The sequence below is a fragment of the Hibiscus syriacus genome, unplaced genomic scaffold (assembly GCF_006381635.1).
Source record: "Hibiscus syriacus cultivar Baekdansim isolate YM2019G1 unplaced genomic scaffold, ASM638163v2 tig00020637_pilon, whole genome shotgun sequence".
Lineage (NCBI taxonomy): Eukaryota > Viridiplantae > Streptophyta > Magnoliopsida > Malvales > Malvaceae > Hibiscus > Hibiscus syriacus.
This window is the reverse complement of record NW_024062498.1, coordinates 33,675-104,192: the sequence shown is the minus strand read 5'-3', so window position 1 is coordinate 104,192 and position 70,518 is coordinate 33,675. Positions and strand designations below refer to the sequence as shown.

General features: G+C 33.4%; 3 protein-coding genes and 3 pseudogenes across 4 annotated transcripts; 2 read left to right on the top strand and 4 right to left on the bottom strand.

Moving 5' to 3' along the window:
* Positions 1 to 7: 7 nt before the first annotated feature.
* On the bottom strand, positions 8 to 936 carry LOC120209856 (annotated as a pseudogene).
* Positions 937 to 16,337: 15,401 nt separating this feature from the next.
* LOC120209864 lies at positions 16,338 to 20,140 on the bottom strand (annotated as a pseudogene).
* Positions 20,141 to 33,021: 12,881 nt separating this feature from the next.
* Positions 33,022 to 33,806, bottom strand: LOC120209863 (rhodanese-like domain-containing protein 10). Its single transcript, XM_039208752.1, has 2 exons — positions 33,329 to 33,806; positions 33,022 to 33,247 (listed from the first exon to the last, which is right to left on the bottom strand). The coding sequence occupies exons 1-2, from the start codon at positions 33,778 to 33,780 to the stop codon at positions 33,049 to 33,051; spliced, it is 651 nt and encodes a 216-aa protein (XP_039064683.1). The 5' UTR covers positions 33,781 to 33,806; the 3' UTR covers positions 33,022 to 33,048.
* Positions 33,807 to 34,421: 615 nt separating this feature from the next.
* On the top strand, positions 34,422 to 37,301 carry LOC120209860 (dnaJ homolog subfamily B member 13-like). 2 transcript variants are annotated; one of them, XM_039208751.1, is made up of 4 exons: positions 34,422 to 34,685; positions 34,780 to 35,201; positions 36,483 to 36,962; positions 37,212 to 37,301. In XM_039208751.1, exons 1-3 carry the CDS (start codon positions 34,521 to 34,523, stop codon positions 36,922 to 36,924), a joined length of 1,029 nt encoding a protein of 342 aa, XP_039064682.1. In that variant the 5' UTR covers positions 34,422 to 34,520; the 3' UTR covers positions 36,925 to 36,962; positions 37,212 to 37,301. The 2 variants fall into 2 exon arrangements, with proteins under 2 accessions (XP_039064682.1, XP_039064681.1); XM_039208750.1 differs by lacking the exon at positions 37,212 to 37,301 and having other exon boundaries at positions 36,483 to 37,079.
* A 1,740-nt stretch (positions 37,302 to 39,041) lies between these two features.
* LOC120209862 lies at positions 39,042 to 40,191 on the top strand (annotated as a pseudogene).
* A 5,026-nt stretch (positions 40,192 to 45,217) lies between these two features.
* LOC120209859 (probable 2-oxoglutarate-dependent dioxygenase ANS) lies at positions 45,218 to 46,875 on the bottom strand. Its single transcript, XM_039208749.1, has 3 exons — positions 46,361 to 46,875; positions 45,577 to 45,907; positions 45,218 to 45,493 (listed from the first exon to the last, which is right to left on the bottom strand). Exons 1-3 carry the CDS (start codon positions 46,858 to 46,860, stop codon positions 45,245 to 45,247), a joined length of 1,080 nt encoding a protein of 359 aa, XP_039064680.1. The 5' UTR covers positions 46,861 to 46,875; the 3' UTR covers positions 45,218 to 45,244.
* Positions 46,876 to 70,518: the final 23,643 nt, after the last annotated feature.

Sequence of the window (70,518 nt, the reverse complement as noted above, 5' to 3'; positions counted from 1 at the left end):
GATTGAAATTGAGATCCTCTTGATTCCATAATCCAAGCCACGACAATGCAGAGTGGGACCTAAGTCAACAACATTGAAAATTGTGGAGTTAAACTCAGAAGGCTCCAAAAATTTCTTAGTAAACGACAATGAAGGGTTTCAATTATTCTAGTTTTCGTACCACAAACATGGAAATCTGTGTTGCAGACCCTAATGCAACACCTAAAGAAATATCCTGCAATATTTGAAATTTATGTGTCAACATATTGGTTATTGATATAAAACAGTTGCTGATGACACAGTGATATATTTAGTATTTACTCACCAGCTTGTTTTTGAAAGCAAAAATGATAGCTCCTGCATGTTCTGCTGCATTTCCAACATGGGTAGCAGTATAATGCTGATGAAACTAACAGAAATTCCCCAAGAATCCGATGCGTCCTGGAATATTTAGTTGATTAATTTTCAATAAACAGGCTTTGTTAAATGGTGATTAATTCATTATCAGCAACAAAAGTTACCTCAATTGTTCTACAACATATTCAGAGAGGAGAGAAATGACAGCAGTCATTCCAACAAGCCATATAAATCCACTCCAAAATCCGATCACCGGCTCTTCCTCTGATATTCCATCGCCGTCTTCCGATTCCTGATCGGTTGCATTATAAAGGGTTATTCACCAAAAATTCTAGAAAAAATTAGTTTTTTCGGATGAGCTTATGACATTAATGAACTACCTCTTGGGCTTCAAACAATTGCCGGTGTGTGAATAGTTGGAAGACCAGGTACGAGATGTACGCAATCAACATCACAATGCTGCTCGCTCTCGACAACTGCAGCGTAGGATCGGCCGTGAGAGCGGCAGATGCACCACTCATTCGGAACAACAACGGCAACGAATGACACAGTAATGCGAGCAAAAGGAGGAGAGAGTTCACATCGGCTTGTCTCTGTCGAAATTCAACAATGTTTTAACACCCAAATTAGTAAAATTTTCAACAAATTGAAGATTGTTAGGTAAGATGGTGCATGTGAAGTTTGATACGTACTATCGTATTTTTGTTCCCTTCTGAGGTTGGCAATACCGCCACAGAAGAGAGAGGTCCCAAGGACCAAGCAGGTTCGATAGGACAGAACCGAGCAGGGAATACTTGACCACGTCTATTTATTTTGGCTTAGTGCAAATATAGCTATGATCAGCTCGGTTGCATTGCCACAGGTTGCATTCAACAGCCCTCCCACTGCAAAATCAAATCAAGATTAGTAAGGTTGGCGATCATGGTAAACATATAATGTATGTGCAGTGCTGATAATAATTTACCTGTCGCACCAGTGTAATAGCAATTTGCCTGCAGAAAAAGAAATTATGGATAATCAAATTGAATTCTAGAGATCAAGGATCGAAGAAGAAGAAGAAGAAATCAATATGAATATGGCTTACTCGGTGAGGAAACTGACTCTTTCAGCCAATGGTGTAAGTCCAAGTAAATCAATGCAAAAATCCAGGGCTGTTGATTATTTTAAAGGAAAACTCATAAATGTCAGCCCTTGAATCAAGTGGGAATAATATTCAAATCATATTCGACTTAATTTCCAAATAAGTCAAATTAGTATTCACTCACTGTTTCATCAAAACCAGCTTCCATAAAAAAGAAGAGTAACAAAGAAAGAAAGAAACTCACTCTTCCAAAGCCATAGCACTCAGCAGCAATGGCCAATGGAATAGCAGGGAAGAGAACCGAAAGTTTGTCCCCAAATGACCTCTTGAAGATTGGTGAGGAACTGCCTAAGCATGACAAACCGAACCTTGGAGACAAGGGTCAATCCGATTTTTTCCTCAACGAGGAAGACGACATGTTATGTGCAGTTCTTCCATGGCGAATCTCCTTGCTACAACCTTCAAGTTCCCGTTCTCCAATAGCCATGGTTCTTGAAGGGAAGCCATTTTTGTATGTTTGCCACACTATTTATCTCTCAGACAACAAAAAAACACTATGGAGGGAGGTGACAAAAAGCAATCAAAAGACTCAATTCTATTTGGATGAGTTTCAAGTGTGAGTTGCAGACTGTTATAAATAGAGGACACTGGATGCAGCTTCACGAAGCTTCTCAAAGTAATTTATTTGGGGTTCTTATTTAGGGCAAGACACATGGGCTAAGATGTTAATAATTTTATGGGGAATGTTTCAGTTCCATGATTGAAGTTTTTATTAATATTATATTCTTGATGTTGCATTATTGGCATAGTACACGATTTTGCATTTGTGTCAAAAATTCTATTTTATTAATTATGTTTAGACCTATCGTTATGTTATTTTAATATGTTTATTTACAATTTCGTTGAAATGAGTTTCAGTTGATATTAAATTTTGAATTTGATCTTAAATTATCTTTTATTTATTTTTATAAAATGTACACTCATATGTGAGAATAATTATTGGAAGTGTAAAAAGAGTGACAAATCTTTATGAAGCCTATAGAGACCTCAAGATGATAATTCTGACTCATATTCTCAATGTTATATATGACGTAAATATATTTTTAATAATTTAATGTAATTATAAGATAATGTTTATTTTAAATATTTTCAACCCTTTGACAATAAAGTTTAATACATTTTTACAATCTCTGATGTTCAAACCTAGGACTTCTGGAGATAACAATCATCTCTTTAGCCACTAAAATAACTTGATTCGTACACACACATAAATTTTAATTGTTAATATTCAATTACTAGATTGTTATAATAATCAAAGTAATAAATATTCATTAATAGTAAGAGATCCTGATGTAAAAGATTTTTTTTATATTTAAGGTTTTTTTCATTAATAACATTTTTCATAAATGAAGGATAAGATTTGATTTTTTTGAATTAGAGTTGAAAATGATATAATCGGTTAATAATTTTTTTTATTAATCTAGGGTAAATATAATGTAGTAGTTGTTCAAAGATAACCTTCAGTCTTTTAACATTAAATGTTCGTACCCCTAGTATTCCGAGTGCTCGAATCTGAGACCTCAAAAATTGCAATCAATAATTTTAATGTGAGAGAGTTTATAATTTTATTTGTGTAGAAGTTACATTTTATCGTGAAGATGATTTGTAACTTTATTCATATAAAACTTACAAAATTAATATAATATAGGTAAACTACATTAGTTACCATCGAGCTTTAGACGTTGTATCGTTTATATTCTTGTACTTTCAATTTATCAATTATAACATTGAACTTTAATTTTCGTTTCAATTATACACTGAGTCATTAAACTGTTAACAGTCAAATCAAAACGAAATCGTTTTGGTAAAATGTCTACATCGGCAACCTTCAGCCATCGTGTCGTTAATGATTTAACGTTTCAGTGGTATAATTGAAATGAAAATCAAAGTTCAATGCTATAATTGACAAATTTAAAAGTTTAGTGGTATAAACGATACAATACCTAAAGTTTGGTGGTATCTGATGTAATTTATCGTACTATAATTTATCATTTGAGGTTGTATAAATAAATCAAAGAAATTAAATTACACTAAATTAATTAAACGACTTAAGTGATTAAAATATATATTTTTCTTTTCAGAACAATTCCGTTTATAAATATATGCGTTATCATATTCAAATAGACTTGCACTTCCCTTGATGCATTAATGAAAGCAAGTCCAAAATTTTCTTAGCCTCATATAATAAAAACAATGGGAAAATAATGAGCAGTCATGGTTCAACAACCAGTCTAACTGTATTTACTCTTGTTTAATAAAAGCAAGGACAAGGCCAAAGAGGAGCCACGTGAAAGATTTTCATGAACCATACATAATTCTTCATAGCTTTTCCAGAACCAGGAAAAAATTTGATCGTACCATCGCAAGATATTCTGTGGTTTAGACGTTGTTGCACCTTTTGGAGTTGGTAGATATATGTTCACGTCAACTTTTAATTCGATCTTTTTTTGAAAGATTTTAGGCATAATATCAAAATTAGCCCTTAACATTTATTAAAATGATTGTTTTAACTCTTTTTTTTAGTATTTTGACCTATAGCGTTTTATTTTATGGTAAAAGACCTCTAACATTTGAAAGAATAGTCACTTTCAGTAGCGAATTCATTGAGGGTTGAGGCGTGCCCACCCTAAAATCCAAATTTTGTTCGGTTAGGGGTTGTTTGTTTGGCTCTGAATGGAATCATTCATCGTTGAATGCTGAACCGTTCATCGTTGAATGTTGAACCGTTCAATATCAGCGTGTTTGTTTCGCACCTCTGAATGATTCAGTGCTGACTGATTCAGCAAAACAGTGTTGAATGATTCAACACAGAAGTACATTCTGAATGATTCAGAGCCATTATCAATAGCATTTCACATTCATAGCTAATTCATACAGAGCCTCTGAATCATTCAGCATTTGAATCATCCAGTGCTTAATCATTCTGAAGTAAACAAACAACCCCTTAGTTACTTATTTTACTGATGGTGCCACCCTGAAATTTTGTTTGTGCCCACTTTGAAACCCAAATTGTTTTCGATTAGTTACTTATTTTACTGATGGTGTTCATCCTGAAATTTTATTTGTGCCCAGCACATTCAAAAATTTTATGTTGTTAACATATATGTGCCCACCCTAAAAAATATTTCTAGATCCGCCATTGGTCACTTTGACTCATATTCTATTTTTAGAACATTTTGACCCTCAACATTTTATTTTCGAGTAAAAAAATCTTATTTTAGAGCATTAATCGTGTGTTAACTAATATTTTCTAACTATAAAGGGTAGTGGGGAATATGCATTACCTAGGTCTGGTATGTACCCACCCTGAAATCCGAATTTCTTTATATTCGTTGTTCATTTTACTGAAGGTGCCCATGCTGGAAATTTATCTATGCTCACCCCATACGAAAAATTCTATTGTTAATACGTATGTGTAACATCCCAAACTATGAGTTAGTGACCGAATTGTAAAATTTCAGAATTTAGTGATTAAAATAAAATATTTGAATAGTTCAAGAATTATTTGGAGATATTTGATGAAGGGTTGTTGGTAATTATTAAAGGAATTAGAGGGCAAAGGGGTCATTTGACTTGGAAAGGATAAGATAATAATATTTATGGGATAAGTTTGAGAGATTTCCAGAAACTCTCTTTTCTTCTTCTTCTTCTTCCTTCCTCCCGTGTCTCCATAGTAAGGTAAGTTTTCTGATTAGTGGATTATTTGTGGATTTTTGGTATGTGTTTTGATCATTAGATAATAACTAAGCTTAAGGAAAGCTTAAGTTATCTTAAATCAAAAGATAAAGGAGTTAGAGAAGATTAAAGATTTGAAGTTCTTGGGTGAAATCTTGAAATAGAGTTTATTATAAGAATTGAAAGTTGAATTTGACTTGCCATCAATAAGAGTAAGAGATTTATGAAGTTAGAAAGGATTAATAACAAAGTTGAAAATTTAGTAAGATTCTTAAGTTTTAAGAATCAAGATGAGATATGAAAGATAAAGATGGTTTATATGGACATAAGTTGGTTTAAGTAATGGTAGTTGAGTTTAATGACATGATAGGGGTTTAAAAGAGAAGAATTGAGTGAATAATGGATGATTTTCGGGCTTAAAATATAATTTCTAGGCTATGTGCATCGATGCACATTCAATATGTACCGATGCATCAAGATAAATCCAGAAATTGTTCAAGGTCCTTTAAAATAAAACATCGAATAAGATTTATGCACCGATGCATAGATAGTGCATCGATGCACCCGTATAGGGATGCATCGATACATAGGGTAGTGCATCGATGCATGCATTCATTAAAAGTTGAAAATAGCTTTCTTTTTATCCTAAGGAGCGATAGTTTAGAATATATCAATTAGTATACTGATATGTATCAATGTATTACTATGTAGAATTAGAACGTAATCTCGTTCTGGAACAATTGACGGATTAGAATCGAGTCAAAGCAAGGCTAAGGTGAGTACATATTATAAGTATGGTACAATGGAATAAGACTTGTGATAAGTCTAATTCCTATGTTGATTTTCATAGCATAATAGTTATGAACATGCATACATGATAATTATTATGATACATGCATAAAGTATATATGTTCATATGATTTGATAAATGATATATGTAAATAGATTCAAATGCACATGTTACATGGTAAGTGATATGAGTTATATGATCACAAGAGAAATGACATGTATACTTTCAAATACATATGTTACATGGTAAATGATATGAGTTATATGATCACAAGAGAAATGACATGAATACATGAATATATGAAAAATAAGATTAATGTCCATGGTATACGATATGAGAGCTATAGGTATAGTTGGCATGCTAAGAGTCGAGGGTTCTACGTGGTCCTTCGGGACATATATGTATCCTTTGGAACATTTATAGAATCTTTTGAGACAGATTTGATCCACTGGAATATGTATATGGTTCTTAAGGAGTGGTCATTCGGGACAAATGCAGTACATAAGTCCTTCAGGACAAATTTCATAGCCCCTAGTGAGACCCATACGAGCTGTGGTGACAGCATAGTGCACAACCTCAATGTACTCGAATACCTTGAGTTCTCAAAATGTACACGGGCCTATAAAAGGATATCAAAGGTAATTGCATTGTTATAGTTATATGTTACCATATTATTATTGATTACATTGATTTGTATATGACATGATTGAATGGATAGATTGCATGTTCATATTTATACGGAATGCATTATTATTATATTTATATGTCTCACTAAGTCTATGACTTAGCGTGTAAGTGATTTACACGTAGGTACCAAGAATCAGGAAGAGTGGAAATAGGGTGGCAAGAACAGCAACACTACTAGAAGATCAGATCAGAAGTAACAGATAAAGTATATCTTTTGTTGTGTATAGTGTTGGCATGTAAGAAAAGTGTCTGTTACAAATGCCCTGATCAATTTTGTCTTGTTTTGGTTAACTTGTGTAAAATAACAATGTTATTTTAAATGTATTGTTATTTTAAATGAAATGTTAAATTTTCCTGGATTTTTTGTCAAGAGTTAAAGTTTGAAAAGTCAATGTGACATCTCGGACTCGTATCCGGGTAGGGTATGGGTTAAGGGTGTTACATTTAATGGTATCAGAGCTACGGTTTAGTCGATTATTGGCATAAATCAGAGTTTAGAGTATCTTATAAAGTATTCATGCCAACAAAATAGTGAAAACTTTTGATATGATATAATAGTAAGTATGTGTTTTTTGCTAATAAAACGGTATGGTTATGTTCTTATAGATGTCCGGACATGGTAGCTCTAGAAGTGAAGCGGGAGATGATATGCCCTCTTAAAGTAGTAATTCACCTGCCCTGGCCAGGCAAGGTGAAGAACAGACACCTTCTAGAGTGCCTGTAACTGATCAAGATGTGTTCTTTAGAACATTAGATGCGATATTGACACGTTTCCAACCTCTTGCTACTTCAACTCTGAGAATGAATGTTGCAAAGGAGTTGAAGGGTTTAGGAGCTCCAGAGTTTAAAGACGAAGCTGAAGAAGGTCCTGTTGTTGCGGACCTTTGGCTTAATGATGTAAAAATTATGTTAGATGGTCTCCACTGTTCTAATATAGAGAAGTTAGATGGAGTGGTCTCCTTTCTTCGTGGGCAAGCAAGAATCTGGTGGACGAACGTCACTATGAGAATGACAAGTGATGAAGTGACCTGGTCATTGTTCTTAAAAGAGTTCAAAAACAAATATATAGGAGACCAGTTTATTAGGCAAATGAAACAAGAATTTTTGAACCTGAAGCAATTGGACCGCACTGTATATGAGTATGAGTGCGAATTTAATAAATTAAGTCGCTTTGCAGCAGAGTTAGTGCCTACATAGAAAGATGCTTGCGAGTGGTTTGTTGAGGGCTTACGCCCGAGTTTAAAAGAGATGCTGATAGTGTTGAACTTATCCTCGTTTCAAGAGGTAGTAAATCGTGCTAAAGCCTTAGAGAGAGCTCAAAATGAAAGATTTGGGAATCAAAGAATCCAACCATCTAAAAGAACTGGGGCTTCATCAAGTTTTAAACCACCTAAGAGAAGTAGAAATTCGGAGATCTCAAGCACAATCAGAGTCGATGGAATCCGTTGCAAGGGAATCAAATCAGATGAGAGCTAGACAGACTCAATCTGTAGGGTCTGGTTATGGACGAGCACAGCAGAGTCAAATTAGATAATGTGAAATTTATGGAAGAAGCCATAGTGGAACGTGTAGGGTAGTTACTGGAGCTTGTTTCCGATGTGGTGAAGTGGGACATTTCATGAGAGATTTTCTATTGAGGACAGGAAAACCAGTACAATCGGAGCGATCTGCTTCGATGTCTCAAAGGAGAAGAGGTAGAGGAAGAGGTAGAAGTCAACCTGAATCCTTTACTCAACAGGAAATACGTTCCACTACTCGAGTATATTATATTAATGCTAATGAAGATTTTGATGATCCCGAGATAATGACAGGTATCTTTTTATTATGTAACAGATACGTTAAGATCATGATTGATCTGGACTTGTATATTCATATATTAGTAGTAAATTGATGTGAGAATTGAGAATTCAATTAGAAGTTATTTATAGTGATATGGAAGTGACAAATTTATTAGGGTACAGTGTTGGGATAAATAAGATATGTTGAGAATGTTCCATTAGAATTCAGAAAAGTGAATTCCCTGTTAAATTGATGGAATTACTATTCAAATGATTTGAAGTAAGATTGGAAACTATAGAATTAGAGGATCTTTATCGTTCTGAAATAAAGTAGTTTCTTTACTTCAGTGACAAGATAAGGTAAAAGGAATGTGTGCTATTAGGGGAATATTAAAAGAACAAGTGATGGATACTATTATTTTTGGAGGAATTAGAAAATATGTACATCACTAATCAGTTTATAAGACAAAGGTAAATGGAATGTTTGAATGCGAGCCAAGGAAATTGTATTATGGATAAGTGAGAATGAAGGTTTGATGAGTTAAGGAAATGAATGACGAACTATTTTTGATTGGAAAGAATGTATAGTATATGAATAGTTTGATGGTGGGGTATGTTTTATTGGAATAAATGAATTGAATAATGAAGTAGTATGATAGTGAGTGTAATAAAGTTAAATGATTTGTATGTTTGGCGGAAGTAAGAATTGATAGAAATGCTTAAAATGATAAAGAGGGATAAATATAAGGGATATTAAAGGAATGTGAGAGCATAAAAGAAAAAGGTAATGGAAGGATTAAAGTAATGAAGTGAAGTTATGATAGCACGAAAGATTTATTGAAGAGGTGATATGGGAAAATGAATAGTAGACGTGTAGATTGTATCTTATTTTATTTTTGTGCAATGAAAACTCGAGGATGAATTTTCTTAAGGGATGGAGATTTGTAACATCCCAAACTATGAGTTAGTGACCGAATTATAAAATTTCAGAATTTGGTGATTAAAATAAAATATTTGAATAGTTCAAGAATTATTTGGAGATATTTGATAAAGGGTTGTTGGTAATTATTAAAGGAATTAGAGGGCAAAGGGGTCATTTGACTTGGAAAGGATAAGATAATAATATTTATGGGATAAGTTTAAGAGATTTCCATAAACTCTCTTTTCTTCTTCTTCTTCTTCCTTCCTCCCGTGTCTCCATAGCAAAGGTAAGTTTTCTAATTAGTGGATTATTTGTGGATTTTTAGTATGTGTTTTGATCATTAGATGATAACTAAGCTTAAGGAAAGCTTAAGTTATCTTAAAATCAAAAGATAAAGGAGTTAGAGAAGATTAAAGATTTGGAGTTCTTGGGTGAAATCTTGAAATAGAGTTTATTATAAGAATTGAAAGTTGAATTTGACTTGCCATCAATAAGAGTAAGAGATTTATGAATTTAGAAAGGATTAATAACAAAGTTGAAAATTTAGTAAGATTCTTAAGTTTTAAGAATCATGATGAGATATGGAAGATAAAGATGGTTTATATGGACATAAGTTGGTTTAAGTAATGGTAGTTGAGTTTAATGACATTATAGGGTTTAAAATAGAAGAATTGAGTGAAGAATGGATGATTTTTGGGCTTAAAATACAATTTCTGGGCTATGTGCATCGATGCACATTCAATGTGAACCGATGCATCAAGGATAAATCCCAAAAATTGTTCAAGGTGCATCGATGCACTCCTTTAAAATAAAACATCGAATAGGATTTATGCACCGATGCATAGATAGTGCATCGATGCACCTGTCTAGGGATGCATCGATACATGGGGTAGTGCATCGATGCATGCCTTCATTAAAAGTTGAAAATAGCTTTCTTTTTATCCTAAGGAGCGATAGTTTAGAATATATCAATTAGTATACTGATATGTATCAATGTATTACTATGTAGATTTAGAACGTAATCTCGTTCCGGAACAATTGACGGATTAGAATCGAGTCAAAGCAAGGCTTAGGTGAGTACATATTATAAGTATGGTACAATGGAATAAGACTTGTGATAAGTCTAATTCCTATGTTGATTTTCATAGCATAATAGTTATGAACATGCATACATGATAATTATTATGATACATGCATAAAGTATATATGTTCATATGATTTAATAAATGATATATGTGAATAGATTCAAATGCACATGTTACATGGTAAGTGATATGAGTTATATGATCACAAGAGAAATGACATGAATACTTTCAAATGCACATGTTACATGGTAAGTGATATGAGTTATATGATCACAAGAGAAATGACATGAATACATGAATATATGAAAAATAAGAATAATGCCCATGGTATACGATATGAGAGCTATAGGTATAGTTGGCATGTTAAGAGTCGAGGGTTCTACGTGGTCCTTCGGGACATATATGTATCCTTTGGAACATTTATAGAGTCTTTTGAGATAGATTTGATCCACTGGAATATGTATATGGTTCTTAAGGAGTGGTCCTTCGGGATAAATACAGTACATAGGTCATTCGGGACAAATTTCATAGCCCCTAGTGGGACCCATACGAGCTGTGGTGACAGCATTGTGCACAACCTCAATATACTCGAATACCTTGAGTTCTCAAAAATGTACATGGGCCTATAAAAGGTTATCAAAGGTAATTGCATTGTTATAATTATATGTTACCATATTATTATTGATTACATTGATTTGTATATGACATGATTGAATGGATAGATTGCATGTTCATATTTATACGGAATGCATTATTATTATATTTATATGTCTCACTAAGTCTATGACTTAGCGTGTAAGTGATTTACACATAGGTACCAAGAATCAGGAAGAGTGGAAATAGGGTGGCAAGAACAGCAGCACTGCTAGAAGATCAGATCAGAAGTAACGGATAAAGTATGTCTTTTGTTGTGTATAGTGTTGGCATGTAAGAAAAGTGTCTGTTACAAATGCTCTGATCAGTTTTGTCTTGTTTTGGTTAACTTGTGTAAAATAACAATGTTATTTTAAATGAAAGTTTAAATTTTCCTGGATTTTTCGTCAAGAGTCAAAGTTTGAAAAGTCAATGTGACACCTCGGACTCGTATCCGGGTCGGGTACGGGTTAAGAGTGTTACAGTATGTGTCCACCTTAAAAAATATTTATAGATCCGTCAGTGTAAAGAAATATTTTGTCTCAAAATGAAACTTTTGAGTCAAAATAGTCAAAGAAAAAAGAATAAGGCCAAAATGACCTTTTGAGCCAACGTTGGTGGGTAATTTTAACATTATGCCAAGTTTTTACGTGTTGGTAAGATATTTTGGTGTTTCATTTTCACGTGGATTTTGAGCATGATAAATTATAAATGGAAAGGATCAGATATGATAATAACGTTTGTTTTGCAGAGTTCCGTACTGATTATGGACGACGAGCCTTCCTCGAAACTTCGGGAGGGCGAAAAACAACAAAACGGACGGCTGCGTTATGGATATGGTTTAATTGCCGGAATCTAATTATTTCATGGTTTTAATATTATATTATATTATATTTGTATCTCTATCCTTTTATTAATTAAATTGATTTGTAATCTTTCAGAAAAGCAAAATTTTTTTTATTTTAGAAAAATCTTAAAACATTAATTTTAACGTTTTGAGATCACAAACCACATTATAATTTATATGAATTTCATATCGACATGTCATTATCTATATTATATGTTTCCCACTAATCAATAATTTAAAATCTTAAAAATAAATTAATTGTATATAATTATAATATATATTATTTTAGTTATTATTTTTGTTCAAAAATCACCGGTGTGTTGCACTCATCATCTGGTCTTAGTGGTAAAAGAGAAGATTATTCTCTCTAGTGATCTCGAGTTCGAGCAGTTGTGCAGGATGCATACGTTGTCAATAAGTTAAATTTTTTAAATAAATACCATCTTAGAAACACGTTATAGAAAAAATCTAAAAGATTGAGTAAATTAATAAGGATTTATCTTTATTTATAAAGAAATTAGGATCTTAAAAGTGGTGTGAGATTGTTGAAAATTTTAAATTTTTATCAATCCAAAAAATTAGAGGATGAAATTATGTTGTCCCCCAATATAATCATTTATGTAATTTATTTTTATTGAAAAATATTATAAAATAGAGAAAAACAAAAGTATTATAATTTGAGAAATAACAAGTTAATTTTGAAATAAAAATTTGAATAAAAACCTAAATTTATGTGTATATATCAATTATAATAAGTTGTTATACTACATCAATATCTTATCAATATTAAAATTTTAATTTATACGAAAAGTTAATATTTTAACAAATAAATTTAAATATGTATATTTCTAGTTTGTCTTTAGGAAAATTTAAATTAAATATAAAAAAATATACAACAACATAGAATATAAATATTTTATATAAAATATATATTCATAAAAATAATTTTTAACAAGTAATTTTTAGTGCATTGATTAGGGAATTCTATACGAATGATTTGACTTTGTGTTCAATTCTTAAATATTGTTTAAAAATATATAAAAGAATAAAATTCATTTTTATAAGTATATATAATATAAATTATTTTTTTCCTTTTGCCAAAAGAAATTGTAACATTACTGATGTTCTGTCAGAAGTTTCTTGAAAAATAATTAAATTTCAAATTATACATGCAAATTCCATGATAGTAAAGCTGTGTTGACCATGGCTATAAGTCCCCAAGAGAAGAAGTTTTGACTTTAGAATTATATATTTCGAATTTCAGGATAGTCACGTGCCTACTTTGAACAAGATGTGCATCCGCTACTGCTAAACATGCATTTATGATAGATGTTTTTACGTGAAATTGTATATAATTATTGTGTCTTGTAGTTGTGTTTGATATCTATTATCTGTGCTTTTGTATCAACTTTTATATCAGCTAAATGTCAAATATGGAAGGAGGAAAGAAGTTTCCACCTTTAAAAAATGTAAGAAGGCTTTCCACCTGCTATAAAAATTCTGCAATTCATCCAACGTTTTACTACTTAACGAATGCTCTCTGGAGAATGCTTTCCATCCGGCAGAGCTGCTTCCAAGGTAAGAAAACATGGTATCATGCATAATGCATAGTTGCATTTGAGTGTTTTTTATTATTATTTATAAATTTTGGTGGGCGTGGTTGGTAGGTATATAGCATTAATATTATCTTTACATTTGCAGGAAAATTATTATTTATATGTTTTTTTAAGAATAATGAATGGAGCTGAATTCAGTTAAAGGTTCAAATTAGGTTTTGGAAATGGTATGGCCATTGAAGCACCCACTAGCTTGCTCTCCATGTGAAACACTGCGTACCTTTTCTTCTTTTGACATGTTAACTTTATATCAACAAATTGAATTAAATTAAATTTGAACTTAAATATATTAAATCTGGTTTTAAAAATTGTTTATGAGAATAAATGAGTTATAGCGGTTATAGATTATTTAACTCTTACTTGTGGACAGAGAGTTGTAACCATGGTAGAGTGATAGTTAACTAGTGCTAAGATCCTGTGTCTTAATTAGGAGGTAGAAGAGAGATGAATGAAGAAGAATGCTCTAATCGTCTCTTAGTCTTAGTCGAGAGGTTTTAAAGCAACTCTTAACAATGTTGTCAAACATAAAATTATTATAACTACCCGTAGGTTAGCAGACTCAGTAAATATAGTCAATTGACAATAAATTTAGCTCTAGTACTTATAAAAAATATATTAACAAAACGTTACTTTTCAAAGGGTGTTACATATTCGAGGTTTTTCTTCCAAAAATGTTTTTCCCAAGTTTTTTGGAGTCCATAAAATATAAAAAGGACTTGAAATTCAGGAAAACTCTGGAATTCTTCTAAAGTTTAACATAGCTAGTTGCATGGGCATTATTTCACTAGTCGATTTAATCATTAAATTATTATTTTTCTAGGAGAGGAAGATGGAAATTTCAGCATTGTCTCCATTAATATTTGGAAATGTTACGTACCATTAGTCTGCTCCTTGTCCGTTTCTTACATATTCCCCAAGATATTGCCCCCACAAGCATGTGCAAAGACAGCTTCCGGGAAGTTTCCTCTCCATCACACTCAAATTGCAGCATTGTTTCATGCAAATAATGGAGCTTCTCACCTCTCCACAATAATGTTACTAAGAAAACAAGGCTTGTCCATGATACTTTACAAGTTTGAATTTATTTCATTTATTTTGGGAATTATTTGTGTACCCAAACTAGCGGTTGTGATTTCTTGATAATAACTTCTGAGATTTTTGTGTGTAGTGTGTAAATCAATGATAGGGAAGGGTGATGGGAAGTGCAGTTTCCAGGAAGTTTCATCTACACATCTTTTGATAAGGGCAACACAAGAATCCTAACAGATTTCTTTTTAAAAAACTAGAGAAATTATAAGGTAGTATTTGTTCATTCCAAAAACAAAAATGTTCAAACTTAAAATTTTTATAGAGAAAAACGTTCATCTTTACCATTTTAGACCATTTGATGAGTTCAAAAATTCTAACATATTTGTCAATTTATACGGATGAGAAATTTATGATAATATAAAAGAGGGTGTTATTATTCGTTAAAGATTTGAATTTGAACAGATGTATGTGACATTATAAATAGATTAAAATTTTCAAATATATATTATATTGTAATCTCTCGAGATTATTAAAAAAATATTGAAAAAGATGAAATTTCTTAGATGTAATAGGATTCTCTACCTTATTATATTTTTTTCTAAAATTTAAATATGTTTAGGAAAGCTATTATTAAATTTAATTTTGTGTTTTTTAACACTGAATTGTTTAATACTAACCTAAGACTTGATAATATCTTGAAAATATTAATATATTTAATTAAATAATTTTATAATTAAATAATATTTGAATAAATTATTTATAAATTATATTTTTTCTCAATTAAAATTTTTAAATGTATTCTGTATCAGTTTGAATAAATATTTTGGTTTGATGCAATGATCAGGTACAAAGCTCCCTTAGGGCTAAAAGGGGCCTCAACCCCGGTAAAAATTTATATTTTCGATAAATTTTGGTCTATTATTATTTTGGTTCATATAAAAATAAATATTCAAATTAAAAATACAATAGTTTATTAAATATTTAATTAAGTAGGAGCCGAACTAAAGATGAATAATCTCATGTTCTCAAATTTTTTGCTCTAATAACAATTTATGTCATTGTAAGTTTAAATATTAGATAAATATACATTGTCTTCTAAACTTTGATTTTAAATACTTAATAAATCATTATATTTTCTCAAAAAAATTCAATATTTCGACCCCTACCAATATTTGATACTGACTCTGTCTCTGTCAATCATCCAATATGCTCTACTTGAAGACCTGCTTTGTCACATTCAGTGAAGAAGAGCGATTTCTTACCAATTCCGAGTCTCCAGGTCTCCTTGCAGCAAATAATGACCACACACACACATATATAATATGATATAAACAATGTGATTGAAAGAAGATTCAAGAAATAATTACAGTTAAGCTCAATGAAGCTCAGACAAAATATTATCGAATTTACTGAGATCAATGAGATAATCCCATTTTTAGTTTAGTTCAATTATGACAAAAGCATCAACTCATTAATTTTTCTGATCTCCCAAGGATATATTACATCAAAGACATGGAGCCCCAACCCAAACGTGTTAGAGTAACATTTACCAAAAAAAATGATTAAAAAAATAATAATAATAACATTACTACATACAAAAGGTGACGAAATCAAGAACAAAGAAAAGCAGTTGTGGCACTCTAACATGCTTCTCCTACTTCAGGCAATCGATTTAACTACAGCGGAATCGCCTCTCCCTCTCTAAACCTTTCGCAGCGGTAAGCAGCCGAGCATAAAACAAGCACACTCCGGAATGGAATCAAATAGCATAGGATTTTGATTACTCAAGTTGCTGCTGCATTGTCTTCGAGGGAAAACATTCTTACGAGGAAAGTTGGAACTTGCCGCTAGGTTTTTTTCTTCTCCATCCCTGACAATTTCGGAAACAAGAACAGCATCAGGCCTTGGAATACAGGAAGCAGGCACAAGCAATTTATTCGAAGACTGCATCAGAGAAATGAAAAATAACTGAAAACTTACAAAGGCAATATAATATACGAAGGTCAACGCCGCTAGAACAATGAATGCGATTTGAAATACATTATACCTGTAATGCAAATAGGCCAAAAAATGTCAATGCATGCTTCATCTGCATAAAATTTGGAATTCAAATGGTTTAAAAACTCAATTATACAAGTATTTAATTCCACGAAGAGACTCCAATGTGTGGCCGAATATTTCCTGGGCAGCGGTTGCTTGAGCATAGAACCCAAATGCGGTGGAACAGAATTGTATGACACTGAAATTGCAAATGCAGATAAGATTTCATCAAATACTGTACACAATGCATGATTCCCTGATATAATTTTCAACAACCAAGCACAAACCTAGAAATTCAACGTGTTCTAATAAGAGATACCTCGAGATAACATAGAAATAAGACGGAATACATTAGCTAAGTCACCAACCTTATTGAGCACAAAAGAATAAGTCCCACATTGAACAGAAAAGAGTTCATTAAAGTAGCTCCCCACCTACAAAAAGGTCCAGTAAATATATGCCAGCCAGCTCATAGTTTTCTCAGAATAATTAACCAAAAGGCGGTCAACATAAGATACATTACTTCATAGGGTGAATTGTAATGAAAACTAATTTCAGACCAAGCATCATTGCACCAGCAATCACAGCAAGCAGAAGGTAAAAGCAAAAGAATGCAAATGCAGCAGTACCCAGAAGACCTGAAAAGAGAGAACATTGATCACCCATAATTCATATATTTTGAAAGCAGCAAACAGAACGTAAAACAGTATAGGAAGTACCCCATATATCGTCCAGCTTGATGAAAACCTCATTCAGGAAGGGAGAGAGTGGTGGATTGATCAGAAGGTTTATGACAATATGAGCAATTCAAGCCACCGAAACAATCAACCTAACAAATTGTCAAACAAAGGCATATTAGATAACTACTTTTAATACATTGGTGGTAACCTCATTCTTCAGAGAAAGACTAACAGTTTTATCCTTTTTTTCAAAGGATAGAAGCAATATATTTCTCTTTGGTGCATATATAGGGCTTGCACTTTGAATACATGTTATAGCCTCCTTTTTTCATTTACGTGAAGCGCCGTCTTCCAAACAGTGTGATGCAAAATATACAAACTCCATAGCTAATTAACAACACAAAATGCATGGTGTAAGCACTCACCCTAGGATTCCCAAAACAAGTTTTGCCAAGTATCCAAGAACAGTCAAGGCCCAGGAAGTTTCCGCCTGAATTGTCATAGCAAGGGAGTTAATACAAGAATATTGAGAGAGAGAGGAGGGCGGTGGGGGGGGGGAAGAAAAGGTGGGGACATAGGGTATAGGACCGTAATCAAGTGTCATGCCAACACAAAGTTCCCAAGTTATTTTAGATACCTTTTCTCCTTGAGGGTACATCTCTTCCAAAAGTTTTACATCTTCTTCTAGCTGAAGCAACTCCTGCACATTTAATCCAGAATGTAAATAGCCACAAGTAATTAACAATAATAAATATGTGGAAACATCAAGTGACAACTACTTTTATCACTCATACCCCTAAAATCCTGTATTAACTTCAACTCTTACCAAGCAACTGCTAAAAACACTGCCACGAAGTAATACAGTGATTGAAATATAACTAAGCTTTAGATTCATAAAGATTACAGCAGAAGCCAATTATTGAATATTCTAATATTTCAACCCAAAAGGGGAACTTAGTAAACAGATAACATTAGTAGTAGAGGGGCCTACAACTCATGACTAAAGTTGGTTTGGACAAAATGGTTATTCTCATAGAGACTGGAAATAGATTTCGGAGATAAATGTAAGTGTAGGATGTCAATAACATACCTTTTCCACAGCTTTAACATTTTTACGCCACTTTCTACCCTTAGAGCCACTTTTTTCTTCCTGGCGAAGGTCATCAGCTGCTTTCTTCACTTCTCCTGCCCTTTTACCAAGTTCAGTTGCTTCCTACAGTATTGATTAAAATTATGGCCATGAGCTATTACAACATTATCTGAAAATATCGATACTGTTTTCCAAATCTAGTTGTTATGGCATTATCATAAGCAATAAAAAGGAGGGGACCTTAATATATTGTGAGCGAGTGATAACAGCCTTCGGACGGTGTATAAATGCAGCAATAAGCCCAAGGGGCAAAGAAGCAATACCTACACCACCAAATATCTGTCGAGAAATTTTGTGATGTAAGCAATATATTCTACCAAAAGAAAAGTCAACATTGACTAGAACTCCTAACCAAATTCTAAACAGATCTAATATGGATATTAGCAAGAAGTTCAATACCGAGAAAAGTACTGATCCAACAATCGTTGCAAGAGCGACGACATATTCTGGAAAGGTAGTACACATAGTCCATGTTTTCTCTGATGAAGCATTTGCAGTATATGCAGAGCACTGTAACCAAAGAGAAAATAAGGAAAAGGAAGTTAAACCGATGAGCTTAAAGAAACTAAGTAAAAAGCTGCAATATTCTACAAGAATAAAGAAAGGATAACACTGCATCGTCAATGGGGAAAATAATAACTAACCGCATGAGCTCCGCTGCCACCAATACATGGCTGGCCGCTAGAAAAGTCCCAATTACTTGTGAAATCAGTAGTGGCAGAAGACAAGTGCCTAACACTAAAATCCACCTATCCAACTAGCCCTGATATGGCATAAAAAGGGATAAAATCATTGGTATGCCGTACGCCAGCTAAATAAAATTGATAAGCAACACACTCGCAATCAACAAATTCAAAAAAGCAATTTGCTTAGTTCTACCAGGCCTGGCTATGTAGAACTTTTTCTTCTTTTGGCTAAGATCTTCTGATTGTAAAAGCACCTTTAATCAAAATTCGATTTAGGAGCATTAACAGAACAGTACAGTGATCAATATTGCTCCTATTCCTAAATTAACATTCACCTCAATTGCTCAATATTTCCATGGCAAGGAAAACAAAATACCGATCAAAGAAAAAACGAAACTAAAATGGATAAAAAAAGGGGACAAAATGAAAACCAACCATATAGAATTCCAAGCAAGAGAGCACAAACAATTGCCGTTGTCACAACCCATATCAACGCGCTCTTTATCCGTTTCCCCATACTCCTGCAACCAAAACCAAATGGGTCAAACATTTTTCTTCAAAAAAAAAATAGAGAAATACATCAATGCTATCAATGAATCATAACAATCAAACTCATACAAGCACACACTTGTCCTGGTCTCCTTCGTAGTAGAACATAGCGAAGGGGATTACGAAAAAAACGAGCACAGCATCGATGATATAAACTGCGAGCCAAAGCTCTTTCATAGGCAAGGTGAGATTACACGCGCCATTGTATATCGCGTGCCGACACGCCTGCCGGTTGGCGACATCAGCCGGTAACATGAGTATTGAAATGCCAGCGATGAAGAGACCAAAAACGACGACGAATTTGGGGAAATACGCTTGGTTAGCGTCGTACGAGTGCTGGTAATTGATAAGGAGGTTGAACAACAACACTAACACGCATACGATTACGGCGACGATCACCAGAGCGAGATTGAAATCGCCCATCGCTTCAAAGCTATCGAATCGAATCAAACCAGCGTTTTGTTTGTAACTCTTCAATTTTTGAATTTCAAATTTTGCAGATCGGATCTAAGCTTTTTCTTGAAAGTATCTTTGTTTTGAAAAAGGAAAGGGGGGGGGGGAGGTTGAGTCCGGAGACGGTGAAGTGGTTTGTTGAATTTTGGAGTATTTTCTACGTGTTGGAAGACAAAATGACTTTTTTATCCTGAAATGAACTTGTTAATGGCGGGATAAAATGCTTGTGGAATGGAGTTTAATGTAAAATAAGCTAAAGTACTAAACCAGGTTGTCTCCAATGAAACAATAAAGCATTGTTGTTGGTTTGATAAACTGAATGGTTAAACAAATTGAAATTTCTTCCTCATTTATTTAATATTTATGCTCTAACAGACTAACTCAAACGACACAAATATAGGACAAACCACTTGGCGGATTGAGTTTCCTTATGTTTACGGGTAAATTACAAATTCTATCATTTAACTTTAACGTTATTTCTGTTTTCATCACTAAATTTTAAAAAAATTAATTTGATCACACAACTTTACCAAGCGAGTTTAACGTGAGTGTCGCAACCGTCTTTCGGTTGGACCCCGGAATTGGGTTTCGACTTAGGAAAATGTGGATTGGAGTCGCCACCGATCATTTATTTAAAACAAATGGGTTGATCGGGTACCCTATTTCTTACCTGATCTGCGTCTTTCCAAAGATGTGTCGGGTTCGGGAGTCAGTTACGGTCAAGGAAGGATTAGCACCCTTGAACCGTCCTTTCGGTACTACGTAATTTCCAGTTGTCTTTGATTAAGAAAATTACAAGTTAAATTAAAAGGTAAAATTTGATCCGAATTACTTACCCTTAATGAATTTACGGAAATACCCTTAAAAATAAGATTTAAAAAGAAAATAATAATAATAAAAGAAAGTAACAAAACTAAAGAGTAAACCAAGGAAATAAATGAAACCAATAATAATAAACATAAAATAATTGGATGAAAAAAAATGAAATTGAATAAAATAAAATAAATAAAGATAAAATATATATACAAAAAGAATAAAAAAGGTAAAGTGTTTTTTTTTAAAAGAAAAATAATAATAAGAGGAAAAAAATTAAAAATATAATGAAAATAAATAAATAGTATAAATAAAATAATAAAAAATATATATATAAAAATATAAAAATGTATGTATAATATAATAAAATACTAAATAGTAATAATAATAATAAATAAATGAAAAATAAATATACATATAATATTAACTAAAAAATAGTAATCATAGAACTATAAAATAAAATAAAGTAAGAATATATATATATAACGTTAGGAAATATAGTAAAAAACATAGTAAATAAGTAAACATAGATAAAAAAATAATATATATATATATATATATATATATAATAATAATAGGAAAATAATATAATATAACGCAAAGAAAAATGAAAAAAATTTATAATAAATAAATAAATAAAATATAATTAAATATATACATATATGCATATAAATAATAAGGGTTAAATTAAAATAAAAAATGAATTAGGGGTCAAAATTAAAAGCCAATCGAAGAAAAAAACGACAAAACACGCGGATCCACACGACCCGTTTATAAAAATCCAAATAGTTTTTCAAAAACACAAGCCTCGGGGACTAGATCTACAAAAATAGATCTCGAAAATGCCCCCGTTCATCGGCCAAAAACATTTCTCTCAGTTTTCTTTCGAAATCAAAACACAGCAAGGGTAAGGAAAAATAACATGCGAAGGTATGAACTTTACCTTTCAAAATATAAATGCTTCGAAAAATGGCTACGAGTTGCTTGTAATTTTTTGCTTGGTATTTCATATATCCTCCTCCTAATGTGTTACAATAGTGAGTTACAATGACTATTTATAATGCTTGTGGATCCTATCTTTAGGAGTTTAAATAACAGTAGAAACTCTATCCTATTTTTAGGAGTTTGAATCCTAGCAAAATTTTATCCTATTTTTAGGAGTTTGAATCCTAGTAGGACGAAAAGGTGTGTTGACAGCTGCCCCTCTTTTCCCATAGTCGTGTAACGAGGATAGGACAAAGATTAAAAGACACACTTTTCATTCAGTGGAGTTGAAAATTGACTCTGATGTTTTAATAACCCCCTGTCGAATTGAGTTACGGATGACTCCTCCATCGTGAAGTCGAGTTCATCTTGAAATAATATGAAATTGAAGCCGTAGTTCGGAATTTGAATCAGCACGTGGCTTCCCGTTGCCCTTCGGTCTTCTTCTCGGTTTAAAGACCTTGGATCAGAATCGAACTCAAAAATCTTCATTGACAGATAGCTTTTTCTTGACTTAAGCTATGCTGCTTGAAAATGGTTGCTTTTCACTCAGGCATGGCTAACCCAGGTCCTCTTCTCGACTTGAAAACCTCGACTGCAACCAGAAAGTAGTGCGATTGATGTGTCATCGAGCTGAATAGAATCAAACTCGACAATTTTGATGGCAGATAACCCTTCTATCCTTGAGTTATGTTGTAAATGATGTGCCTTGGAGCTGAGCGTAGTCGAACTCGAAGGTCTTTGTTGACAGATAATCCTTCTTTGAGTTGGATATCCCTCGTCGTGAAGTTGAAATCCAATCTAAAGATGGATTATGCTTGTGTGCACGATTCCCTTCGTCGTGAAGTTGAAACCGCGGGTGGCCCCTTCGTCGTGAAGTTGAGCCTGGAATTGGATATCCTTCGTCGTGAAGTTGAAATCCAAGTAAGTAGCATTGTTCCAAGTCCAATATCCTCCGTCGTGAAGTTGAAATTGGCTCTGGAATCGGGAAATTGTTTGTTGACAACCAGCCGTCCCTTCGTTGTGAAGTTGAACTTGTGTTGTCTCGAGTCCAATATCCTTTGTTGTGAAGTTGAAATTGGCTCCGAAATTGGGAAATTGTTTGTTGACAACCAGCGGTCTCTTCGTCGTGAAGTTGAACTTGCGTTGTCTCGAGTCCAATATCCTTCGCTATGAAGTTGAAATTGGCTCTGAAATTGGGAAGTTGTTTGTTGACAACCAGCGGTCCCTTCGTTGTGAAGTTGAACTTGCGTTGTATGGAGTCCAGTATCCTTCGTTGTGAAGTTGAAATTGGCTTTGAAATTGAGAAGTTGTTTGTTGACAACCAGAGGTCCCTTCGTCGTGAAGTTGAACTTGCGTTGTCTAGAGTCCAATATCCTTCGTTGTGAATTTGAAATTGGCTCCGAAATTGTTTGTTGACAACCAGCGGTCCCTTCGTCGTGAAGTTGAACTTGCGTTGTCTGGAGTCCAATATCTTTCGCTGTGAAGTTGAAATTGGCTCCGAAATTGGGAAATTGTTTGTTGACAACCAGCGGTCCCTTCGTCGTGAAGTTGAACTTGCGTTGTCTCGAGTCCAATATCCTTCGCTGTGAAGTTGAAATTGGCTCTGAAATTGGGAAGTTGTTTGTTGACAACCAGCGGTCCCTTCGTCGTGAAGTTGAACTTGCGTTGTCTGGAGTCCAATATCCTTCTTTGTGAAGTTGAAATTGGCTCTGAAATTGAGAAGTTGTTTGTTGACAACCAGCGGTCCCTTCATCGTGAAGTTGAACTTGCGTTGTCTGGAGTCCAATATCTTTCGCTGTGAAGTTGAAATTGGCTCCGAAATTGGGAAATTGTTTATTGACAACCAGCGGTCCCTTCGTCATGAAGTTGAACTTGCGTTGTCTTGAGTCCAATATCCTTTGCTGTGAAGTTGAAATTGGCTCTGAAATTGGGAAATTGTTTATTGACAACCAGCGGTCCCTTCGTCGTGAAGTTGAACTTGCGTTGTCTGGAGTCCAATATCTTTCGATGTGAAGTTGAAATTGGCTCTGAAATTGGGAAATTGTTTATTGACAACCAGCGGTCCCTTCGTCATGAAGTTGAACTTGCGTTGTCTTGAGTCCAATATCCTTTGCTGTGAAGTTGAAATTGGCTCTGAAATTGGGAAATTGTTTATTGACAACCAGCGGTCCCTTCGTCGTGAAGTTGAACTTGCGTTGTCTGGAGTCCAATATCCTTCGTTGTGAAGTTGAAATTGGCTCTGAAATTGAGAAGTTGTTTGTTGACAACCATCAGTCCATTCGTCGTGAAGTTGAACTTGCGTTGTCTGAAGTCCAATATCCTTCGCTGTGAAGTTGAAATTGGCTCTGAATTTGGGAAGTTGTTTGTTGACAACCAGCCATCCCTTCGTTGTGAAGTTGAACTTGTGTTGTCTCGAGTGGCACGATATCCTTCGTCGTGGAGTTGAAATCGCAGATAGCCACTTCGTTGTGAAGTTGAGCCTTGACTTGAATATCCTTCGTCGTGAAGTTGAAATCCAAGTATTGTATGTTGCGGGTGGACACAATTCCCTTCGCCGTGAAGTTGAAACCGTGGAGACCCCTTTATTGTAAAGTTTGGCTTTGAGCTAGATATCATTCGTCGTGAAGTTGAAATCCACTTTCGAGTAAATTGTGTTATTTCGAGAGAAACTTTCAATCTGTCGAGTTGGTCGAAGTGTAGCTTCTTGCTGCTGAGTTAAGCAACCAACATGAATCTTTAAAGGTGTTTTTGAATCGAGTATCCTTCGTCTTGAAGTTGAAACTTGACTCTAAAAGCTGCAAAAAATTATGTATATGGAAAATGATAAATATGATGCTCTAAAATGTATGCATAAGATGCATGTAACATGAATTGGTTATATTTTATCTCCTGAAAAAGGTCTGATAATTTGTATTAGGATGTTGAATCCCCAAATGATGCCCCAATATCAAAAAATACCCCAATATTTGATGTTGAATCTCCAAATATGCCCCAAATGTTCCTCATTTCTTGCTTCAGCATTGATTCTGAGCATGAGTTTTGTGTCTAAGAGTAACATGTCATTTACCAAGATCCACTCTAGAGAGACTGTCTTGTTTGAAAAAAATGTTTTTCTTTCTCTTTTATTTTCAAAGTTATGAAAATATCAATAAAGAGTTTCGAAAAATGTTTAATCAAAAGTTTTGAAAATATTGTCTCTTTCACAGTTTTACAATTAAGACGAATCATAAAACTAGAGTTCATTGGATATCAAATGTTTAATTACAATGTTAATCCTTCAATAAATTATAGCTATTTGACACGTGCCAAGATCAAAGCTATCTTTGGAAAATGGTTAAGTAAGGAAAGGATAAAAAGGTCTCATGTTATTGTGTTTGGTCAAAGGTTTGGCATTTGATGCTCAAAGGTTTGGCATTTGATGCTCAAAGGTTTGATAGGGTAGCTTGCATGCTCCTCTACTGGAAGTGTTCTCTGACTTCCAGCTTTCATAGTCACATTTGGATTGTGCGATGCCTTATCAAGGAATTTGTGTGATCGCCTCAGTTGCACAATTTTTATATTCGAGCCGTCTTTTCAGGTTTTCAACTCGAATCCTCCTTTGGTTTCAAGACGTTATTCAGGATTTACGTTTTGAACCCCCCTTTGTTATTTTTCTCTACCATGCATTAATTACATTGTTTTTTGCAAACAAAGATTAATCCTGATGGGCGAGATGAAATCTGAAGATATTCTCTTTTGTTTAGAAATCCATGTATGATTAGAAGGGACTTTAAAGGCACGTAATATAGGCCAGGGTTCATGGTTATGAAAGAAAAGGATAAATAGGCCCAAACAAGTGTTTCAGAGTGTTGAACCAAGGATCAATTCATTCTGATGCCTTCAATCTTGCTCAAAATGTTTCTCTCTCTTGATGCTCTATGATCTTCGAGTGAAGTGATTCAGTGATTCGGGAATGATTGTGCTTGATCAATCTCATAGTTTGAAGTTTGATGTACCATTTGTCTTTAAGGAATCTTTGCATGTGCTTTTTTGTCCCTTTTTCTTTTTGATTTTTGTTCTTTCTTTTTTTTGTTTTCTTTTTTTTTTGCTTCTTTTCTTTTTTGTTTTTGTCCTTTTTGTTCTGATTGAATCTTCGCACTTGGCATTTGGTTCACCTTTTGGTATCTCATCTGAATCAATGTCTTCGCTCATGTGAGCATATTTCTTCCACCTTGCCCCCCAATGTGGAGGGTGATCCTTGGTTAGGGTTGAATCAGAAGAAAAATACTACAGACTCAAAAGGGGACACAAGGGATATATTTTTTCTCCTGTTATGAAGGGATAAAGAAAGAAAGTCGTTCATCATTTCATACATGTAAATCTTCACAGAAGAGGTATCCCTAGGGGGATAGATTTTCAAGATTAATTCTATTCACATGAAAACAATGTAATTAATGTATGATAGAATTATTTCAAATGAATTCTTCTTCTTTTTTCCCAGATGTCTCAATGTTCAGGCTCCCCGCGAGATGCCCCAAGTTGGTTCTTTAGAAGAATGCTCATATTAAAATGAACAACTCAATGCCTTGGGTTTTAATGGTAAGAAAGGTTATTTTTGAGTCTAAAAAAGACTGTGGTGTGATCTTATTGACTCAAAGAAAGGTATGAGTGTATCAAAAAGATAAAGACAATGTTCAAGAATTTTTAAAGGAGGTAATGTCAAAATTTCGTCTTTTGGTAATGACCACGAGTTGTTTTGGGCAAAAAATCAAGGTATTTTATTCTAGGGTTTGAGACAGGGTAAGAAAGGTCTAATATTTCCATATGTCAAAAATCTATAATTCTTGAAGAATTAAAAGAATCATTAATTCATTTAATATTCGAAGAACTAAATATTAAAATTTGTTCAATTGCTCCACCTTAGAAAGCAGCATAAATTCAATCATTTAAAAGATTAAGCAAACATGAAAGATCAAAAACGTGTTCATACAAAACAATCCTCTAAGTGCAAATGGTATATGTCATGCCCCCTTCTTCGGAAAACGCCTTACAGTTTTTAGAGGAATGTTTGGGGCTTCTTATGTGGTAACAGCTAACAACTTCAACATCATAGCCCTTAAGATATGGGGATTCTTTTCTTAGATCATCCTGGCAGGCTTTGTCCTACAATCAGCTGATCAGGCTCCCACTGTATTATTTTCAGTTTTTTTCTTTTGATGTTACAATCTTGCTTCCATGTGGTGTCATGTGGTTAAAACCACTTCATCGAATCCTCCATGAAGAAATTTCATGTTTATGAAAATGCTTAAAAATGAAATGTAGATGCACAACGCAAAATGAAAAAAATGCATGAAATGTTCGAGGCGTTGATCCAGAAAAGTGCCCATTATTATAAATAATCCTTATTTCGACAAAAATGTTTTATCTTGTAAGAGACATAAAAACAATCAAAGGTACATTTGGACTAAATCCTCTAGACCCCGAACAACTTCCAGCAGGTTGACAAGTCTTCTGTTTTCATCTGTCACTGGTTGTATGCCTTGTTGGACCACTCCAGCTTCCCTTGCCAGGCTGTGTAGATGGCGAGCTGCCTTCTGTACTTGATCCAGGAAATCTCGGATGAATGCGTCTCTGGCCTTCACCCTTTGTTGTGCTTGCTGCCAATGGAAACGCCACTGCAAACCCCCATCGAAGGGCACTATCTGAAGCTCACTCGCTTGCTTTTTGAAGCTATTGTTTTACCATCTTTCTCATGTTGTTTCTCCAGATCAACCATTTGGATTCTCAGGCATTGGATTCTCAGGAGTTATCCTTGACTTTATCTTGGTACCCCTTTCTCAAGTCTTCAAGCTCAAAATAGACTCTTTTCTGCTCCCTTTCTAGTTTGTCTTCTCTATCTTTCTGAGAATCGAAATCTAGTTTCCATTGATAACGTTCAGCTTCAAGTTCCTTAACTCTCTGGTTCAGCTCATTATTCACAGCTTTAAACTCTGTCTTGACTATCTAAAGTTCAGAAGGGACATGCCTGAGATGTTCCTCCATGGTCCGGGTGTCTTCACAGTCTGGCATCGGGATGCTATCATTCTTTCTCAATCTTCGCCACTCCATATAATCCGGAGTAAGCATATCTCTGGCAGCCACGACATCCATCCGGGATACTTTCTTCCATGACTCGGCTGCCTCTTTGATCATCTTCTTATAATTATCACCGTGATACACAAACTCTGATGTAGATAATCCGTATGTTGCTGGGATAAACTGACGTGCCCCCATACTGTCTAAGTGCCAACAACAAAGCATACCCAACTGCACCCCAAAGTCTAAATAAGCTCATAGTGTTAGAATCCCCAAATCGAAAAAGAACATCACTGAGGAACAACCAGGGGGATCTCCAAGTAATATCCCGGTCCTGAAGATAAGTGAAGACCTTCATCCATTCTTCCTTCGAAGCGCCTTCATGCCATTTCATAGTGATGAACTCTCCCAATGGTGAATAGGTAGTGCTGAATCGGCGGTAGGCAACCCCGTTAGTCTTCTAGAAGTGGCTGTGAATCTAGACTTGAAGAAGCTGAACACATCCAATGAACCTTCCTCCACCAGTTCTTCTGCAATGATTAAGAGACCGAAAGGTCTCGGCTAAGATGGTCGGCGCTGGGTTGACTCGCCTTAGAAGTTGTTCAAATAGTTCTACTACGGCTGCGTCGATGCACCCCAAGGTCTTCAAAAAGATAATCAAACCGTACAGACCCAGTGCAAAAAGATCTATAGTCTTCCATTCATCAGGGTGGTTCTTCATTAGTTGCTTTATATGGATCCACTTGATTCATTCCCCGCTACCTTTGTGTCGGATTCGATCAGTCACCCACTTTTCATCAACCCTTGCAATCATGGCCAGTCCATTCTTAAAAGGCTGACCCTTGATATGTTTGATATATGCCTTCTCTAGTCTGATGCTTTCGCAGTGCAGTAGTGTGGTATACTCTTCGATAGTGGGCACCATGTCCTCCCGGTTAAAGGTGAAGCAACTATATCCTGGGTTCCAGAATTGAATCAATGCTCGGAGCAGGGGCTCATCAGTCTTGACATGAAGTAAGAGGGCAATATCACAATATTGTTGGCTGAACTTCTGCTTTCTGTCATTCTTCCAACTGTCCCAAATATTTCGCAACTCTTGGACATCATTCTGTTTCAGGCTGACAGAGGCATAGCTAACCAGCTCTGACACGTAGTTACCCTGAAGATTGTCTCCCTTCTCTTTCTGAGTCATCTCGGACTATAGTCGTGCCTCAGCGTTCTTAATCTCTTGTATTACAACACATTTGTCCATTAATTCAGATTATTTTGTGTGTAACAAACGCTTTTTAAGGATCAATAGCCTCTTGTTATGATGCAAATGCTAAAAAAACAAACACAAAGGCAGAAATGTTAGTAAAATAAATAAATAAATAAATAAATAAATGACGAAAGGAAAAACAAGACATGGTTAAGGTAAAAATATCCTAGGTTTCGAAAAATATGGTTTCGGGGTAGGCTCTAATTCTCCATGGTCTCCCAGTTTAGGTTCTAAAAACGGTACCCGAGTTCTCATTGCCGGTGCCCCCTTGGGCTTGCCAGACCCTTAGTCCTAAACCCATCACAGGCTTGTGTGGACTAAGTTAAACTCGAGGGGACACATTCTCTTATGCCCGCACGGTGAATAAATTCATACGAAGACATAAAAGCATATGAATCCCGAAGGCTACTTGCTAGGCCTGCACGGTGAATAAATTCACACGAAGGCGTCGCTTTCACCCCCACTTAAAATAGGGTTTGGAGCTCGGGTTTAGAGCCTTAGATGAAAAATCTTTAAGGGCTGAAATCATTAAAAAACGGTCAGTATAACTATTTACTCAAAAATATAATCAAAAGTAAGTAATAAGGATCGAAATGTTACCTTAAAATTTAAACTTACCCTTTTCATTAAAAAGACAACGGGAAATTACCTTAGCATGACTCACTTACCTGTCTCCCCAACGGAGTCGCCATGCTGTCGCAACCGTCTTTCGGTTGGGCCCCGGAATTGGGCTTCAACTTAGGAAAATATGGTTTGAGTCGCCACCGATCATTTATTTAAAACAAATGGGTTGATCGGATACCCTATTTCTTACCTGATCTGCGTCTTTCCAAAGATGTGTCGGGTTCGGGAGTCGGTTACGGTCAAGGAAGGATTAGCACCCTTGAACCGTCCTTTCGGTACTACGTAATTTCCAGTTTTCTTTGATTAAGAAAATTGCAAGTTAAATTAAAAGGTAAAATTTGATCCGAATTACTTACCCTTAATGAGTTTACGGAAATACCCTTAAAAATAAGATTTTAAAAGAAAATAATAATAATAATAAAAGAAAGTAACAAAACTAAAGAGTAAACCAAGGAAATAAATGAAACCAATAATAATAAACATAAAATAATTGGATGAAAAAATGAAATTGAATAAAATAAAATAAATAAAGATAAAATATATATACAAAAACAATAAAAAATGTAAAGTGTTTTTTTAAAAAAAGAAAAATAATAATAAGAGCAAAAAAACTAAAAATATAATGAAAATAAATAAATAGTATAAATAAAATAATAAAAAAAATATATAAAAATATAAAAATGTATGTATAATATAAAATACTAAATAGTATTAATAATAATAAATAAATGAAAAATAAATATATATATATTAACTAAAAAAATAGTAATCATAGAAATAAAATAAAATAAAGTAAGAATATATATATAACGTTAGAAAATATAGTAAAAAAACATAGTAAATAAGTAAACATAGATAAAAAATATATATATATATATATATATATATATATATATATGTATATATATATATATATGTATATATATATAATAGGAAAATAATATAATATAACGCAAAGAAAAATAAAAAAAAATTATAATAAATAAATAAATAAAATATAATTAAATATATACATATATACATATAAATAATAAGGGTTAAATTAAAATAAAAAATGAATTAGGGGTCAAAATTAAAAGTCAAACGAAGAAAAAAACGACAAAACACGCGGATCCACACGACCCGTTTATAAAAATCCGAATAGTTTTTAAAAAACACAAGTCTCGGGGACTAGATCTACAAAAATAGATCTCGAAAACGCCCCCGTTCATCGGCCAAAAACACTTCTCTCAGTTTTCTTTCGAAATCAAAACACATCAAGGGTAAGGAAAAATAACATGCGAATGTATGAACTTTACCTTTCAAAATATAAATGCTTCGAAAAATGGCTACGAGTTACCTGTAATTTTTTGCTTGGTATTTCGTATATCCTCCTCTTAATGTGTTACAATAGTGAGTTACAATGACTATTTATAATGCTTGTGGATCATATCTTTAGGAGTTTAAATAATAGTAGAACTCTATCCTATTTTTAGGAGTTTGAATCCTAACAAAATTCTATCATACTTTTAAGAGTTTGAATCCTAGTATGACGAAAAGGTGTGTTGACAGTGAGTTTTTTGGGTCACAAAAACACTAACAATCTCTATATTGATAAGAATTTCAAAATTACAATGAGTTTGAGATAAAAAAAATCCAAATCGATAAAAAGTTTAAATTAAATAAAAAAAAGCAAATTTTTACCTTGACAAACAAGTTTTCTACCTTAAGAATGTATTCATTATATTTGCCATGAAATTCCTTTATTAATCACCAATGAATGTAAATCGAGTCCAAGTCATGTCCATGCTTAGATGTACGAGATGACTTAATCTTCATATCAATTTCATTAAATCTCCGTAGATATCTAATTTTTTTCTATATCTGATATCGACAATAAAATACTATTGATAAACAATTCTATCGTTAACATTATTAATTTATGTGTCACGTTGAATTCTCTTTTGCTTCTTAAATTTGTTTTGCATATAAAATTAAACTCTATTATACTTTTTAGAATTGTTATTGTCTTATTAAATAGAAAATATATTTTTATCTGATACGAGAAACTAATAGTTGCATTGGCTAAAACAATTTAACCATGTAGAACATAAAATTTGATAACATTTCTCTATACTTTTGTCATAATTAGAAAACTTTTGAAATTTTTATAGCTTCACATTGACTTGGGTATTTTGAATCAAATAATTTTATATCTTAATTGTGTCAATACTGGTGACATTACAAGAATTATTTTCCCCTCAAAGAATAGCATACGAAGAGTCAAACTTTATACATCAGTCTCGATTGGGATTCATATGAAAACCGCTACTACAATAAAAATGTACTCTTCGCTTCTTATAAAGTCTTCAATAGAAGCAACTAGAAGTGCATCATCGTCGTAGTCTTTCACTACTACTACGTCAACTTATCAAATTTCTCTTATTATTTTCCCTTATGATTTGTGGCATCCCTTCAAGTTTCTATTATGCAGTCAATAGCACTTAATAAACACGTCACGAATAAAGTCTTTCTTTATGATAGTTGAATCCAGTAATGATATATTTCATCTTATCATATAAGTACATAAAATCATATATCTTATCAAGAACGAGAGTAAGGAGGTAACAAACAAAAATAATTAATTTAAATCTCCTAATCATATTTAACTTTTATGGTTTTAAAATCTAAGATAATTTATTTACAAATAGTTAAATGATTTTTTAAGCACACACCTTCATCCAAATGATAAAAATGAAGTCATTGTTTCATATGCAAATTGTTAATTAAGATTTTATTCATATAAATTCATTTAATATTCTTATGAAATTATTTTTTTATATGATAGTTATAAAGATTATATCTTTAAAATATACTTATCTCTTGTGATATTAAAGTTTAATAAGATTCCTTCTATATTTTTAAAGAAAATAAATTTAATTATCAAGAATTTTACTCCACGTTAATTTGAAAACTGGATTATTTCGAATCCATGAAATTGGAGTCACCACAAACCCTAGACAAAACGAATTCGTAAGAACTCGAGAATCAACAGTAATTAAGCGGGAAAAAAGGCTCCTAGACACCCTGGGGGGGGGGGGCATTGCTAAATATCAGCCTGTTCATATGAGCTAAAAGTAGGAAATGCCTAACTCAATTTCATTCTACCCAAATGAAAACAACAGAAAGTAATACGACACAACCCCCCAATTGTACAGTCCCAGCTAGCAATCCAATTACTCTTTGCCCACAGCTTGCAAGAGGAGGAGCAATTTCAGAAAGTAATACGAAACACCTCCAATCGTAGCGTACTGCAACTTTTCAGGCCCTTCCACTTCTGGGAAATCACTATCTGCAGAACGATTGAATCCGCCTGCCAACCACCCCAAGTTCTTATATCCTCCGTCGTATAGCTTCGAAGTCGCCATCATAGACCTAAGTACAAGAATATCATCAATTCACCATCCCAAAAAGAAGAAGAAGAAGAAGGAGGAGGAGGTGGCATGAAGCTTTTACCTCAGGCCTTCGCCGCATGCTACGAGCAGCTTAGCATCCTTGTCTTCGGAGACAGCGGTATCAACCTCTTGGACGAAATTAGGATTAATCATAGTAAAGTTTTGGCCAGTCCACAAGCCAATGTAGCCAAAATGAACCCATTTCTTCAAAAGAGTGATGGGGCTATTGTCCATGTCCTTGACGAAGAGTGGCACATGGAGTGACCCTTTAACATATGCCTTTTCTCGCTCCCACTGTGGTCTAATGTCCAGCAACTTGAAGCCATCGGAGTTCAGGGCTGTTGCTGCGTCCTTTGGCGGTATAGGCGTCACCTCACCCGACTGTATTAGCTGTTGGATACTGCTTGAAGCCGCGGTGTTGAGCCTAAAGGTTCTGGTTTTAGAGGATGTGAAGAAAGGTGGCTTCGGTTGCTTCAGCAACGATGACCGGAAGTGGTTCACTTGAACTGCCATTTTTTTTCCTATCCTAAAAAAATCAGGCGGCTCCGCTTGTTCACTTGTTTTTCTTTGTTTTCGCATGTTGGAGCCCACGACGTTATCTTCCAAATTTGAATTAATTGCATTAGAAGTCCTCAATTTATGGCTCAAATTTTAGACTGGTCTCAAATTTCAAAATATTCTAATTATTTCTTTTTTAATAGTATGTGGTGATTACAAAATCAAATTGTACAATATTTTCCCAATATTTATAATTTGATTCATGTATTTAAAATATATCTACGCCATATACAAATTGTTATTTAATACTCAAATGAATTGTTAAGTTGATGAAAATACTTAATTAAAACGATATTGATAGTTAGAAGACTCAATTAGAATATGACTAAATTATATGAAATAAAAGTAAAAAGATAAAAAAAATTCAATATAGTTGAGGGACTGAAAATAGACTTTGTCTGGACTGGAAAGAGATTATTTGTTTTTTAACATTGGCCCCTCGGGGGTTTGTGTTATTATGAAATTGACCCACAAAAACTGTTGGTCACATTGGGCCATGAAAGCATAGAAAAGTTAAGCCTGCAATAGTTTGATAATGGGCCTAAGGCGGTTAACCAAGCTTTGCCTGTCCCATTCGGAGCAATGGCTTTCTTATCTTTGGTGAGGTTACAAAACGATGCGAAACCCAGAAGGAAGAAAAGTAAAAGGAAATCTATAGCAGGGGGAAGAAGAGAGAAGAGGAGAAAAAGTGAAGAATGGGTGTTGATTATTACAAGATTCTTCAGGTCGATCGGAATGCAAAAGATGAAGATTTGAAGAAAGCTTATCGCAAACTGGCTATGAAGTGGCATCCCGATAAGAATCCCAATAACAAGAAAGAAGCTGAAGCCAAATTTAAGCAAATCTCGGAAGCTTACGATGTAGAAGACTTTCTTTTTTATTTACATTTTTGTTGCCTTCTTCTTTCTCTCTTTATTTTTGGTTAAACGAATTTAAATATTCGATTGATTTTAGGTTTTGAGTGATCCCCAAAAGCGAGCAGTTTATGATCAGTATGGAGAAGAAGGGTTAAAAGGCCAGGTGCCACCTCCCGGGGCGGGGGGTTTTCCAGGCGGGGCAGATGGGGGTCCGACGATGTTCCGCTTCAATACTCGGAGCCCCGACGATATTTTCTCGGAGTTTTTCGGGTTTTCGAGCCCGTTTGGGGATATGGGTGGGTCACGTGCGGGGGCATCAGGATTCCCCAGGGGCATGTTTGGGGAAGATATATTCGGTTCATTTAGGGGTGGACATGGACATGGACATGGACATGGAGATGGTTCAATTCCCCGAAAAGGTCCCCCAATTGAACGAACATTGGCTTGCAGCTTGGAGGATTTGTATAAAGGGACTACCAAGAAGATGAAGATTTCTAGGGATGTTTCTGATCCTAGCGGGTAACCCCTTTCTTTAGGGATTAGAGCTTTTCTTTTTCAAATTTCAATATGCTTTAGTTTTTTCGTGGATACTAAATTTTCAGCTGGATTCAAGCTGTAGAGCTAAATTCAATTTGTATTAACTTTGAATGTTGCTTGTAATTAGTGAAAACATCAGTGATTGAATGGCATGAAAGGTTTTTAGGCATAACTGAAAAAAACAGTTAACATTTACAAGGTGCTTGCATATGAGTTTAGGTTGCAAAGGACATTTACAGAAGCTGCCAAGTTTGACTTTTTTTCCTGCCAAAAGTTACTTTATTATTGCTAGGATAAATGGACTTTAATCATTTGAAATGACTGGATGTTTCTTTAATGATAGCCGCTTTTGCATGCCAGTCTAGAGCTGAAAAGATGTTCTCTGTTTTGGTTATCATGATTGTTTCCTGCTATCTTGGTGCTCCTTCCTCGCCATTTTGCTTCAGTTCTACCAGATCATCTATCGATCGGATGTCTCTTTGATAGTAGACCTGATGGAATTTCCTAGACCCAAATGTATATAAGTTTAATTTACCATGTGAACTAAACTTTAGAAATCTGAAAGTTTGCATGTTACCGAGTGCTAATTAGTTTAAAACAGTGAGACTGTCAACTTTCTCCTGAACAATGCTGTCATGGTGTGCGCCTAGATGCTCCTGCACCTAGATGCGCCTTCACCTTAGCATTATTCAACAAAAGAGCCTCAGACCCTTTCAGGTCAGGCCCATTTTTTCAAGCTCACCCTAGTGTGCATAGCTTTCTTGTAAGGCGATTGGCATAAAATGGCCTTTTGCCTGATTGAATCTCTCTTCAATTTCTTTTTTTCATTTGATATGCCTTTATTTGTAAGACATATAATATCATACTCTATACTCGGTAATATTTGAGCATTCAACAGAAAACATTGACCATGAGGGATTTAAGGCAATAATGCATATTGACCAATAAAAAATTGCATGTTCTGTTGATGAGCTCGACAATAGATTAGAGTTTATTAAGCTTTATATATATTACAAAAGGGCTAGCGCCCTTTTTGCGCCTTGTGCCTTAAGGCAATATAAGGGTTTAACCGTTTAAACAATTAGTGTGCGCTTTGCACCCTTGACAACATTGCTTCTAGGTATTTTATTATAAGACTCGGTCAAACTATGGTGGGTGAAGTTCCAATTTTTAACCATATTTATTTGGTAATAATGCCATTGTTTCAGGAAAGTGTCGATTTTTTCATTTACTTTAAAACTGTGATTTTGTTTCCTGTTACAGAAGATCTACTACAGTGGAGGAAATTCTCACTATTGAGATTAAGCCTGGGTGGAAAAAAGGTACAAAAATCACTTTTCCAGAAAAGGGAAATGAGCAGCGAGGAGTTATTCCTTCTGACCTTGTTTTCATCATTGATGAGAAGCCTCACAGTCTATTCAAGAGGGATGGCAATGACCTTATTGTTACTCAGAAGATCTCTCTAGTTGAAGCCCTAACTGGATATACAGCACAGCTGACAACCCTAGATGGACGGAGTCTGACTGTCCCAATTAACAACATCATCAGTCCAACCTATGAGGAAGTTGTTAAAGGGGAGGGGATGCCCATTCCTAAGGAACCTTCCAAGAAAGGAAATTTGAAAATCAAATTCAACATCAAGTTCCCCACAAAGCTTACAGTGGAACAGAAAACTGGCCTGAAGCGGTTAATATCATCTCCCTAATAGTCAGTGGTAGCCCTCACTACCATCAGCCAACTTGTGTGTGTTTACATTTGTTTTTACTTTTATTATTGAAAAGGAAGTTCATGTGTTCAGAACTGGGATATCATAACGGTTATCTAGGTGTTGGTAGATTATTTTTGCACGTTTTCAGTTGATGTTTTTCCCCTTTAAATCTTGCTGTTGAGTGGCCTTTGTATAATTTGGCTCAAATCTTCCTTATTTCACTTTTGGCAAGTCTTTTGGTCATTTGTTGAGTGTACTTTACCACTCTTTTGTTATGGAGAAAGTGAATTGGATGGTAAGAAGCGGCTCAAATTGGGGCCAGCTTTATCTATGAACAAGGAAAGCAATAAGTTATGCATTACAGTTGAAACCAGGTCGATGATGAATCGTGTTTCACTGCAGACTAAGCGCGTAAAGTGAACGGTGGAAAGAGTTGAATGGTTCGTCTTCTTCTTTTAGCTGATGGAGTTTCAGGTGCAACATATGCAAAATAGAAATCTGAATTCTGAATATGCAGTTAAAGGGGAAGCATGTATGATTTGGTGATTGGCATACCCTTGTTTTGAGTTTGGGAACATGTGTGCATATATCATTTGGTCAAATTGCCATCAACGGACCACCTAGGGATGGCAAACGGGCGGGTCGGGTGCGGATACCCCCTCTCTCATCCCCATACCTACCTAATATTTTTCAATCTACCACTCGCTCACCACCCATGATGGGTACAAATTTTCAAATCTACACCCGCCCAAGCGGGTATATTTTCAAATCCATCTCCACACCCACTACCCACTAGTGACGTACCCGTCTAGACCCGCCTGACAGCAAACTTAAGTTATACATAAACAACAAACATAAAAAAAACATGTCCATTAAGAAACATAATAAAATAATCCAAGGATTATCTAAGTTAAGTGTTAATATATATATTAAAATACATAAAACACTATAATAAATGACATAATTAAAGTCTAGAAACATAAATGACAAACACATAATGTTTTTGTTCTTTGGCACAACATTAAAAAAATTTCAGGCAATATTTGTGATATATAATACTCCAGTATTACAATCATCATTCTCTATTTCCTCCAACTGAGAGTGCTTCAATTTAAATTCACTACTACCTACATATATAATAGAAAGTAAAACTAATATAAGTTAGTAACTAAACTTTAATAAGATAATTAAGCACAATTTGACAATTAATATAAACTAAATAATAATATTACCTTTAATATCGGCCCAAAGCCAATTTTGAGCATACATTAATGCTTCAATCGTCTCCGGAAGTAGTCGACTACGATAAGGACCAATTACTCTTCCACCTATACTGAATGCAGATTTTGATGGGACAGTGGAGACAGGAATGCCCAAAATATCCTTTGCTATTTGTTGGAGAGTTGGATAAATTACATGTTATATCTTATATAATATTAGAATTTATAAATTAGTCTCTAAAATTACACCTAAATTCATAATGGTCCAAAATTTAATGGATATTTAGCTGGGCGGGCGGATGTGGGGCGGGCGGATGCGGGGCGGGGTAATGTCTCAAACCCACCCCCAACCACCACCCGCGACGGGTATCACTTTCTAAATCCACACCCGCCCACTACCCGCTAAAATTATACTCATCCCCGCCCCAATTGGAGCGGATACGGTGCGGAATCCACGAAACTGTACCTGTTTGCCATCCCTAGGACCACCATCTCTAAGGGAGGCTTTATTTTGTTTGTGATGTTATTTTAAATAAAATAATTACTATAGTAAACCTATAAGCTAAACCCCCGAACAGTGAATTTTACACCAGCAAATTAGTTGACTTTTATAATTAAATTAAATTGAAACAAGTTTAAATTTAAATTAACTAGAATTGTTCATATCTTGGGGTGGGAGGGTTGAATCGAGGGGATCTTCAATCTTCTTGTTAATGTAAAATAGTAAGTAATCAATCTCCTTCCTTTTCTGGAACATGGAGATTCTCGCCATAAGAGTTCAAACAAGGAACCTCTGTGAAATGCGACAGCTAAAAGACATATTAAGGCACCCATTAATCCCAATATCCTATCAATCTATTCATAGTGCTTATCGCTACCTTCATATATACTTTCTTTGGTTCCCAACTGTTTTCTGTCTCCCTCCTACCTCCCAACACAATCGAGCCACTGTCTCCACAATGCGTCGTCCAAGTCACTCTGATGGTTCCAAGGAACGCCTGAGATGGACTCAAGAACTCCATGATCGATTCGAAGAAGCTGTTAACCAGCTAGGAGGTCCAGATAGTAAGTCATTTTATCTATTCCCTCTCTTTGGTTTTGTGGTGGATGATGTTTATGTGAGTTGTTCTTGTCAGGGGCCACGCCTAAGGGAATTCTCAAGGCTATGGGCGTTGATGGTCTTACCATTTACCATGTCAAAAGTCACTTGACAGGATGTTAAAGTTTGTTCCAGAAACAAATACTAGTACGTTCAATGAACCTTAGTCTTTCTCTTTCATTAACATTGATGTTAGGAAATGAAGCAACTAATCCATAGAAATTTGATATCATGTTGTTCTTTTAACCGCAGAATGCAAGTTTGAGAGGAGAAATATTTCAGAAATACTGCCTAATTTTGGTACAACATCGTGAGTTATCGTTTCTTTTTCTGGGGAGAATCCTTAAATATTTGTATCATTATATGTATATATTCACTCTGATTATTTGCTTGCCCTGTCCTTGCTTTGGTTAAAGAGCTGCACAGCTTAATGAAGCATTGTTATTGCATATGGAAGCACAAAGAAAACAAGGGGATGATAAACTCGAGGTATTTGCCTATCACCATGCATAAGAGCAAACCTTTTAGATTACCCTCTTCGTTTAACACTTTCTTAATTTATATCTCAAGGTTCGAAGGAATTTGAAGATCAAGATTGAAGCACAGACGAGATATTTCAAAAGAATTTCAGGTGGGGACCATAGGAACCGAGTCACCCCAACAAAAGTTACCAAATCATCGCCTCCCGTATCATTGCCTTTGCTATGTGAGGAATCTGAGTCCAACATAAAGGATTCCGAAGCCGATTCCGAGGCTGGAATAGTGGAAGATAACTCGGCATCATCATCGTCAATATACGCATTTGCATCATCATTCCACCCAGATGCCTATGAATACAATGATCCAAACATGCAAGAAAGACTTTCCTACACTGCTAATGATATCAGCGTCTTTCCGTGGAATTTTGCGGTTTGCTCATCATCCTTGGTGCCCAGCTTTATGTGAATCCTGGCTTGCATTGCATAGACGATATAAATTCGTATGATAAACCAATGACCATATCATGTTTAGCATCACAGAGATGCTGCTTCATTATTTGGTAATAAGAGGGTGATGTGGTATATAAATGTAGAACATATATTTGCTCATATATGGTATTTAGAATAAGGAATAATATCGAATATGGTACATGGAATTCTACAGCAATTTCTCATAGTAAAAGGGGAGATTCTTCATCATTTTCTGAGCCCCGCAATACCTACACTTACATCTTGAAGTCAAACGCACTATAAAGCCTCAAGTAGACATGATTCACCAAAATATAACATCCTGAGAGGAAGAATTTTTATCTGTACATTATAAAATTTGATGAAAATCAGGTACATAAGGCTTACCTTTGGATTTGAAAATCTTCTTTCAAAGGAGTTGAGGTTTGAATAATAAAATTATAGTTTTATATTTTATTTCATACTACCTTTGTGATACGATGTATAATAGGTTCAGAATAGTTAAATGATGAATGAGAAATTAATATAAAATGGAAGTTATATGCAAATGTTAGGAAAAAATTGGTGCTTAAAACATTTTCATCCCACATAGAAAGAATACGAAGGTTTGAAAGGTGTTTATAAATTAGATCCAGTTTCATGGTTGGGAAAATTTTCTATAGCTAGAAAGATTTTCCTTCCAAAATTTTGGTTTTTGTTATGGTGATAGAAAAAGGTGAACGGTTGTTGTTATATATTGGGAGATAGACATATGATATTCTCACACACCTAAGAGATGATGAATATGGTTTAAGAAGACTGTTTATATAAGTTTCAACAAATCCTACTACCAATTCAATTGTATAGCGTGACTTATTTTATACCTCCAGAGTCATTACCATATCCTCTGCTCAAGCGAACTTTCGCTCCGCACAAGTGATCTTCCGCTCAAAAGATCTTCTGCTCAGGGCCGGCTCTGGACAGGGGCAAGAGGGGCACCCGCCCAGGGCCCATAATTTTGATTTATATTAATTTATTATATTTTAATAAATTAAATTAAAAGCAAGACTCATATATATTAATATATTATTTTTTATATTAATGCAAAGGCCCCATAAATATTAATGTTCAATTTTAAATGATGTCTCATCATGATCATGAGGGCCCGGTTACCATAAATATTAATATATTATTTCTAATGCAAGATAACTCATAAATATTAGTATAAATTAATGCAAGTTGAATTTAAAATTTTTGAATGTTCTCATTTTATAAACGTTAACACAAGAGTCAAGGGCCCATAACAAATATTAATATACTATTTCTACATTAATGCCAAATGACTCATAAATATTAGTGTAAATTAATGCAAGTTGTTGGATGTTCAACGTTAAGGCAAGAGGCCAATAGCCAAGAGGGCTAACGGTTACTTTTTTTTATTTCCTATAAATGATAGGAGAACATTGAAGTAAAATCAATTTATTTCTTATTGTTCTCAAATTTCAATTTCTCAAATTTCTCACAATTCACAAACACAATTACTTATCATCAATTGTGGTCATTGAAGATATTTTTAAAATCCTAAGTAAGTTCGTGTTTCCAAATTCTTTTTATTTTTATTTTTATATATTTCTAAATTATAGATAAACTTATTCTCTTTTTTTGTTTCATAAATTTTGGATATGAAATGTCAAACGTGGATATGCATATACTTCATCTTCCTTCTAAGTTCAATCATTACGGTGTTGCGAATTTGGCGTATAAATACTTCGATCGAGGATCTTCCCATTTACAGGTGTTATTGTTCTTTTCTACATTAGTTGCATTGTTATATAATGTTTCCTAAAAAACATTTGTCTGGTAGTGAAAAAAGAAAAAAAAAGAAAACAAATAGATGATTTACTAGAATCACAAAAGAGAGCTCTTGATAAATTCTTTAAAAATAGAGTAGGAGAGTCTTCTAATGAAAATTTAAATGATATTGCTGAGAATTTAAATAATCTTGATAGTTCTTCAAATGAGTCTAATTTAAATGTCCATAATCATGCACAAAATGAGTCTAATGTTGAAGATGTTGGGATTGATCAACACTTAGTCCCTACTGTAGACATTTATGATCCTAGAAATTGGGGTAATCTTGATAACAAATCTAGAGATATTTTAGTTGAAAAGGGGCCTATAAGAGAATTGAATTTGAAATTTCCCTTAGCCAATAATTCTAGGCATTTTTCATATGCTTATTTTTCTAAAAAGTTGAGTAATGGAGAGATTAGCGATAGAAAATGGTTGGTCTATTCTAAACATGTGGACAAAGTTTATTGTTTTTGTTGTAAATTGTTTACAAAACAAAACAATAAGAGTTATTTAGCAAATGATGGATTAAATGATTGGAAGCATCTTAGTGAGAGACTCGAACAACATGAAAATAGTATTGAGCATATGACTAACATGAATATTTGGAGTGAATTAAGAGTGAGATTAAAAACTAATCAAACACTTGATAAAGATTTACAACAAGGAATTTCAAAAGAGAAAGAACGTTGGAGGCAAGTTTTAATAAGAATAGTTTGTGTTGTAAAATGTCTTGCTAAAAATAATTTAGCTTTTCGAGGATCTAGTGAGAAAATTTACGATGAGAATAATGGAAATTTTTTAGGATTAATTGAAATGATTGTTGAATTTGATTTGCCTATGCAAGACCATATTAGGCGTATTCAAAGTGAAAATATTCATTATCATTATCTTGGTCATATCATTCAAAAATGAACTAATCTCTCTCTTGGCTTATAGTATTAGAACTTCTATTCTAAAGATCATCCAGAAGGCAAAGTATTTCTCTGTTATTCTTGACTGTACCCCTGATGTAAGTCATCAAGAACAAATGACTCTAATAGTGCGATGCGTAAATATGTCAAACAACAAAGTAAAAATAGAAGAGTACTTTTTAGAGTTCTTGAAAGTGGATGATACATCTGGATTGGGGCTTTTCAATGAATTAGTAAATACATTGCAATCTCTAGAGTTGAACGTTGATGATGTGAGGGGCCAAGGATATGACAATGGTTCTAATATGAAAGGAAAACACCAAGGTGTTCAAAAGAGATTACTTGAAATAAATCCTAGAGCTTTATATATGCCATACGCTTGTCATAATCTTAATCTTTATCTTTCTGATATGGCACATTCTTGTGTTAAAGCTATTTCTTTTTTTGGGATTGTGCAACGTATATATTCATTGTTCGCAAGTTCTACCAAAAGATGGAAAATTTTATGTGATAATGTTTCGGAAACTGTGAAATCTTTATCTGATACTCGATGGGAAAGTCGAATTAAACGTGTCAAAGCTATTAAATGTCATACTCCTAAAATAAGGTTAGTTTTGTTACAATTATATGAATATTGTGGTAATGATGCAAAAGCAAAAAGTGAAGCATAAAGTTTAGCTAGTGCCCTTCAAAGTTTTGAATTATTACTTGGAATGGTTATCTGGTATGATATTTTATTTGCTATCAACACGGTAAGTAAGAAATTACAATCTAAATCAATGTGCATTGATACTACCATAAAGGAGTTGGAAGGTGTAATGTCATATTTTGAAAACTATAGAAATAAGGGGTTCGAAGCTAGTATATATATTGCTAAAAGTCTTGCATTAGATATGAACATAGAGCCAATTTTTCCGACTAAGCGTCGTATTTTTAGAAAAAGACAATTTGATGAGAATGACCACGATGAAGAAATGCAATCAGCAGATGAGTCTTTTAAAGTTAATTATTTTTTTTGTTGTTGTTGATATGGCGCTCGCTTCTTTGAATGATAGATTTGAACAATTAAAGATTTTTGAAAATTATTTTGGATTTTTAATTGATTCTACAAGGTTGAAGTCATTGGATGACAATAAATTAAAAGAATGTTGCAATAATTTTAAGATTATTTTTTCTCATAATAATTTGTCGGATGTTGATGAAGATGATTTTTTTTTCTGAAATGAAAGTGCTGCAATTGACTTTGCCAAATGTATTCATGTCAGCGCTTGAAGTTCTTGAGTTTGTTAAAGCTAGAGATTGTTATCCTAATGTTTCAATTGCTTATCGAATCTTATTAACACTGTCGGTAACGGTAGCATCCGCGGAAAGAAGTTTTTCAAAGCTGAAATTATTGAAGAATTACTTGAGGTCAACAATGTCACAAGAAAGATTGAATGGACTCGCTATGTTATATATTGAGAAAAATATGTTGGAAAGCATTGATGTTGACACTATCATCAATGATTTTGCATCAAGAAATGCTCGAAGACAATATTTTTTATAAGTATTTATATGCTTAAATATGTTTTTGACACTTTTGATATTGTGATGAATTAATATTTATTTAATTTAAAAAAAGTTAATTAAAATTTTATATTGTGTATTTTTTAATATTCTTTTAAATTAGGACCCATTTTTTTAATTTTGCCCCGAGCCAAGAAAAAGTCAGAGCCCGCCCTGCCTCTGCTCAAAGTGAACTTCCATTGTAGTGAAACTTGAAGTCTTGAAACTCCTATCCTTCGAGTTTCTCTTGAAGCTTCTGAAAGCTATACATCTTGCAGACAACTTATTTTTTTATACGAGAATATTATTAGAAATAATTATTATTGAATTATTACTACATTATTTCTAACAAACTGCTCCAAGAATGGTAACTAAGAACATAAGCTGCTTGAAAGCAAACTTGAAACCAAGTATATTGCAAGTGTTCATTGTGCATTGGACTCGCAGGTGGAAGTGTAGTGGGTATTATGGCCGTGGGGATTCTCTTCTTTATTGTGAGAAGGTGAGAAATAGCAATGTATTTTGATAGTTTTACATTTAAAATTCAAGAGCTAAATATTTTTCAAAGGAAGTGTGATCTTTATCACACATAGTGTCTCACTTTTGTATGTTGTTTCAGATTAATATATAATCAGCTTCAAGGAATTAATACATGAAACTCGTTTCTTTTTGCACCTCTATTCAACTGTACCATAAACTATTATTTAATTTCTAGTGAGGTGATAACTGCCTTACACTGTTTTATCACATAAAATATGGAGATTATCTATTGGCTTTCAAGGATTCAATTTGTCTTTTGCCACAAGGACCATTCGTCCTAATGTAAAGCCTATACTCATCATATGTCATCGGATTATACAGCGCCGGCTGGTCTTCTTTCACCAGCTCCTCAGCCGGTTGTATCGGTATATCACTCTTAGGGTTGTAGAAGAAAGCTAGTGAGACTCGATCTTTTTCCGAGTTCACTATCACACGATGCTCGACGCTCTTGTAAATGGCATTGCTGAGTACCTAAACAAGCATCGTCAAACACTCATGATCAGTAAATTTATTACGAAGTTAATATAGGACATTGAAATTGTGTAAGTTCATACTTGAATCTGATCTCCAACATTGATAATGAAAGCATTGGGAACGGGCCTCACAGTAATCCACTTTCCATTGTTACGAACTTGGAGTCCGGATACGTCGTGATCGGGCAGGAGAACGGTGATGCAACCAGGGTCCGAGTGTGAGGAAAGACCTAGTGTAAGTTCAGGTTGAGGGCACTTTGGATAGAAATTGACCCTTAAGCAGGCCCCAACGTTATCTCCCCCAAATGCATTTTGTAGGTAGTCTTCTTTTAGTTCAAGGCTTATAGACATCGCCTTAAGCAGCCTTTCACATAGCTTTGTAACTTCGGCACCATATTCTTCAACCAGTTCCCTGAGTCCAGATTCAACTACTAATGAATTGTTGGTTACTATAACATTATAATCATAATAAAGCTTCATAATTCGTAATTAATTATCACGTGTCGTCGGGTTTTCTCGTATTTATTATGAGTTTAAATTCGGATTTATTTAGGTTTCGCACTGATGTAGTCCTTTACCAAAAATGTTATATACACGTTTAGAAGTTAAAGCCTCAACTACTGCTGGATGCAACCATAGCCGGATATGGAAAAACATTTCCATTAAGCCTAATGTGTACAGTTGTATATCTCAATATCAAAGTTGATTAAAACTTAGCTGATCAATCAATACGAGAATGCTTGAATCTAAGCTTCGTTGTCGGTTGATCAAGTCTTTCGGGCAAGAAGACGAGATAAAGAAAACAATATAATACGTACGTACGTAAAAAGTCATAGTAAACGTGTTTTAAGACTGTCGCACTCACCTGCATGATGTCGGCTGAGCAGGCCACTTGCTTTGATTTCTGACTGTAACCGGCAAGTAGTTGAGAAAAAAGTAATCGCTCCAGTCAAGTTTCGCTCCTTTCTCGACTCCCAATCGGCTACCGTACCCTTCGTAGGTACTCGGCAAGTTGGCGTATATTTGTTTCACTTCGAGAGGCAAGTCGAAGAACTCACGCCACGCGTCGCGGGTGTGTTTCATAAGCTCGTGACTAACCCCATGGTTCACCGCCTGGAAGAAACCCCAGTCCTTGCACGCACTAGAGATGCGCCTCAAGGTCTCGTCGTGGAGAGCTCGGTCTTCGCCGAACAGGTTCCGGATATCAACGACGGGGATATCCACGTGTTCATCGGAGTCAGGTTTCAGCACAGGCCTGTCATTCGTAGGCTTAATATATCGGTCCGGAACGGTACGTATGCCATTCTCAGACAGAGACTGAACTCGAACCACTGGCTCAGGCCAACTGAGGAGGAGACGGTCCATTGTTTAATTATATAATATTTCAGGGTTTTCTTTCTTCGAATAAACCCAGAAAGGAGGAAAAATGCAAAATTTAGATGAAGAAAACAAAGAGAAGTTGAGTGATAGTGAACAAATTAGAATGAGAGAAGGGGTTTATATAAGGATTGGGATTTAAGGATGCAATCATGAAAAGGAGGAAATTAAGAAAATAAATTTTGGTGAGTTACCAATACATAAAGCACTAATTTTTATCATCAGTGATAGTGAGGGACGAGCAGAACTTTTTCGTCCTAAGAATTGGAAATAATAACATTTAATATATTTGTTATACTTATAAATTATTATATGTTTATAATTTTTTTAATTATTAACTATATATATATACTATGTAACTGTTTAAATTTAAGATTATAAAAGAGATTCTTTAACTACTGATGTTACTTAATGAATTGATAATATTTGATATTATATATATATATATATATATATTGTGAGTAGACTGGAGATAGTATTTGTATAAAAATAGCTGCGTGTATACAAATTAAAGGCAAGTTCGCTTTTGACTCTGCGTGGTGGAAAGCAACAAAATTAGACGGTTTTAGAATGTTTATTTTAGAAAATAACGTTTTGTGCACGTGTTTTGTTTGTGCAGTTCAGCAACATTCTAGTTTTTGAGTAAATCGCCGAAAGAATCACTTTTATTTTGTACGTGTTCATATTCTATCATTGGATTTTTAAAAAATAATATTTTAATTATTTATATTTATAATCCTCTCAGACCGATGCAGGTAACCCGATCCGATCTGGAGTGTCACATTAGGGCCACTGGAGCGACTCATTGTAAAAATACCGGAAAATTTAAAACTTTTATTAAAACATGTAACTTATAAAATGATTTGTCAGTATGCATAAATAAAACAGATTTTCAGACTCGTATATAAAACAAAATACAATTACATGCCCCCTAATCACATGTACCATACTCTTCAAACAACACCGAAAGAACTCTCTTACTGAAGTTGATAGCTGTACTGGTACAATTCTTTTAACCTGCAATAGTGAGTAATAAAGTGAGCTTCGAAAAGCTCAGTAATACAGAACTACCAGATAATGTTGAAGAACGTGCAGATACAGATAAACATATATTTCATTTTTTGTCCAGATATCTATAGATTTTTAGGCTGAGTTGACGTCCCATTGATATCTCATGTATTAACCGATAGTATTCAGTTCAGATGGAAATGTTTTCGGATGTCTAGGTTCAAGAGATCAGAATAGGTTATCTAGTGTACTCCCGCAAAACCAGTGAAAAGATACATATCTTTTTTTTAAACAGTGGCAGTTAAAACATATTTTTATTCAAAAACCATATTAATCCTCCAACCGAACACTCCATAATATGTAGGTTCCCCAGAACCATACACCCACTTACACACTAAGTAAGGCCCTGAGCACAAAGTAGAGGAGCCTGCAGTAACGGTAACTTCCTCCAACAACACCCTCCCATAAAACATTTATCAAAAACCATATTAATCCCTCCAACCGAACACTCCAAAATGTGTAGGTTCCCCAGAACCATACACCCACCTACACACCAAGTAAGGCCCTGAGCAGAAAGCAGAGGAGCTTGTAGTAACAGTAACGGTAACTTCCTCCAACAACACCCTCCCATAAAACATTTATAAAAAACCATAGTAATTCCTCCAACCGAACACTCCATAAACATTTTCCGTCAATAAACATAGATATCAGAAATCAAAACATAATTCAGGTCAAATATTATAATAGAATCCATATCATGTATCAGAATAGAAATCAGAACATAAATCAAATAAAATATTCATGTAATTAGGGAACACACTAGAGTTTACAGATATTTTTCAGATAGATTGGATAATCTTATCGGGCAGCGAAACACGGATCTTTAGTATACCGATAGAATGTCAGAAGTTAGAATCACTATTGGAAGAGTTTATTAACTGATAGAATCATCAGTTATTCAAAATATGATTTTTCAGGATCATATCTTATTCGGACATTTTTCATAAATTCAACGTAATCATACGGGTATTCATAATCCTTTACTTATGAGTTACTTGTGTTTTCAGCTATGCCCAGAGTGGTTTGAGCTGATAAGGGAGAAATGAATATTCATAACCTTTACAATCTATGTCGATTGATTTGAATTATCAAACAATTCAAGATAAATAACTCTCATAATGCTTGTTGACTGGTCAATTCATTTTCCCTCCATGGTATTTATTTTTTTAATACCAAAAATTCTTATCCATAAATCATATTTGGAATCATAGCTGAATAGATCTTAAGGAAACTAACAGATATTCCAATGCTCTTTATTTCATTTCCACGCTCTCACGATATCATGAAACGCCGACGTGCTTGATTTGTAGTTCATGACCCATAAGAACATTACACCATGTATGTTCATTAACGTTTCCAGACTCATACAAATCACTTATTTAATCCTCAGCCATTAAGGTCACTTATTTCATTTAAATTTCAAGTCTATTCCGGTTACTTCAGAATTTTTCAGAGTAATTCAGACGTTTTCTGGATTTTGGATACATATTGTACTTTCGTTCAACTCAATTTGGTCTTTGTGGTTAATTTGTCGAACAAATATCTAATTCTTAATACTGCATACGATATAGAGTTGAGCTGAACTGATTACTTCCAAAATTATCATCGAGCCACACTTAAGAAGACGAACACGCATTCAAGTGATATATATATATATATATATATATGTAGTTCAGGTACTAACATATTATTAGGGTTGATCGACTCACTTAAGTTGTGTTCCATACTTTTAAAGGTAGTCCAACACCGATGCTTATTTGAATTCCTTAATTAATCCAAGACATTTACTTAGTATAGGCCATAAGGGTATTTTTGTCTTTTTGGTGTTTAGTTTTATTCCATTTATTACAGAGCTCGAGGATATCCAATCATTCCTGTGCTTGGTGGTATTCTTGGGTCATTTCCATTACAGGGGTATTTTGGTCATTTTACCGATCTGGTGTATTTCAATCCTTTCCTTCCATATGATCTTATTATTTAATTCAAACGTATCATCTTTTCCAGACCTTTCGAATAATTCCGACTAAAGAACACCCTCGATAATTTATTCTTAACTCGGAGATTTTGAGGTCAATTGTCTTCTCAGAAGTTACCAACAGGTTATCAGAAATTTTCTATACAAAGACAAGATCTTAACAATTAAATCCGTAATTTATCGAGTTAAGTACGAATCCTCAAAGTACTTTCTCATTCAGGGTCAACTCAGATTATTTTTACCTCTCAAGGGTATTTTCGTAATTTCTTAACTAGATAACTTCAATATTAACTCTTAACGAAAAATAATTATAATTTAGAGATCTTATGGTTAATTGATTTTCTGAACATTCTCTGATCTTGAAATGTTTCCCTTAACAGACTTATTAACCAATTTCTTATGCACATCTGTAATTTTACCTGATCAATGTCTTTTCAGAGTTATTAACCAATTTCCAGGGACAATTCTTGTTATCTTACAACATAAGAGTATTTTTGTAATTTTACCCTACCGGAGTATTCTCATAATTTCTCATCCAAGTACATTTGATGAAATAAATTATAAGTTACATATCCAAGCTGATTCATTTATCACTAAACACAGAACTTGTAATTTTAATTCTAACAACCCCTCAATTTCCTATAAAAGTCATTTGAACCATAATCAGTTACCAAATTTTTATCGTATTCGGATCGAGTGTAGAAATTAATTAACTACACCTATGAGACAAATATTATCTTATTAATGCATTTACCAATATCAACATATTCCAATAAGCATAAAGAGGTAATAAAATATTACCTCGATTTCCGTGCAATACTGATCGACCATGAATTTCCATTCAAACGTCCTCGATCCTTAATTCAACTTTCAATAATTCCTCAAATACATAACAATATAATTTTCATAAAAACGGGGCTTAATTCTAAAAAACGGATTTAATCATATGATAAATCAGTGATAACAGCTTACCGGATTCGAATTTGGCGAAACGGACCCCAAAAACATATTCGGGACATTAAAAATATAAAATATGACTTTTCAAAAAAATTGACTTTTCAAAAAAATTGACTTTTTCAATCAAAGTCAATGGTCAACGGTCACGGTCAACGATTTTACACAATTAGCACCCTAACAGAAATTAATTACATATTAGTCACCATTCTAAAAATATTTACAAAACTAGCACCCGAGTTTTTTTTATCTGGGGCGCGTGCGACGCCGTGGAGTGTCCAAAAATTCCCGGAAAATTCCTAAAAATTATTTTATGGCATTTTAAGACACTTACCAAGCTCGGTTCACAATTTTGAACGGTAGAGAGCTCGATTCCTAAAAATTCCCTCTTCTCTGACCACTGTTCACCACCATCATCGGCCATCATCGATCACTGTTGCCGACAATCATTAGACCCTAAAATTTTCAGCTCACTCCTTTTTTTTATCTCTTAAACCAAAATTTGATGCCCAAATCATTGAAAAATGCATCAAAACCAAATATATCCTAAAAACTCTTATTTTCTTTAAAATTAAATCATAATAATAAATTTATTATTAAAAAATAAAGATTCTGAAAATCTAAATCTTTATCGTGATTCCAATTAATATTGAAAATTTGTTAGCACATATTTTTAGCCTACCAAATTTGGATTGTAACACTTCCAACCTGATTTAATCAATAATCAGTTTGATAATGTCACATTAACTGATTAGAACCTAACTTATTCGAATCATATGTATAACAGACAACAAATCACTCAAACTTATCAAAATTCTCATAACCATGGACCGATTTGCATACACCTCAAACATATGAACCTCAAAACAAAGAATTTTGTCAAAAGAGGCTACTTTTGAAATTACACACATTTTAGAGATTAATGCATATATTATAAAAGTTTTAAGAATCATTTTAGATATTCATTTTTAAAGATTAGACATATTATTAATCACACGCTATTCAAAATTATAACTTAAAAAAATGGGATCAATTCTAACATCAATTGAGAAAGTTAATAAAGGACTAGACTATAAAATTTCAAAAAATAGAACCCAGTTTTAAAATTGAGTGCCCGATTTGAGCATCATACTGAAATTATTATTCCTCCACCTCGTTGGGAACGTAGTCCAAATACACAACATCCCTTTACCTCAACAAAGATTATAGCCTAACAAAACACATACGTACACAAGTGCTACAAACTCTATGACATGTCAATTGTATCTAAAACTCAACTAAATGACTAAGGGCTCAACTATAAAAAATCAAAATTTAACTTGTAGCCTTTTCAAACAAGACTTTCACAAAGATCGTATTATCATATGATGGTGCTCATTGCTCAATTTTGTTCGATATTCACAAGCGTATAATCACTTATCACAATCGAAACAAATCATATACAAAATCAATACCACACAACATTAAAATAGCTTACTAAAACTTAGTGAATCGTCGTAAATACCATTTGAAATGCTCTAATTGAGCCAATACACATAGTTATCACAATTGAACATAACAATCTGCACAACCACAACCGAAACACATATTCACATACACATAGACTTGATTATGACTACACCATATAATTCAAGCTTACAGAACATCCCATATCAACGAAGCAATCCAAAATTAAGCTTTTTCTTTTGATTTTAAGGTTTTTATCAAACCCTTTTCTCCAACAATAAATAAGCACATGATCAAAGATAAACTCATCTTCAGAGACAAAATAATACATAAACCTTAATTTACCATGAATCCCCATATTAAAATAAAATTAGAGTTATACTTATACTAACTTAATGATAAATCAAATGGTATCAGATGATAGAGATAGAATTGGGCTTCACAAGTATAACTCCAATTTAAAATTTGGGGAGAGAATTGAGGGTTAATTTGATGCTTCTTTCTAGGGTTCAAGCTTGTTCTTCCATGGTAATTTTGGCTTAATGAAGAAGATGATACCAATTCTTATTTTATTCCCCCTTTTACTACAATACTCTTCATTATTCAATTTATATTATTATGAAAAATGAATATCAAGACTAAATTACTATAATTTGCCAAATAGCATTCTTATTCACCAAATTCCACTAATTTGGTTAATGGTATAATCATACATTTAATCCTTATATTTTTCTATTTTTCCACTAAAGAATTAAAAATTTTATTTTTCATATTATAGTCCTTGATATTTCAATTTTTATAATTTAGTCTTCAATTCAAATTCAGATCAAATTATAACTTAACTAAACAAATTCCTTTATACTTAACACACATTTAAGGACTTAAAATATTTAAAAAAATCCTTAAAATTTATTTTTTTTCACATGATGTTGTGTGTGTAAATGTGATGAGTAAATTGTACAAGTATACACGTTGATCAAGTAATAAAATGATGAGTAAAATCGTCTCCACAATAATTAGAAGGAAATTAAGATAAAAAAATGCACTCAAAAATAGACAAAAGTGTTGTGATTGAAGTGATATGAACAAAATGTAAAAATGTTATAACAAAAGTAATGAGAACTGATATTAAAGAGATAAACCAACAAATCCACACAAGTGTTGAATACTCAAAATGAATAAAAGCTTGAACTTATTATGGAATCCTAATGATTTATTCTAATAGAATGTTGGGCACTACATCGTTATCACCTTGCTCAACAAAATTTACTCTAAAGTCTCTCGATCATTTCTAGCAAGAAAAAGAATAATAAAATGCTAAAATAATACATCTCTGCGTGAACCCTAGCAAGTTACTATCAATTACACCCCACTCTTTTTAGTCGTTGAAAACATGCCTTATCTCTAAGACAAGTTAGGGTTAAGCTTCCCAACTCAACCTCATTTTTCATGTAGATCTGACTTAACTCTCGAATTTTAAGCATCTAATTAGACTGTAGTCATCTCTCGAAGGCTCTTACTAACCTAAACCTGAAACCTAAGCAAGCAAAACAATGAACAAAACAAATAATAATAGTAACGTTGAAACATTCATTAAATCAAAATCATCATCATCTAAAATAAACCCAACCCAAGCTAAATCAGTTCATGGTTGGGCAATAAACATCCATGGTTAAACATTCAAATAACATCCCAACAGAAATGATGAATAACACAATAGAGTAAACAAAGGTAGTAGAAACTTTTTTGCTACCACGAGTTGAGCTAAGCCTTGCAAGCTTCTCTCGAGAGCTAGAGTGATATCCTTCCAAGTATTCAACAATAGTGGTTTTCCCACAATGAATGAGAGAATAGAGATGTCGCCTTTTTCTCTCCAAAGTTCTATTTTTTCTCTTAATTCTAGCATTCTCTTTAATGTGTCTTCCCTTTCCTTTATATAGTAGAGGCTCTACCTACCATCACTTTTTATTGCTCTAGAGAGATATTCCCTTCATGTGTAAGGAATAATAGCCGGTATGAGATCACGTGTACAAACACCGCTATATCTCTTTTGTTTTTTGCTCTTAGAAATGTTATCAGTAAATTCTTCGCTCCTTACCCTAACAAATGTTGTGGTGATTCACCACTTCACACCCTTTCTTGTAAAACCTGTACAAATCACCATAAAGCATCCACCTTTCCCACCTCACAACATCATTTAGTAAACATTTAAAACTCACAAGTAAACTCCAATAATACATGATAAATTTGTTTATATGTAACTAAATGAGCTTAAAACCAAGTAATAACTCAAGTAAAACAACATTAATTATAACCCTTTTACAGGGTTAACACCTGACATTGGAAAAATTCTAGACAAGTTGTAATGTGTTACATGAACAACACATTAGAGGGTCCAACATTATGCCCACTTTACGCCAATCGAGAGCCCTTGCTCTACCCACCTACTATAAGCCCAAAAACTCGTGTCTCATATAACACCCCCAACCCGTATCCGACCCGGATCCGAGTCTGAGGTGTCACATTGACTTTTCAAAACGCTTTTCTTTACAAATCCGCAAAAATCTTAAATTCATCATTTAAGAAAATGAATACTTTACATTAATTAAGATCAATTAGTTTTACAGAACATATCAGAGCATATTCAACTCAAATCTAATAGTACATGCCAACTATATCCAAAGGAACAAAATACATATTAATCGTTACTTTTCTGATCTGAACTTCGTAAGGAAGATGCTGACCTGTCTTGCTCCTCTTAGCTTCTGTTATCGCTTCCCAAACCTACGTATGAAACATTCACACGCTAAGTCGATTAGTTAGTGAGGCATATAAAACTTATAATGCACTTTGTAACATTTAACAATGCATGTGTGTTTTATTCTATCATGTTATACAAACTCACTTCATTTCATCACATCATATAAAATCATATCAGATTACATAATAAGAAATATACATACATACACATAGATCATCATTAACAGTCTTATCTTTTAATCACATGCTTTTATACTTAACATTTTTAATCAAAATCTATACACATAGCATCATATAATTTCTATAACATATTTCATATCACAAACATATATTTATTATTATCTTTTTCTTAGCCCATGTACACATGTGAGAACTAAAGATATGTGAATACATAGAGGTTATGCACACATATACTGTCACTACAGCTCGTATAATTACCACTAGGGGTGCGTAGAATTTGTCCCGAATGATCACTATATCCCGGAGGACCACTATGTCCCAAAGGACCACATATCATATATGTCCCGAAGGACCACTCCTTAAGAACCATATACATAATACAATGGACCAAATAAGTGTACCGAAGTACCACATATATGTTCCAAAGAATTACATATATGTCCCGAAGGACCACGTAGAACCCTCGACTCTTGGCATGCCAAATATACCCCTAGCTCTCATGACATATAACATGGGCATTATCCTTTATATCATTTCATATATTCACATAAACACGTAATTCACTTTCACATTTCACGTAGCTTATGTCATATAACTTGGATCACATATACATATAGTCACGTATATCACTTTTACAAAACTTATATCAACCTTTCATGTCATTTTACATTTCTTGTCACACTGCTTATATCTTATTCTTATGTCTTCTCATAGGCATATATTCACATGTTCATACAGTCCACCATTTCATCACTTAAATATGTACTCGTATAATTCATTTCATTTTGTATATAGTCTCATAACTTATCCTGGTATAAATCATATAACATTCTTATAACTCATAGTCATATATATATATATATATATATATACATATCATTTTACCTATATTTGTATTCACATAGTTTATATTCTTCTTCTCATAATCACATTTGTCCTATTTAATAGCATATATCATATATGTATATAATACTTATATCATATCATATAGCTTATACTTCATTCTCTTATATTCACCTATATCATGTTACATATATCATACTTATAAACACATATCACATCTATTATTTCATTTATATATTAATTTAATATATTTACTTAGTTCAATTTCATATAACCCATATGTCATAATTTTATTTAAGCACATGAATCTTTCTCATATAGCTTATCTTATATGTTCGTATCATCATTTATGTTCAATTCTCCTAATTGATATATTATTCTCATATCCTTCTATAGGTCCATCTTGTTTTGCTTATCTCACTTCTCATTTAATCATACAATTCTATTATACTAATTCACATAATTGATCACACAACTATGTATTTGACCAACTCAAGTTCCTATTATTTATATAACCTTTGCATTTGCTATGTAGCTCATATTAATTCTCATGAACTCACTTTTATCATATTCTCATATTATTACATAATTTATCTTATAAACATATATTCACATACCTTAAAATCATATAACTTATACCATTCATACATAGTCACATAGTTCAATATCACATGGTTTATTTTATATTCACATAACATGTATTCACACATACTCATATCAAACACATGCTTATAATCATGAATTCATGCATTCTAATATAGGAGATAAACTTATCGCAAGTCTTATTTCCCTTCATCATCATATAATAACTAATATGCACTCACCTGGCCTCACTAATCAATATCAATCTCTTATCTTTTTCTCGATGACTATCACTTGTTCGATTTGTCCGGACTTTACTCTCGATCATTATCTACACGAATACATAATCAAATAAATATCGAAATTCAGATTACTTGCAAAGATTCTTATTGAAACAAACTAAATCAAATACCAATTTCACTTTCCCAGCTTAAGTAGTATCGGTACTACCCTTAGGGTATCGATACCTCTATGCTAGGGTATCGATACCCTACCCCGGTACTGATACCAAAATTAGCTTTGATAATCCTCGGGTATCGATACCCTCCACATAGGTATCGATACCTCTTCCATAAGGTATCGATACTATTTATACAGGTATCGATACCCCATGAATCAACTCCTCATAATTTTCCTTGTAGTATCGGTACCCGCTCAACAGGTATCGATACCCCTTACCCAGAAAACACTTCTTAGCCCGAAAATTTCCAACACTTTACTTAATTCTTCTTATATAACCTCATTTTAGCCCTTTAAACTTAACTACACTTATTTTAACCAACTTATACCACTTTAACTCATCTTAATATCCAATATTCTATCTTAAATTTGGAAACCAAAAATCTTACCAATTGATCAACATGTTCTAAATTCGTTTCTAACACTTTTCTTACTTTGACCGATGACAAGTCAAATTTAACCTCAAAACTCAATTTCTAACTTCTTTCCATAATTTCACTTAACCAACCCTTATATTAAATCTTCCATAACTTCCTTATCTTTTGTTTTCTATCACCTTTTAAGTTCTCATAGTCTTTCCTAATGCCCCATCAATCAAAACATTCTTTTAATTGCAAGAAAACCAACTGAAAATCAATTTCATTTTATACCAAAAGCCCACGGTGGAGAGAAAGAAGAAAGCTGAAGAAGACTATGGATTTCTCTTTCTATCATTTCCCACATATTTTATATCTTCAAAAGAGGGAAGATAAAAAATCTTTCATTTGCAAAGATCATAGTACCCTTCCATCTTTCCTTCTTTTCCAATCAATCATATCCAAAGAAATTACGATTAAATCCCTAAACTTTTACTTATTTAAAAATTAAGCACCAAATTTTTAAAATTTACATTTTAGTCACTGACCCGGTTATTGGGATGTTACATCTCAACTCACCCGACCTTGACCTGAGACTTTGCATAAACCTACTCAGTCGTTCAATTGTTCTTGAATCCTACACAATCTCCTTTGGTCACCATCCATAGCCTCTAACCAATACTCCCACTTCAACTAATCTTATCCTCTCCACCGAAAATTCATCTCCAACAACTTTATCTCTATCCCTTAATCCTAGCAACCCCTAAATCAAAAAGAGGATCCAAAAACCCTAAGAAATTAAAAAAATAAAAAGTGAGTAAAATATCAAAAGAGAAGGGAAAAGTCGAAAATGAGAGAAAATGAGAGAAAATGAGAGTTTTACCTTCGAGTTTTTTTCCCTCACTTCTAGCTATCGAAGATTTGGCTAACAAATCTAAAAGGTGGAAGGCTTTATTACTGTGAGGAAAATGACATAGATTGAAATGACGACGATCCAACGACGAAAGAAGAACATCGAAGGGGAAGAAAATTGAAACTTCAACGTTAAATCCATATGATTTGAAGTATTTTATGATGAAGTAAACGAAAATTCAGACTCAATGTGTCCAGACGAGGCAACTGGTGTTTTTTGGTATACTTTTTTTCATCAACGACAATGATCAATAACAACTAGTCCAACTTTATAAAGAAGGTAAAAAGAGAGAAAAGAAAGAAAAAAGAGATGGTGAAAAAAAAAACTAAAAAGAGATATTTAAAATTCTTTAAAACGTTGTTGTTTTGAGAGAGCTCTTCATACCCTAAAACAATATCATTTTAGAGACTTGGCTTGAGATCGATCTGGATCCATAAGAGGATCCCCATTTTTTTATTTGTTGTTGATAATTTGGATAAATTTGTTTTTAGCCTTTCCTCTTTTGATATGTAATTCAATATAGTCATTTTTGAAATTTCTTATTATTTTTGCCATTTTATTTTCTAATTTCATTCAATTTAGTCCCGATTTATAGAATAATTGTTATTTTTAGCCCCTATAAGTTATATTTCTTTCAATTAGGTCCACACAACATGTTTATTTGTATTTTAGCCCTAAAGGTTCATTTTTTACAATTTAATTCTGTAAAGTTTTTTATATATTTTTATCACTTTATTTTTGTTTTATATATATACACATTTCTGTTATCATAAATATTTAACTATTAATTTTACTTATCATTCATCATTATTATTATTAACGTTTTTTTTATGTTTCATTTATTTTAAGAAATGAAGACGTGCATTTTTTACCAGATGCCAATTTGTTAGTGTTGTATGTGTGCTTTAACTTTTCCCATGTGTAACCGGTTTATGAACTCGGTTTTGATCTTTGTGTTAAACGCAAGTTAAATTTATAAGTATTCGATCGTATCTAACCCAAACAATAGATGATGATTCCATCATTTAAAAAAATCCAAAATCAAATATTTTCAGCCCATCACAAAATGATTACAACATTCATAATATCTATGACCCCAAAAAATGATTAAGCTCATGGGACCGGCGTGGTAGAGAAAAAGAAGTTACAATTAGGAAGCCAACAGAGTTTTACTTCAACAATTAACAGACAATGAGTGGAACACATCAGCTTAAGCAGTGAAAACCCCATGCTATAAATAGGAATGGATTGGTTAATAATGGACTTATCTTGTAGTTTCCAAGTGATATTATGCGTTTCCAGCGAAGAGATTAGCTCATAATTAGTCAAACAACAATCTCAAAATTCATCATCATTTGATTGTTTGTTCGGGTGATTAAAAAAATATCTTTAACGTTTGCAAATGGATGAGTCAATTCAAAACCAACAGCTACAATTATTTATCTCTTCAATGGAAACCTACATGGATTTGGCATATTAGCATGCAACAACAGCTGGCACAGATCGCATTGTCAAATATAAATATCTTGTTTGTATGAATACCGGATCTGCTTGAACACTGATGCCTTGGTGTCATGATTTCGACTCTATCGGAGGTGCTCTAGCGATGGTGGTTGGATCGTTGGATTTCGGAAAGCTCTCGGAATCATCATGCCTCTTCAAGCAGAGCTATGGAGTCTCTACATTGGTCTTCAAGTGGCATGACTCAAGATTTTTTTTTTGATATACTTAGGGTAAATACAAGGAAGTATTTGATCAAATACTCTCAATCAATTGACAATGAACGCTCATACCCCTGTCGGTGCACGAACCCATGACCTCTAGAAAGAATAACGAGTCCCTCAACCACTGAGATCAATTGGTTCATGTTGACCCAAGATTTTGAACGACTCCAAGTGCAATAAGAATGTGTGGAAGTCGTGTCATTGTCCCGAGCGCAAACTTCAACCGTCTCCCACTTACAAAAGCCATCTATGTTAATCGAAATCAAACCTTTTACCACTATCAAGTTTCATTGCTTGACTCCGCACCTCTTGACATTCAACCGCTTGTTTGAAGGGATATATCGAGACTTTCGTATTGTAGAATTGTTCGTACTTAAATCATTGGCTTGAAGCTTCCAATTAAAAAATATCTTATTTATAATATTTCTTAATTATTAACAAGGCACACACCTCACAAACATAATATTATTAAATGCCTTTAATAATATTGTTTTATAAAATTTTAATAATTATTTGACCAATTATGTTTAAAAGATTAAGTATTGTTTTTTTATTAAGCTAAAGTTGATTACAAAATAGTATCTGTTATAAATGCTCTCAACCATTTGACAATGAACGTTCAATCACCTTTGCAATCGTTAGTGTTCAAACCCATTACCTATAGGAACAACAACAATTCCTTTAACCATTGAGGTGAATTGATTCTTAAAAAAATATAAGTATGGTTAAATGTCTTGTTAAATGCCTTTAATAATACTATTTTAATCTTTTAATATTGTTAAGTGTCTTTAATATATTATTTTAATATTTTAATAATTTAGATACTAAAAATTTAGATTTTTTAATTTTTTAATAATTGTTCAAGCAATTTTGTTTAAAGATTATAACAATAATGTTCCTTAATATCTTGTTGTCCAAATCGTAATGTTAAAAGCCTTTAATAATATTGTTTTAGAAAATTTAATTATTAAAAATTTTAAGTATTAATATTTTTAGTATTTAATTTTAGAACTACTAAATTTATATTATAAAATTGTTTATTGTTAGTCAAATTAAGTATCAAATATAATCAGGTACTTTGATAATAAAAAAATTTAATTTTTGTAAATTCTTATTTTATAATTTTGAACTTAATGAATGTAGTCTTTTATATTATTTTGAATATTTTTGAGTAAAAGTAAATATGATAATTTAAATATTTTAATTTTAAACAAAAAATAATGACTTAATTTAATTTTAAATATAAGTTTTTTTAAAAAAATAATAAAGGAATCAAAATAATATTCCATCTTTGATTAGACTCTTATCTTATTAATTTATTGTATTTTATTTTTCAATCTCTTCCAATGATTTTAATTTTAATTATTGGTTTTTTTACTATTGTTTTTATTGATTATAATAAAATTCTTATCAATTCCTGCAGAAAAGACTATTTTACTCCTAATTTACAGGATATTATTTTTAAATAAATATTAATTTTTATTAGATTCAAATATGTGACAGTATTATTTAATTCGTGATTCGTTTTGATTCGTAAAACGGATATGAGTCCCAATTTATTAATTTACTGTCTATGGTTCGTAAGGATGATTTTGTTTGAAACGAATTTTATGATCATGATTCGTTAGATGAGATAACTTAGTGATTACTGATTGACCGATTAGAAATGAACATTTCTCCTTCCATTGCCAAAAAATGAAGACATAAATTTACATTATTAAAAAAAGGATGACGTGGCAGTACATCAAACTGAACTGAACTAAACCACAAAAAGGTTTTGGCCGACATCAATGGAACATGACCAAACTATAGTACTTTACTGCAAGGAATTAAATCACGTGTCAAACATTGACAAAAAAAATTCAGAAAATAAATAGTGGAGTATAAAAGTAGAATCTCACAATCTAAAAACACGTGACCCTATATGTCCCTGCCTGCCGATGCCCGCTTCCTGCAATCATAATATCAGTAATCACACTACAATTTTGACCTGAACTTCGTAATTCCACTACATAACCCTAATTCAATCTAATCTCAACACCGGGTCGGTTCTAACTATTTTTAGGCTCCGGACGAAAATAAAAAATGAGCCCCTAATATAAAAAAATTAAAAAATATGTAATATAAAAAAAATTATTAGATTTTTTTATTAAATTAAAAAAATAGTAATTCATTACAATATAAAAGATGTCAAAAAATATATTTAAGAAAACAAATACTTATAAAAAAAATATTACATTCAATCATTTTTTATGCAAAACCATTGATAATAGTATCAACATCAATGTTTTCCAATAAATTTTTCTCAATACATAACATAGCATTTGAAAAATAAAAGAACGATCTTATCTAAAATTTGAAAATATATAAAATTAAAAGAAAGAATTTGAAAATGTGGTCTACCTAGAATTTTAAAAACAATCTTCAATATGATTCAAGCATCATAATTGATAATAAAAAATTGTGACTTTACGTGTGAGAGAAATATGATAAATTAAAACATGAGAATAATAATTTTCAGATGAATCGTGAAACATGAAAGAGAAAAGAAGCATTCTAATTATACTTAAATTTTTCTTCTCATTAAGTTTTTAAAAAAATAATGTTAATAAATTTTTTATTGATATGAAAAATGGGGAAAGAGATTTGGTGAATTGATATTGGAAATTTGGAAAAACCAAAATTAAAGAGTTCAATTGATTTTTTTTTTGAATTTTGAGAAAGAAATATTAAATTAGAATTTAATAGAAGAAGAATTTATTAATGTTGAGTCTCAGCATAAACAAGTTTAAGGTGAAATATAAAAATGATCAGTAAAATATAATAATAAAATACTATATTCACTTTGTGTCAATTAAATTCTTTTATGTTAATTTTTCACGTAATTTTTCGAAGAAAAATATTATCATGTAAAATAATTAAAATAACAATTTAATTATTGAGAATCTAAATTTTATATTTGATGGGAAATTAAAAGAAAGTAAAAATATAATCTTTATATTTATGTCCTCGTGACTTATGCGACATGCTAGTAATAATATAGTTTGTAGAATATCCACGTTGAATGATTTATGTGAAAAATGATTAAAGACAATTTATATTTAAAACCATAATTATTCGTAAAATATTTTGAAAATGTAATATGCTGTTGTCATGCTTTTAAATCTTAAGAAAATATAATAAGCTATAAATGCATGATTGCATGTGTAGACACCCGTTTTTGTCCGGGTCTTTCCTATCTAATTTAATTTTAATTTTATTATTATTATTTATTGTTATTTATTATTATTATTATATTAATTACATATTACAATATTTTGGCAGGCCAAAGCCCATTACAACCGGCCCAAACAGGACCCAACATTGCTAGGGTTTCACCCTATCTCACCAACCCATCAGATTAGGGTTTCAAACCCTAAAACAAATTAGGGTTTTAACCCTAATCACAGCCGCCGACCTAACTCATCAGCAAGCCAGCCAGCCGCCTCTGGCTATTTAGCTTCCCCAGCCTTGTGTGGTCTTCACCGGTCACTCCCGAGCCGAGTGAGCCGCCGCTGGTGAGTTCTCGAGCCACCGCCAATCTCTCCAGTTCATCCGTCATCCACAGTGACCCTCAACAGTGAGATAGCAGAGAAATCAATTAAAAATTGGAAAAATCCAAGCAAATCTATTCAAATCCAAGAGATGACAGCATGAGTATAGGGATATCATTCCCTACGAACTCAACCATCCATCAGTTAGAAGATATCAACACATGCATCAATAAAAAAGAAAGAAAACCGAAGAAAAAGGGGAGGACATTCGGGGGGGTAAAAAAAAAAGAAATAGAAAAGAGAGAAAGCCAAAACTTACCAAGAACGGGTCACTGTTGCTTCATCGGAGGAACTGGGCCATCTTCGAAGGTAAATTCCCATCTTTGGGGGGGGGGTTCGGGTTCAAGTTGGTTGTGGGAAAGGGAAGAGCTTTAGGTTTTCAAAAGAGAAAGAAGGAAGAGAGGAACTTAGGGTTTATGGGTGTTTGTTTTAAGAGCCGACCGCCGCTGGAAACGCCGTGGAGCGGCGGCTGGTCGATGGGTTCGGGGAGAGAGTTCAGAACTCTCTCCTTTCTTCTTTTCTTTTTTTGGGGCTCAGGAAGCAAATGAGAAATGTGAGATGAGAAAGCTTTGGGCTTAGGGTTATACATCTCCCATGAAACGACGTAGTTTCAATGGGGACCGATCTGTAATTTCATTTGGGTTAACTACACGTTTAGTCCCCCGCGCTTTGTAATATAATTATTAAGTCATATAATGAAGTTATATATTATTTGATTTCAAGCCTTTGTTTTTCATTCCTTGCATTTTAGTCCTGCTATTACTTGTTATGCTATTCTGGTTATATTTGACTTTGGTCCCAATGTTTGTAATAGTTTCATTTTAGTCACTAATTTCGTGTGTTGTGTATTTTGTGAATGTTCGAATTTGGACAGGATATTTATGTTTCTTACATTTTAGTCACTGATCCTGTGTTATGTTTTTATGTTCGAATTTGGAAGCAATATTTGTAAATCAATCATTTTAGTCACTGGTAGCTTGTGTTGTGTATTTTTGTTGACATTTGAATCTGGTCATTTCATTTGTAAATATTTTATTTTAGTCACTGATTAATGTGTTATCATGTTCTGTTAATATTAGAATCTAGTCATGGTATTTGTAAAGATATTATTATGGTCACTGTTTTACATTTGGTTTATTTATGATTCGGCCTTCATGTTTGTGTTTATTTCATTTAAGTCCTTTTTTTGTTATTTTATCTTTGGGTAAGTTTCTGCTAGTATCATAGTATTTTATTTTCTTATATTTCAGTCCTTAATTGAAATGTTGGGTATTTTACTTCGAACTTTAACTTTCATCATTCTTATATTTTAGTCATTTTACACTGTTAATTGTTTTTAGTTAAATGTTTGATTTCACTTATTAATTTGTGATGTGTTAATTTTATTCCTTGCAGTTAGTTTTACTTTTTCATACTTTGATTTGCCAGGTTTGATGTTTGTTCATTTAGGCCTTAATATTAAATTATAATGTGTATGCTTGCTTGGTAAATATATTTATATTAGCGCATAGATCATGTTTACATCGTTTAAATTATTTATTTATTTATTTATGTTTTCCATATATATATAAATTGTATGTGCAATGTGATTTATTTACTTTATTTTTCCTATTAAATTTCTAATTTGCAAATTGAATGATATTCGGGATTTATTTATTTTTTTTATGTATATAAGTGTTATGTTAAGTGTATTTATGTGTATTTCGTGTGGAGCCCACCTTTGTGCCTTATATACATATATTGGCTTTTCTTCCATGATTTATATTCATATTAATTTATTTTGTGTCAGCACTTTATGTATCTCTCGTATTTGGTTAAACATTTCATAATTAATTCGAATAATTTTGAGAACACAAATTTGTAGAACGTGCATGGAAAGTATCGCTTGATCGAAGTGGTACAATCCGATATGACATTCGAACAAATGTGAACTTGAAATTAATTTGATTTTATTTTGTTAATCCATTTCATTTTAAATCGAACATTGCAGTGAATGTCTCTAAATAATAATTTATTTCATTTCATGTAAGTTATTAATTTTCATTCTACGATGTATATTCGATCTTTTTTTATCAATTTATTTCATTGAATGCGAGTGCAAATAGTCGATTTTCATTTTTAGTCGATTCATATATTTATTAACGAGGGAATATTCTTTTATTGATAAGAAATAGTCGAGTTAGCTTTCTCGATGGAGGATTGCTAATTTCGAGATTTCTTTTCGAATTAAGGAATTTTCTCTAATTAATTGATTCGAAGCAAATTAATTAATGTTCAATAAACGGATCATATTTTAACTTTATATTCGATTTGTAATTTCCACCATTTTACGACAACATGTAAGCGACACAGTACCAGTTTTTGGGCGTTGTGGGGTGCTAATCCTTCCCCACGCGTAACCGACTCCCGAACCCATCAAATCGAACATTTGGTAAACGCAGACCATTTTTGTCTTTAAAAATGATTTTTTTTAATTGTTTTAAAAGACGTTTTTAGGTATTCGACCTACCTAACCTAAAGGTCGATGGCGACTCTATTCAATTTATTCCAAATTCCCCAATTTTTCCAAATTAAAGTCATAATCGTTTTTTAAAATAATATTTAATTGTTTTACAAAAAAAATGGTTATGACAGCTTGGCGACTCCACTGGGGATGAACATTTAGAGAGTCAAGCTGTATGTCGCTTACACATTGTCGTTATGGTCGAAATTATGAGTTCGAGTCTTTGGTTAGCTTATGATCCGTTTATTGAAGTTTTTAATTGCTTCATTTTTTTATTTGACATACTAACCTTTGATTTTTTTTCTTTCTTTTCAGATCGATCCCAATTTTTGTCGTTTTTTTCTTTTCTGTTTTGAGTCACAGGTAGGTACGTTCCTCCTCACACACATCACGTGCATTCGCATAACATGAGCTCTAGACACGAGCTTCGATCCAAGTTAGTCGGGGTGAATGCTTTACTCTCGTAAGAATTTATTCTTCGTATGAGTTTTAGCAAATAACCCATGGGATACATACTTTATACCTTCGTAGGGATTTATTCCTCGTACGGGTATAAGACAGTGAATCCCCTCGAATTGAACTCGTTCCGTTTGAAACCTGTAATGGGTGAGGATCGAGGGTCTGGCAGCCCAAGGGGGCACCGACATCAAGGACAATTCGAGTCCCTTTTTTCCGTTAGAGCCGAAACCAAGCATATAGTGAACCGTCGAACGATTACCCTAGGTATAGTCATACCGAACCTTTGTCCGTCAGTAGGTACCCAAAATAGGTGTACACGAAGGAGGAACGATTCTAAACCTTAACCTTTTAAATTTGTAGAATATAATTTTTTTCCGAGTAAAGCATGCGAACTAGATACCATGCGGTTAGGACCAATTTCTTGAAAATAGATCATTTTGGGTAGATAACATGTCCGGGTAGGATTGTTATTTAATTGAAAGCATGTTTGGGTAGATATCATGACGGGGTAGGTGTTATATCCATCTCTGAATTACATTTTTATTTGTATCAATTATTTTACATGTACTAACTTATTTTTCTCTTTTGTTTGTGTATACTAACTTATTTCTTCTCTTTTGTTTGCGTCATTTTGTCATTTGCATTGCATTGCATGGCATCATCATAATGCAAAAGAGTTGATCCGTAAGGGGATATTCGAGAGAAAATTTTCACAAGAAGAGATAAAAGTTTTCAATCAAGCGATCGCATACACAGACATGCATCGAGGGCTAAAAAGAAGTCCAGAGTACAAGAATGAGATTTTCTCGAATATCGTGCATCATTCGAGACTGATATGATAATCCACTGATCTAAAGAGTAATCCAGCAGTAGATTCTCATCCACAATTATTCCATCGTTAACCATCAGGGAGTGAAGCACAAACTTCAGTATAGCCGAGGTATTAATGGAGTTAGTTTACAGAGCATAGAGGGGCATCGGTTCCAAGTACAAAGATCCGAGACGAAGCAGTGAGCTCGAAGATCGGGCATCATTCAATACTGAGATGATGATCCACTGATTCAAGGAGTAATCTAGCAGTGGAGTCTTATCTACAATCATTTTATCGCTAGTTATCAAAGAGCGACACACCGACCTCACTACCACCGAGGCATTAACGGAGTCAGATTACAGAGCGCTAGAGGGGCATCATTATTGAGGACGAAGATCCGAGATGAAGCAGTGATCCATTCCAGGCTCACCATCTAAGCGAAGACATGTTTGTAAATTGGATTGTCTTGTAATGTGAAAACTTTTATTTCTGGTGAAGACTATTCTATGATATTCATCGTTGGGGTCAACATTTTTCCATCTGCATTTGCATCTTTTTATGTTGCATATATATTTTATTTTTAAGCATTTTCATATGCATCATTCATAAAAACATGAGATCAATTTGTGGAGAAGTCAGTGGAAGTAATCCTGATCACGTGACCATATTGAGAATATAAACAAGAAGCTGAAATCAACACGATAGAAGCTTGTTCGATTGAGTCTTCCAGGATGGTTCGAGAAAAGAGTCATCGTTCCCTAAGGTCTACGATGTTGATCCAGTGCACCATTTCCATCTAAGAAGCTCCAGACATTCCACTGAGAACTGCAAGACACTAAAGCACAAAATCCATAATATGATTTATTCAGGGGTATCCTAATACTAAGCCAGAGAAGTCATTGCATCAACCACTTGCATCCATAGAGATTGTTTTTGTTTGAACTCGTTTTTGTTCTTTCTTCAATATTTGCTTAAATATTTTTAATCTTTGATGACTGAAATGATGCTACTTTCTAAGGTTAAATAATTGAACAAATTTTAATCTTTAGTTCTTTGAATATCGAATGAATTACATATTCTTTTAATTCTTCAAGAATTATAGATTTTTGACATATGGCAAGATTAGACCTATTTTATCCTGTCTAAAACCTTAAAATATAAAATCTCTCGATTTTTACCCGAAATAATTCCTGGTCACTACCAAATAACTAATTTTTGACATTCTATCTCTTTGAGACCTTGAAACATTCTTTCCACCTTGAAACACTGTATTTATTTTTCTGAGACACAAAAGTCATACACATACCTTTCTTTGAGCCAATAAAGTCATCATCGTCTTCTTAGACGTGGAACCAACATTTCCTACCAATAAAACCTACAGACATTGAGTACAAGATGTTCAATTGAACATAAGCCTTCCTACAAAGAAGACACAGTGTGGGGCATCTCGCATCAATTTTCTGAAGACGAGCATGAGCAATTGAGACATGTTGAGTGCAAGAAGCGAAGAGAAAAAAATAGAATTCATTCAAAATAATTCTATCATGCATTAATTACTGTTTTCATTTAAATAAAAATTAATCCTGAAAATCTATTCCCCTGGGGATACCTCTTCTGCAAGGACTTCTGTGTATGAGATGATGAACGGCTTTCTTTCTTTATCCCTTCACAAAAGGAGAAAATATATCCCTTGTGTCCCCTTTGAGCCTGAATGATATTTTCTTTCGATTCAACCCTAACCAAGGATCACCCTCTACACTGGGGGGCAAGTTGGAGGAAATCTGCGCATGAGTAAATAAATTGATCCAAATGAGATACCGAAAGGTGAACCAGACGCAGAGTGCAAAGATCAAACCAAAGAAAAAAACAAAAAGCAAAAACAAAGAAAAATCAAAGCAAAAGTCAAAGAAAAAAAGCAAAGAACAAAAGATGACAAAGAACACAGACAAAGAGTCTCCTGACTCAAATGACGCATTGAGCTTCAAATCGTGAGATTAATCAAACACAATCACTCTAGAATCACTTGACTCGAAGATCATAAAACATCAAGAGAAAGACATGCGAGTAGATTCAAATTGAGCAAAACAAGATCGAAGGCATCAGAGTTAATTGATCCTTGGTTCAAATACCCTTAAAACACATGTTTGGGCCTTTTATCCCTTTCTTTCATAACCATGAACCATGGCCCACATTACGTGCCTAAAAAGTCCCTTCTAATCATACATGGATTTCTAAACAGAAGAGACTATCTTCAGATTTCATCCCGCTCATCAGGATTAATCTTTTATTTATAAAAGGTTTTCTAAAATCTTTAATGCATGATAGATGAAAAATAACAAAGGGGGGTTAAAGACGTAAAATTCTGAGTAACGTCTTGAAACCAAAGGAGGATTCGAGTTGAAAACCTGAAAGGGCGGCTCGAATATGGAGATTATTACATAGGAGACGATTGCTCAAATCCCTTGATGAGGCATCACACAACATAAATGAGAACATGAGAGTTGGGAGTCAAAGAACACTTCCAATAACTGAGTACAGAAACTACTCCATCAGATCAGAGAACATCAAATAAATGAGAATACTATACTTTTGACCAAAAATAACCACTTGAGACTTTTTTATCCTTCCTTACTTAACCATTTCTCAAAGATAACATGGATCTCTACACTTGTCAAATAGCTATAATTTATTGAAGGATTAAAAGAGTAATTAATTTTTTGATATCCAATGAACTCTTGTTTTATGATTTGTCAATTGTGAAACCTTAAAAGGGGCAATATTTTCATATCTTTTGATTAAACATTTTTCAAAATTATTTTAATTGATATTTTCATACTTTTGAAAATAAAAGAAGAAGAAAAACATTTTCAAACAAGATAATCTCTTGAGGCGTATCTTGGAATTAAAAAATATCTATCTGAAGCTCAAGATCGAAGCTGGGGCAAGAGAAGCTAAATTTTAGGGCAAAATTTGGTGGAACAAACAAATGGTCTCAGGTCAAGGTTTGTAAGAGTACTCAT

Coding starts and splice junctions, on each gene's coding strand:
- LOC120209863 (XM_039208752.1), bottom strand. CDS start 33,780: ATGGCAGTTCAAGTGAACCACTTCCGGTCATCGTTGCTGAAGCAACCG. Junction 33,248..33,328: donor GCATGCGGCGAAGGCCTGAG/GTAAAAGCTTCA, acceptor TCTTGTACTTAG/GTCTATGATGGCGACTTCGA.
- LOC120209859 (XM_039208749.1), bottom strand. CDS start 46,860: ATGGACCGTCTCCTCCTCAGTTGGCCTGAGCCAGTGGTTCGAGTTCAG. Junction 45,908..46,360: donor GCTCAGCCGACATCATGCAG/GTGAGTGCGACA, acceptor ATCTGGACTCAG/GGAACTGGTTGAAGAATATG. Junction 45,494..45,576: donor ATGTTGGAGATCAGATTCAA/GTATGAACTTAC, acceptor ATGCTTGTTTAG/GTACTCAGCAATGCCATTTA.
- LOC120209860 (XM_039208751.1), top strand. CDS start 34,521: ATGGGTGTTGATTATTACAAGATTCTTCAGGTCGATCGGAATGCAAAA. Junction 34,686..34,779: donor AAATCTCGGAAGCTTACGAT/GTAGAAGACTTT, acceptor GATTGATTTTAG/GTTTTGAGTGATCCCCAAAA. Junction 35,202..36,482: donor GATGTTTCTGATCCTAGCGG/GTAACCCCTTTC, acceptor TTCCTGTTACAG/AAGATCTACTACAGTGGAGG.